The sequence below is a fragment of the Lutra lutra genome, chromosome 13 (genome assembly GCF_902655055.1).
Source record: "Lutra lutra chromosome 13, mLutLut1.2, whole genome shotgun sequence".
In the NCBI taxonomy this organism is placed as follows: Eukaryota; Metazoa; Chordata; class Mammalia; order Carnivora; family Mustelidae; genus Lutra; species Lutra lutra.
Genome location: NC_062290.1, coordinates 792,424 through 864,512, shown reverse-complemented (window position 1 = coordinate 864,512; position 72,089 = coordinate 792,424). Strand labels below are relative to the sequence as shown.

Below are 72,089 nucleotides of genomic sequence, written 5' to 3'. Positions count from 1 at the left end.
TTGGAACGGGGCATACTTTCCTGGGTTTTGTATGTCTGCTATGTTTTATTTTTGTTGAGCACCAGACATTTGAATTTAACAATGTGGTAAGTCTGAAAATTAGAATTTCCTCTTTCCCCAGCGTTTGCTATTTTTAATTAAATTTTTTTTTTTTTTTTTAAATTGTAACCTCTCTGTGCCAAGGATCAGCTTGCAGCATAAACATAACGTCTTCTTGGGTCTTCTCTGAGCCTTTCCTCGGCAGACACAGCCATGTTCTACTTTCCCCTGCATGTGCATTTCTTTTGGAATGTCCTAGTCTAGTGCGTTCCCACCAGCAGTGTACGAGTGTCCCAATTTCTCCATGTCCTTGCCAACTCTTTTTTGGGCTGTATTTAATATGCAGTAAAAGCTGTGCCCTCCATGTTCTAGCAACAGACGCTCAGAAGACATACAGAAACGTCTACATTTCGGATGTTTCTAGTAACAACGCCCATCATGTGCGCATTAATATCTCATTTCATGCTTTTGGTTTGGAGATGTTTTGTACCACGTCTAGGCTCTAAGTCCTTGGAGCCAGACCCAGCGGGTGCTGAGGGCCATGCCGCCTGAGGCCTTACGATTTCGCTATGTTTCTTCCCTGCACAGATCCTGTTCTGTGTCTGGATCGTCTCACCTTTCAGTTGTGATTTGTTCAAGGGCACTTATTTCCTTTTACTTCCCATAAGAATTTGGTCACACGTCGTGCCCGGCTTGCTTCTCTGATTATTAACACACAAGAGAGGAATATTTTTTCTCCTAAATGGCTTTCATATCACGTGTCCCATGTGAGAATACTTGAGATGCAGCTGGTTCCCACATGTTCCAGTACGGTCACATGTCATATAAGGACTTCGTAGCTGAGCCCAACAAAGTCTCTACAGATCAGATCTGAAGAAACAAACTCTCCAGGCACATCAAGCTCAGTGACATGAGCAGCTGTGACAGTTCCTCTATGGTAAGGATACGAGATGCTCCTGCTCTCATTAGCAAGAAAAATATTCTCGGCTGGTTTCTGTAGGGCACATCTTCCAGGGCTTCGAGGGAAGGTGCCTATGTTCCGGTGGGCGCCGGCTGGGATCCAGCAGCAGCAGGGATCCGTGGGGACTGCAGCGTTCGGAAACCACGGGGCTGTGGAGATGCTGAGAGGGCTGCACTCCGCCTGTGTTGGCTCAAGAGCACTGACACGTCCGCTCCAGTCCCAGCGCTGAGCTGCCTGGGGTGTCGGAGGCAGACAATTCCTCACGGACAGTCCTGTAGACTTAACAGGAGGTGACTGGCTGGGCCACTCTTCTTGGATCCTTTGTTTCCTACTTTCTTGGAGTCAGAGTTTGCTTTGCACCAGAGAGCGACCTGGGGGAATTTCAGAACAGTCTGTGCGTGGTAAATCCCTGTGTGTACAACACCTTTCGTTCCTTTCACACCGGACTGGCCTGTGCCAGCCTCAGCTGCCGCGGGACCGGCCTGTCCAGCGACGGGCGATCCTTCTGGAACAGAGGCCTAACGCTGTGACAACACGGAGCGTGCGCACTGTACACACCGCTGGGCGGGCGGCTGCTCCACGGATGGGCCGACTAGAATTTCAGTGCCTGTGCTAGTGTCTAAGTTAATCTCTAAGAGTAAAATGTTCGGAATAGTGCCCTTTCTTAATCAGGTCCGTCAGTCTGTCTTCCCCTTGGGAGAAGGAATGGTTTCTCCAACCAGACGCGCACTCTGAGTCCGGGAAGTAGGCTGCTCCCGCCCAGTGTGTGTTAAGTTGAGGCAGCCGCCGCACTTCCTAGGAGCTTTGTCAGGATCTAGGGCTCTGTGTTTGCCCTGGTCGCATCTCAGGGTCTTCACTCCTGTGTTTGCACTGGTACCATCTCGAGGCTTTTACTCTTTTTTGCTGGTAGTAAAAAGAGTTCGTTCGGCCTCCTTCAGTGGTCTCGTGTTGTGACCTACTGTCACGTATCTTGGCTTCTGCCCTTATTTACGTTGATTTACTTTTTCCACGTTAGCATTTCATACCTTTTACTTTCTACATTCTAGCATCAAGGACGAAAGGGATACTCAGGGCTTGACCTTAGAAATAACCAAAGGAGTGGAGTCTTCCAGAAGTTCCCACTCTGCTCCAGGACCAAGGGTGGGCATCACTCACAGTCCAGCAAGGCATGTAGGGCGGAAAAGACAGACGCTGGAAACCATGATGATGAAGTTGCTGAACTATGTCAATATATACGGGTCTCAACCCACAAAGAGCCTCTTCCTAAGAAGTCGGCCCTGTTCTTTTGCCAGTGGCAGCAGTGGTGGGGGACAGCTGTCATGTTGGTACATATACAAATGAGGCTGTTCTTAGGAATCTTTAATACTATGCCCAACTTAGTAAAGAGTAACTTTCCTATTTACTATTCAAGATAAGTAACAGTCCTAAGCACCTCCTAAATTTTTCTGGATGGGATTTAAGCATCCTAAATAGAAGACAGATGAAAGCGTACTTAACTGATTTTGTAGAAGACACCAGGGCGATGGAGCAGAGAGGGAGCTTCCCGACAGGTGCCCCCCGAGGCTGCTCCCTGCTCTGCAGACGGGTGAGCCCCACCGCGCCACTCTCAGAACGACGTGAAGTCTGGTCGCAAAGTCCTCGCCGTGCACTGCCATGTTCAGTCTCTTCCTGTGACATAGAGTTCAGTTAAAAAAAAAAAAAAGTTTTCTTCTATGAAACGGCAAGTTAAGAAAAATTCGAAAGCAGTTAGGTACTTTCAACAGGCTCTCTTTGACTGGGGCATCTCCACAAAATGCTGTCAATGCTTCTGGAAACTCATACGTCTGTGATGAAGTTTTATGCTGTTTTTTCCTTCTTATTTGTACAAGTTCCTGATTCACAAGCACCCAAATCATCTTGTAAGCAATACCCTGTCTATGCAGAAAAACACCCATTAATGAGGATAGAATGAGGGAAGCTAAAAATTCTTGCCCATTTCTCACAGATCCTTAATTTCTGAAGGGCCCACTGGTGCTGGTTTCCACCTATTTTTAACTGTAGCTTATAATTTGGCTTGTGTACTCCAATATGTGTATGTTTTAAAAGGTGCCTCTCCCCATTCTGGCTAGTGGAGAATTCTGTTCCCTTCCTAACACAAACATAGGGCGAATCAACCCCCAACAAGGTGAATGACAGTCGTAACAATCATACAAACAGACAAGAGTCGTACTCACGATACATCAATGTAGGTGAGATGGTGGAACAGTGCAGCGTAAGAGGGGAGAAAACCCAAATTCAAGCCAGTGTAAAGATACACATATGACCTGTTTCCTACATAAACGTGCTCTGACAGAGTCACTGGGTGAGGGGGAGGAGAGACATGCCTCCGAGGGCCACTCTGTGCCTAAAGCCTTCCGCACGTGACTGAGCACATCACATCTGGGTCAGGTTCAGGACGAGGAGGCGAGTTACTGAGAGCTAAAAGCTTCACACACTACAAACGATTCGGTTATAAGACCAGTATCCTTTACTTAAAGGTGAAAGGGAGAAGACAGGTCTCGGTGTGAGAAGGAGACGGCTCAGAACTGTCAACACCATCTGTTACTGCTGTTTATTTGTTTCAGAATAAACGTGGTGTTTCAACTCACGCCCAGGACGTCTCAATTCATAACTCTGCTCAAAAGCAGGCATGGGAGTCAGATGGAAAGTGGTGTAGACAGATCCATGTACATACACATGTATGTGTGTGATGGAAAGTAGTGTGTACAGGTATATGTACACACATATGTGTGTGTGACGGAAAGTAGTGTACACAGGTATGTGCATATACACACGAATGTGTGTGATGGAAAGTAGTATGTACACAGATGCATGTACATACACGTGTATGTGTGTGATGGAAAGCCGTGTGTACAGGTGTATGTACATACATGTGTGTGTGTGTGATGGAAAGTAGTGTGTACAGTATATAAAGTAGTGTAGACAGATATACATACATACACGTGTGTGTGTGTGTGTGTGTGTGTTCATTACCCATTATTTGCTCCATTATTTTGGTTTCCTATCAAACAACCCTGATGCAATTGTCAAATCTCTTTTACCTGACATGTTTCAAGCACAAAGTCGGGCTTGACTGAGGATCTTAACTGAATTAGCCCCACCCCCCACCCCCAGCTCTGTAGGAGCCAATTGTAAGTCGTCTCCAGCACTCAGCGCTTAATGACATCTTTCTTTCTTTCTGCCTCTTTTAGTAAAATGAAAGCCAAAGAGTAGTACCGAACCAACGTGTGGTTAGAAACTGAACAGCTGACTAAGGGTGAGGAGCTCAGATCTCAAAGGGGTGGGGCTAGTTGTCGCCTAGGTCAGGACCTGCTGCCCCCCACTCCCGTGGGTCCCCGTGGTCACGTGAGAGCCAGCTTCCTGCTCAGGTGGGAGCAGCCTGAAATCCCAGGTCAGTGTATGTGTGTGTGTGTGTGTCTGTCTGTCTTCTATCAAACATTCAAGAAGAAATAATTCCAATCTTCTTGAAATCTTCCGGAGAACAGAAAAGGAGGAAATACTTCCTGTGATGGTTAGTTTTGTGAGTCGACTTTACTGGTCCACATAGTGCCCAGACGTTTAGTCAAGACGAGTGTGTGAGGGTGTTTGGGATGAGATAGCAGTTGAGTAGAAAAGATTGCTCTACCCAGTGTGGGTGGGCCTCATCCAATCAGTTGAAGGCCTGGAGAGATGGCATACACTGACCCTCCTGTGAATAAGAGGGAACTCCTTCTGCTTGACCGAATGGGCAGGGCATTGGTCGTTTCTTGGACTTGAATAGAAACACTATCTTTTCCTCGTTCTTAAGCCTGCTGGCCTTTGGTCCGGGACTGACACCTGGTAGGTGTCTTCGACCTCCAGCTTGCTGACTGCAGACCTCGGGACTCTGTAGCCTCCATAAGCATGTGAACTAATTCCTTTCAATAAATATTTGTATGTCCACAAAGTTAGGGTGACACATAAAACATATGAAGATACATAAACAAATAATATGTATATTTCTCTATTACGAGGAAGCGGCTCACATGGTTATGGTAAAGAACCAACAAGAGACAGATCTAGATGTACTTCCCCTGTCGGACCTGTTCCTCTGGACAGCTCTGACCAGGAAGGATTTTGGGGCCCAGAAGTAAAGTCTCCTCCAACAAATACTTAGAAATGAGGAAGTGGCTTTGGAGCTGGGTGATGGGCGAGGCCGCGAGAGGCTTGCAGCACAGCCAGAAAAAGCCCAGACTGCCACGAAGGGTCTGTGAGTAGATCATAGGCGTTCCGGGTGATTCTGGTGGGAGCCGGGAGGGAACGTGGGGAGCTGGGTGGGAGGCCTCCATCTTCTTAGAGAACGGAAATCATCATGGCAGAGTGCTGGTGGTATACGGACATGAGGGGCTGTTCTAGACAGTTCTCAGACAGAAAGGAGGGAGAGCTTACCGGACAGCCAAGGGAAGACAAACTTTGTTGTAAAGGAGCAGAGAACGTGGCTGAACTGTGTTCTAGGGTTTTGTGGGGGGCAGAACGTGCCCTGTTCAGCAGAGGGACTTCGAGGCCAAGGGCTGGAGGTCTGGCTTGGGACCTCATCGCCGCGAGAGGAGAGGAAGGAGTTGAAAGAAGGACTCGTCCAGCAGCCGGAGCCAGAGGGGAGAGCACCCTGCGGAGGGGCAGAGACTCCAAGGGAGGAGGCAGCCAGGAAGACGGACCAGATGCTGGACCTGTGCTGCGGGGAGCCCGGGCTGCCTGGGGCCACGATAGCGGCGGCGGGGGGTGGGGGGGGGGTGGGGTGGTTTGCAAGGAAGGATCCCCCCGGGGCCTCGGAGGGAGCCTGGCCCTGCCTGCGCGCCTCCAGCCTCTAGAGCTTCTACCTTCGTCCGCGGGTGCTCCCGCTGTCCCTGCAGGCTTGTCTGAGGCTCGGCCGCACACGACAGACACGCTGAGTCCTGGACAGGGAAGGACAGTGTCCAGGCCCCGTGGAACGAAGACTGTATCAGCCGAGACACAGACGACGCCCGGGGGGCAGCCGCTCTCGGCCCGCGCGCGGGGAGTGACGACTGACCGGGAAGGGAGCGAAGCGCAAAGGAACCTCGTCACGGTCACGTCACCGGTTATGCGGACGCTGTTGTGCCGCCTGTTCTCCATCGTGTGTCGCTGAGGAGATAAAAAAGCCTTTTCTTCTTGACCCCCTTCTAACCCTGGATTTAATAGACTATGCTTCTGCAAACGGAAATAAAACATTTTCATGTTAAAAAAGAAAAGGAATCAGAAACTAGAACTTTAGGAAATTCTCGAGCCCGTCCATATCCCTGAAAAGGAGAAAGCTTTCTCGGAGAACACCGAGGGCGAGCCTGCGTCACCATTCGATAAAGACGTCAGGGCTGTGACTCGGGATTTAAGCAGCCCCGTCGGCGGGGGCCAGGAACAGGGACGGCGTCCAAGCCGCAGAGAGGCTGCCGGTTTGGAGGAAAAGGGACAGAGCCGGCTGCGGGAAGGGAGGACTGGATCGTACAGGGCTGGGCCACAGAGCTACCAGGCTGTGAACGTGCCCTGCTCCTTCGCAAACAGAAGAGTGACCCTGAGGGCAATTCAGAGACCCTAAGGGCTGGGGCATCTGGGGGGCTCAGTCAGTTAAGTGTTTGCCTTCGGCTCAGGTCTTGATTTCAGGGTCCTGGGATCAAGCCCGGAGTTGGGCTCCCTGCTCAGCGGGAAGCCTGCTTCTCCCTCTTCTCCGTGGCTGGAGCTCTCTGTCACTATTTCTGTTTCTTTCTCAAATCAATCAATCAATCAATAAAATCTTTAAAAACAAACAAGCAAACAAACAGAGACCATAAGGGCTGACCCTCTCACCGCAAGCTCAGGGGCAAGGCTGCGTCTGTCCTTGGTTTCAGACGGCAGAACAGCTACAGAGCACCAGGTGGGCCTGGATGGGAGGCTGGCGCCTCGGTGGGCCTGGATGGGAGGACAGGGAGTCAAACAGGTTGATTCTCCAGCCTTAAGATGGGCTGGTATCTGCCTGTTTGGACTTGCCTGGGACCTGCCACTCCTTCCTTCTTCCCCGTTTCTCCCCTTTTAGAGTGACAAGGTCTCCCCCTTGGCCTGTCCCACCAGTGTATTTTTTTTTTTTAAAGATTATTTATTTATTTATTTGACAGAGAGAGATCACAAGTAGGCAGAGAGGCAGACAGAGAGAGAGAGGGGAAGTAGGCTCCCCCCGCTGAGCAGAGAGCCCGATGTGGGGCTCGATCCCAGGACCCTGAGATCATGACCTGAGCCGAAGGCAGCGGCTTAACCCACTGAGCCACCCAGGCGCCCCCACCAGTGTATTTTGGAAGCAGTAACGTGTACTTTCAAAGATTCCCTGCTGGAGAGGAACTTGCCTCGGGACAAATCTACTTCCAATCCCTCCCAGACCTGATTTAGGTAATTCTGAGACAGGACCTCGGACTTCTGACTTAGAGGTGGTGCTGAGCAAAGGCTTCCAGGGATGTTGGGGTGAAATGCAAGAATTCTGTGTGTGAGGACATGAATTTTGGGGGACCTGGGACGGTAACTATAAAATGAGTTGTGTCCCCCCACCCCCCACCCCAATTCTTATGTTGAAACCTTGATGCTCAATGTGACTGCATTTGGAGATGGGGTTTTTATAAGATTATTAAGGTTAAATGAGATAACATTGGGGGCTCTACTCTGATGGGCTTGGAGGGCTTCTCTCCCTCCTCCCTTCCCCTCCACCTACCCCTCCCCACCCCCCAGGGAGAACGCAGTGAGAATGGGGCCATCTGTAAACCAGGAAGGGGCTCTCACCAGAACCCCACTGTGCTGACCTTCCTCTTGTCCCCCAGGCCACAGTACTTTGTTCTGGCAGCCCTAGTTAACGAGAACACACCCAGATCACTCTCGGTGTCTAATGTAACTTGATGAGGACACTATTAGAAGGGAACTTTACAGTCTAATCTTACTATGGAAAAAAAGAATTATTTTTTAATTAGTCTTTTGTTGGCTTTACCTCTGCTGTGAAAAATACAAGTTTTTGTTTTAACTGAGACCATAGCCTTAAGTTTTAGCCACAGATTTAAACGATTGCTGAGGGTAAGCCTATAAAAAGGATGCTCCCATGGTTATTAAAGAAAATTGTATACAACCCGGCATTTTGGCTGAAAATACAGACACATTTTCGAGCTATAGTTCTGAATTTTAACAAGGACATGCATGGTTTTGCCTGTGCTGATGGCAATGGTATTCCTTGGAGTGGATCAAAGATAATAGACATTGTTTTCGGTATGTTTCATTGTTATTGCCCAAAGGTGGAACATCTTTGTGAAACACCAAATCTGACCTTTTGAATGAGCTTAGTTATACAAAGGAAATTCCCATGATGCTGAACACGAAAAATTATTTTGAAAAATTGCTGAACTGAATCCAGTTACATACATAAAAATCAAAAAGCCAAAAACCACAATCTGGCTGATTTGGTGCCAACCCAGTAAGGCATAGTTTGACACCAGAAAATGAATCAGCATAGCATATTAACAGAGTAAAAAAAAAAAACAACTGTCTAATTTCAACAAAATCATAAAAATATCTCATAAAATTCAATATCTTTTTTTAAAAGATTTTATTTATTTATTTGACAGAGAGAGAGATCACAGGTAGGCAGAGAGGCAGGCAGAGAGAGAGAGAGAGAGGGAAGCAGGCTCCCAGGACCCTGGGATCATGACCTGAGCCGAAGGCAGAGGCTTAACCCACTGAGCCACCCAGCAGCCCCCTGCCACACAATTTTTAACAGCATTTAGAAACAAGATAAAGATGCCCGTTGTGACTATTTCTATTCGGTGTAATATGGAGGGACTTTTCAATGTATTATTAGAATTAGTAAGAAAAAGTTTAGCAAGATGGTTGATTTGCTAATATATATACATATACAGAAATACAGAAATCAATATACAAAAGTCAGTATGTGGAATAAATTGTAAGTATAGAATATACTGCGACTACCATGTTGATATACAGAAATCGAATGATTTCTATATCAGCTGAGAAATATCATGTAATTACCCTTTTTAAAAACAGACATCATTAACGATAGCACAAGAAATCAAGTATTTAGAAATAAATGTAATAGTGGCTACAAGACCTCTGGAAAGAAATATTATAAAATTGTAAAGGGGCATCTGAAAAGGCCTGAATGAAATAGGGCAGCGCTATAGTCCTAGACTGAAAGACTTGACACGGTAAAGATCTCAATCCCCCTTAACTGATCGCGTGTCAGTTCAACCAACGTTCTATCAAGACTGAAGATTCGATGGACTATATCAAGATTCAATATAATCCTGATAAAAATCCCAATTCCTGGGGCGCCTGGGTGGCTCAGTGGGTTAAGCCTCTGCCTTCGGCTCAGGTCATGATCTCGGGGTCCTGGGATCGAGCCCCGCATCGGGCTCTCTGCTCAGCGGGGAGCCTGCTTCCTCCTCTCTCTGCCGGCCTCTCTGCCTGCTTGTGATCTCTCTCTGTCAAATAAATAAATAAAATCTTTAAAAAAAAATCCCAATTCCTCCCCCTCCCCCATGGAACTCGAAATGTACACGGAAATGCAAAAGAGCAAGAAAGAATGTTTTTGAAGATGAAATTGGCCGAGCTTGCTCTATAAAATGCCGAGATGTTAAAGAACGACAGTGATGCGGGGCGCCTGGGGGGCTGAGTGGGTTCAGCCTCTGCCTTCAGCTCAGGGCGTGATGTCGGGGTTCTGGGATTGAGCCCCGCGTCGGGCTCTCTGCTCCGCGGGGAGCCTGCTTCTCCCTCTCCCTCTGCCGCTCCCCACAGCTCCTTCTCTCTGTCTCTCTCTTAAATAAAAAAGATCTTGAAGAAGAACGCGGTAGCTGAAACAGCAGGTACTGGCAAGCGCGCAGACACGGCGGCCAATGGAACAGAACGATACCCAGAGAAAAAGGTACAAAGGCGGCAGCGGACACTTGGCTTAGAGCCAGGGCCGCAGAGCAGCGGCAAGTACGCGGGATCGCGAGGCGCAGCGGAGACCGACACCTGCTCCCGGACAAGCCGGCGGGCGGGCGCGCGGAGGTGGGAAGAGCCCGCGCCCGCGAGAGAGTCGCCCGCTCAGCACGGGGGGCGGCGCTTCCCAGGAACCCACAGAAGCCGAAACCCCGAGGCCGCAGACACGTGAAAAGTGCTCGACCCCGAGACGCGACCGCAGGCTCGCACTCACGCACCGGCACGCGCTGGCGCACGTGGGGCCGAGGCCGCGGGTGCCGCACCCTACGCCGGGCCGGAAGGGCGGGAGCGTCACACGCGCAAACGCAGACGCCCGGCCGCTGGGCAGCGGGTGCAGGAGCCGCGGGGTCTTCGCGCGATGGAGCCTGCCGCGCGCTGCGGACGACCGGGCCACCGCGGTGCGCACCCGCCCCCCCCGACGCGTCTCGCCACCCGGTGTCGGGGACGGGTCACCGGGGGACGGGCGTAAGGGGACCCGCGGTGGAGCGGGCGTCGGTGAGTCACTGAACTCTGATAACGCGCTGTGCTCAGTGATTGCGCTGAACTGAACTGAACCTTAGCCCCACGGCATCGAGTGACAAAAGCCAGGCGCCCGGGAGCACAGGCCGGGAGCAGATGAGGCTACAGCCCCGTCAGCCCGTCCGCAGGGCCGCCCTCGGCTCCGCCGGCCTGGGGCACTCCGCCCGCCGCACCACCAGAGGAGCCCGCGGCCACTCCCCGCGGCCACTCCCCGCGGCCACCTCCCACGGTCACCTCCCACGGTCACCTCCCGCGGCCACTCCCCGCGGCCACTCCCCGCGGCCACCTCCCGCGGCCACCTCCCGCGGCCACCTCCCGCGGCCACTCCCGCGGCCACCTCCCGCGGCCACCTCCCGCGCGGCCACTCCCCGCGGCCACTCCCCGCGGCCACTCCCTCAGTCACTTCCCGCGGCCACTCCCCGCGGCCACTCCCGCAGTCACTTCCCGCGGCCACTCCCTGCGGCCACTTCCCCGTGGCCACTCCTGCAGTCACTTCCCGCGGCCACTCCCCGCGGCCACTTCCCCGTGGCCACTCCCCGCGGCCACTCCCCGCGGCCACTCCCGCAGTCACTCCCCGCAGCCACCCCCCCGCGGCCACCTCCCACGGCCACCTCCCGCGGCCACCTCCCACGGCCACTCCCGCAGTCACTTCCCGCGGCCACTCCCCGCGGCCACTTCCCCGCGGCCACTCCCCGCAGCCACTCCCGCGGCCACCTCCCGCGGCCACCTCCCGCGGCCACTCCCCGCGGCCACTCCCCGCGGCCACTCCCGCAGTCACTTCCCGCGGCCACTTCCCACGGCCACTCCCGCGGTCACTTCCCGCGGCCACTTCCCGCGGCCACTTCCCGCGCCGCGGCCACTTCCCGCAGTCACTTCCCGCGGCCACTTCCCGCGGCCGGCGCTGGTCCGACCGGCCTCCGAGGTTCTTGGTGGACTGCGCAACTCCTCTCCGCACCAACCTCCAGGGACCTCTGGGGATGGAGACTGATCACCGACAGCCCCGGGGAACACACACACGTGCCCAGAGCCACTTTTTATTGGCGAATTTAAAGCACAAGCCTAGGAATTAGGGTGTGGGGAGGGAGAAGCGGGGTCACCCGAGCGCTCGGGCGTCTAGGCTACCCAGGACTTTCTGAAAGGGAAGCCCTCACTGGACGGCGGTGGGGGGCGGGGGGGGGCAGCCTAATTCCCGCTGTGTGGCTTGTCACTGTGTGCTGCTGCTGGAGGTAAGATTATTCGGGTGCGTGACTTTACAAACGGAGGCCTCCGCAGTCTGGGCGGAATGTCAAGCATTTAAATTAGGGTCAGAGGTCTCCAGGCAGGCACTGACCCCCAGCCCTGTTTAGGGATGCAAACTTAATGTGGCAAACTTCTAAACAAGTGCAAAGAGGTGACTATTGTGCCCAAGCGGGTTTCCTTTAGGGAGGAGGGACATTGTGACTGGGACACAGGGTCCCACTTCGGACGTCCGCTGGCCGCTCTGCTCTGGGATGTGTGCATCGCGGTGATTAACATTCTGTGACTCAGGCCCTTGTCCTGTATTTGCTGCGTCTCACGCTGGAAACACAATTCTCCGAACAAAGAGAAAGCCAGTGTGGACAGAACGGCCAGCGAAGCAGAGGGGGAAGCCCTGCGGCTGGGATCAGAGGCTGGGAGGGGGGACGCAGGGCCGGCCGAGAGCTATGGGGGAGGCCCTGAGATTCCAGTGTGCCCCGCGATGACAGCCGGAGGAGCACAGCAAACGAGGGGCCCTGCCAGGCATTGCGGGCTTTGAGCTCCAGCGGTCGGCAACAAGCGCAAGGACGCTGTTGGGGCCTTGCTCGTTTCTTCACTATTGGCCACAGAGAAAACGGGATTAATGACTAGGAACTAATCCACAAGCAGACTTCTGAACTCTCCAGGCCAAAAAGGCACCCATCAAGTACCACGTGAATAGTGCGTCCTATGTCATAAACAGGGTCACACGAATTAATGGCAGAAGACACTGTCTCCAACTTGAGAAATGAGAAAACCAGGACATGCAGGGATCTAAGCCACGTATCTGAAGCGGCCCTGAATGGAAAACGAGTTCAGGAGGGATTCACTAAGCAGACAGCTCTGCTTTGTGCATCGTCAGTGACTTCTGCTTCTCATTACTCGGCCCGACTGAAGAGCTTGTGGTCTGTTGCCCAAGAACATGTTCACACGAAGCGCTGGGCTTCGTTTTCATCAGCGAGCGCTCCAAGACTGAGGGCTGCTCGGGCTGTGTACGCCTCCCCATAGTACGGTCCCCCAGGTCCCCCGGAACCCCCACATTCCCAGTCACAGCTGTCGCCGCACAGATCCTGCAAGCATAATCTTATGTGTTGTGTTAAGAGAAAACCCACCTGAGCAAAGGTAAAGGCCGAAGAACGGGGGTGGGGGTGGGGTGCGTCTCCTGGAACAGACGGAAGGGAGCCTGCTGGGTGATGCCCACGGCTTCCACAGCTGGGACCGGTGTTATTAGCAAAATAAAGGATGGTCTCAGGCAGGTCACCTTCCCTGGGGAGGACGGGCATCAGCCTGCAAGAGGAAATTCCAGGCGGGCTTTCAGTTCCACTGCCGGGAGGGGCTGGGACTGCACTTCCGTGGGGTGAAGACTTGTTGGGGCGTCACATGAGTGACTCCGTCCTGAGTATATTGGTTCTTTGTAACAGCATTAAATAGTAAGTGTATGAAAATCACAAAACAGACTGTTTTTTTTTTTTTTTTTTTTTTTTTTTTTTTTTTTTTTTTTTTTTGCCTAGTATCACACAAAACACTGTGTGCACACAGCCTTGAGAAGGCTCCCGTCTTCGGGCCGATCCTCTCCCATACAGAAGGCCTGGGGCTGCCCCTGCACCGTGTTTAAGACATTTTATAACTTTGGGAGTCGCTCAATCACGTATGATAAGATCTTCCCAAATCAATTTTTAAAATTTCTTATTGACATATAGGGTGCTGCCCGAGTGCCCGTGTTTGTGTCCGTACGTGAGGCCTGAGGTCGATGGGCTTCTCGTACTTTGACTTAATGCCTAAGGTAGCGTCCGGGCCAAGCAACTCTCCCCTCCTCTCTCTGGGTCTCTGGCATGGCCTGCGACTCAGCCTCACAGAAGAGCTTAGCAGAAAACCACACACATTTTTACTGGATGCTGACTCGTATGCGAGAGTCTCCATGAGAGGAAGGACCAGAGCAGGAAGCTCTTACAGCTTTTAGACAAAGAAACAGATCCTGCGGAGACTGGACACGATAAAGGGTTGGGGCTCCAGGCAGTGACTGAGGACGAAGTAACTAGGAAGACACGGGCTAGTGCGACAGGGCTTGTTGGCACCACCTTCCTGGCCCCAGATGTCCCCTCTCTGGTGACAGGAATGTCCTCCCTCCTCCTGGGACAGGGAGGGCACCTTTCACAGGGAGAAGACCGCCTGCTTTCAGGAGGACAAAGGAGGGTCAGAGTGTCCTGCGAGCACCGACTCTTCCTCAAGTGCCTTTAATTCAAAACATCCGCACGCCCGAGGGGGAAGCTGCACTAGGAACCCACCGGCAGAATTCTCCTCTGCAGTTTCTAGTCCGCGTCTCGGTTACCCACTCAGGATGGAATCCACCTTTCTTTCAACTTCTTAGCACTTTTTCTTTTTCTTCCTTCCTTTTAAAGATTCTACTTATTTGAGAGAGAGTGAGCACAAGCAGGGGAGGGCGGTGGGAGACGGAGACGCAGGCTCCCCGCTGAGCAGGGAGCCGGACGTGGGACTGGATCCCAGGACCCCGAGATCACGACCCCAGCGGAAGGCAGACGCCCCGCGGGCTGAGCCCCCCAGGCGCCCCGTCCTGGTGCTTCCCCCGGGAAGGCCAGGCGGGAGCGTGCAGAGCCGCGCTCGGTGCCGTGGTGGGAGCAGATCGCTTCCGGCGGCGGCATGACGTCAGCAGCCTCGTGTGTTCAAACACGTCTAACAAAAATGCTAGAATTACAGCCGCTTACTGAGAAATACTGTAATGTTCATGGCGGACATTAAGAACCGTGAACTCTAAACACTGAGCTCCTGATTTTTGGATTTTTCTGGACGGATCCGGTTGAGAACACGTTTGAACACAACCTCAAGATCAAGTTCTACATCCGTCTGGACCCGCATCTCTGTCCTTACGCAGTGGAGACGAAGTCGACCCCATTAAGGTGCCTCCCGGGGGAACTTGGCTCCCACCCTGTCAGCGCGTGACACGGCAAAGGGAGAACGAGCCCCAGTCAGACAGACAGTGCCGTGTCTCTCCTCGTGGAATGCACTGCGGGGCTGGCACGGTCCCTGGTCCCTTCGCGGGTCCTCAGGTTAACTGGTGGTGCTGGGGGATGTGACACTGACAGGAGAACTCTGTTCTTCAAAGCCTGTGACAGACGACACAGCCTCCACGGGCTCATGAGGAACAGCAGTTCGCGACTTTGTCCGCTCCGAGCACTCGGGAGTCGGGGTAGAGCAGGCACCTGCCCCGGAGCACCCAGTCCGGGGCTCGGTGTAGTGAGTAAGCTGTAAACTCTCTGTGGTATATGTTTATATGTTCATGTAAACATAAACATAGCTGGAAGTACTTTCTCTTCTATACGACGGTGCGTAAAACAGCGTTTCATCGGCTCTTCCTTCACGTTAATCAGAGACGAGTCTCTGCAAGAGAAAATGTTTCCTGCGGAAGGCGAAGGGGTCGGTGCCTCTCTGCTCACGCGCTCCCTGCTCAGAAACGCCGCCCCCTGCACCCCGGTTAATCCGGGCAGGGGTTCTTTGCTGCCCGCTTTGGGGCCAGGGGCTGGGCTGGAGGCTGTGGGGGGCGTACGTGTGGCTTAGTCGGGAAAGCTCCGTGTGGCCTCTAGCGGAGGCTCTGCTTGGAGCCTCCGAAATTTTGATGACCATTTATCTCACTGGTTTAAAAGGTTTGTAACTGAAGCATTTCCATCATAGAGGAACAACCCACCATGAATCTCCAGGTCTACTGCCCACAGAGGCAGCCAGTTTCGGGTCAGATAGAGAGACGAGGATGAAACGGAAGGCACTGCCCATGTGACCAGCACTGCCCTCCCCCTGGGACGCCCCTGCCCCCTTCTTGTACTCAGCGTCACATGCACGCGTGCTCCACGGCTGGGACTGCTCAGCCGGCGTGAAGCACGTGCACACGGAGTCCCCGCTCCTGCACCGCGGGCTGTGCTGAGACGCCTCCCTCACTCCGAGCGCCGCGCGGCGTTCCGCTGTGCCTGGGCCCGTGCGCTTAGATCTACGGGACGGTTCTCCTCTGGAGGCGTGTCCGGGTTCCTGCCCTGTCTCAGCACCGCAGTCTCTCCATTATAGTGAGCCTGTCGGGGCCCTGCTGCTTCTACGGCGTCCCCTCTCCCCAGTCCAGGGTCTCAGCCATCTGCGGCCAACCAGGCTCCCGAGCAGGTGACCTCCGCCTTACAGGTGCTCAGGAGGCCCCCAGGCCCCGAGCCCAGGGCCTACAGCATTCAGCTCGCGTCATCTCATCCCGCAGGCGCTTCAGCATCCCCCATATCACAAGACGAAGGGAAGGGACGGGATGAGAAGATGTTTTGGGAGAGAGAGCGAGACCACATTCACCTAACTTTTATTACAGGGTATTGTTCAAACTGCTCAAATTTGTCATTGTTGTTCATCCCTGACCGTTCCTAATTTATAGAGCAGACTTCTTCACAGGTGTGTATGAATAGGAAAATGTATTTATGTATATAAGGTTTGGTACTATGTGTGGTTTCAGCACTCACTGGGGGGTTTGCTTATGTATGGGAGAGTTTGTTTGCTATTTTCACATACATGAGTATTTTCAAAGTAAAATTTTGGCAACGGAGTGCTGTAATTTTGGGGGAATAGTTACAGGTTTTATGGAAGCTTTGCAGGTATGGTATGAATTTAGTTTTCCTAGCCTACTTATAATTTGCTATTACAAAATTATTGACTATGTTCCTATGTTGTACTTTTCATCTGCATGAGTTACTTATAACTGGGAGTTTTTATTTCTTGTTATTTTTTTTAACTTAAATTCGATGAGCCAACATCTAGCACATCATTAGTTTCTGATGTAGTTAGTGTTCAATGACTCATTGGTTGCGTATAACTGGGAGTTTGTATTTCTTGGTCCCCTTCACCCACTTCACCCGTCCCACCACACCTCTCCCTTCTGCCAACCACCAGTGTGTTCTCTGTATTTATTCAGAGATATTTATACTCACGTCTTCTTTATCCCTTCATATTGGTGGACACTTGTGTTGCTTCCATGTCCTGGCTACTGTAATAATGCTGCAATAAACAGAGGAGTGCAGATACCTTTTCAAATCAGTATTTTCACTTTCTTTGGGTAAATACCCAGCAGTGGAATTACTGGATCTTATGGTACTTCTGTTGTTAAATTTTGGAGAAAGCCCCGTATTGCTCTCCAGAGTGGCTGCACCAGTCTGCATTCCCGCCACGGTGGATCCAGGTTCCCTTCTCTCCATATCCTTGTCCACACTTATTTCTTGCCTGTTTGATAATAACTGTTCTGACAGGTGTGAGATGGGAGCTCACTGTGATTGTGACTTGCATCTCCCTGATGCTGAGTGACGCTGAGCATATTTTCATGTGTCTGTTGGCCATCTGGGTGTCTTCTTTGGGGAAAAAAAAATGTCTATTCGGGTCCTCTGCCCATTTTAAAGTCATATTATTTGGCTTTTGGTGTTGAGTTGTATAAGTTCTTTATATATTTTGGATATTAACCTTTACTGGATAATAGTATTTGCAAGTATCTTCTCCCATTCGGTACGTTGCCTTTTCATTTTGTTGATAATTACCTTTGTTGTCCAAGTTTTTAAAAATTTTGGTGTAGGGGCACCTGCGTGGCTCAGTGGGTTAAGCCGCTGCCTTCGGCTCAGGTCATGATCTCAGGGTCCTGGGATCGAGTCCCACATTGGGCTCTCTGCTCAGCAAGAAGCCTGCTTCCCTCTCTCTCTCTCTCTCTCTGCCTTCCTCTCTGTCTACTTGTGATCTCTGTCAAATAAATAAATAAAATCTTAAAAAAAAATTTTTGGTGTACTCCCAATAGTTCATGCTCTTTGTTTCTCTTCCCTGAGGAGACATGTCCATAAATATGCTGCAGATGCCCAAGAGATTACTGTCTATATTTTCTTAGGGTTTTTATGGTTTCAGGTCTCACATTTAGGTCTTTAACCCATCTTGAGTTTATTTTTGTGTAAGAAAGTGGTCCAGTTTCATTCTTTCGCATGTCCAGTTTTCCCAACCCCATCTGTACCATCCTTTTCTTACTGAATGGTCTTGGCACCCTTGTTGAAAATTAGTTGATCGTATAAGTGAGGGTTAATTTCTGGGCTTTCCATTGGTATATGTAACTGTCTGTATGTCAGTACCACACTTAGCTTTTTAAGTGTGAGATCCCCCCCCAACTCTGTTCTTCTTTTCCTTTTTTTTTTTTTTTAAAGATTTTATTTATTTATTTGACAGAGAGAGATCACAAGTAGGCAGAAGGCAGGCAGAGAGAGGGGGGGAAGCAGGCTCTCCACTGAGCAGAGAGCCCGATGCGGGGCTCGATCCCGGGACCCTGAGACCATGACCCGAGCCGAAGGCAGAGGCTTAACCCACTGAGCCACCCCGGGACCCCATCTGTTCTTTTTTTCAATACTGTTTGGGCCATTTGGTTCCCTTGAAAGTCCATATGCATTTTGGGATAAATTTTCCTATTTCTGCAAAAGTGTCTCTGAGATTTTGATAAGAACTGCACTGAAACTGTGGCTCGTTTTGGGTAATATGGACATCTTAACAATATTAATTCTTCTAATACACGAATATGGGATGTTATTCCATTTATTGGTGTCCTCTGGGTTTCCTTCTCCAATGTTCTGTAGCTTACAGTGTACAGATTATTTGCCTCCGTGGTTAAGTTTATTCCTAAGCATTTTTTTTTCATTTCCACGCTATTACAAATGGGGCTTTCTTCATGTATGATCATGTCATCTGTGAATAAATACCCACAGGTCCTCTTCCCGTATAAATTTTAGAATAATACTGTTTATATCTGTAACAAAGCCTTATAGTACTAGCATTTTGAGAGAGGCAGCATTAAACCTGTATTTAATCTAGAGAGAACTGGCAGCGTTCCTATGTTGAGTCTTCCCATTCACGGGCTCAGTGTGCCTCTCCTCGGACTCACACATTCTTAGACTTCTCTCAGCAGCATTTTGTTGTTTTAAGCACACAAGTCTTGGACGTGTTTTGTGAGATTTACAGCTAAGTGTTTTTTTTTTTTAAGCAATTGTAGATGGTACTATACTTTTAGCTTCAATTCACACGTATTTGTTGATTTTTGTATGTTGATCTTGTAACTTGAGAACTTGCAAAGCTCATTAATTTCTAGGACGTTTTTGTTTGTGCGTGTAGATTCTTTGGAATTTTCTATGATCATTTCATCCGAAAATTGGTATAGTTTTATTTCTTCCTTCCCAATCTGCATGGCTTTTGTTTCCTTTTCTTGCCCTACTGCCCTGGCTAGAACTTCCACTGCTATCACAGAAGAGTGGACATCTCTTGTACTCACGTCAAGGGAAAACAACTCAATCTTTCACCACTAATTATGATGGTGGATGTACGATTTTTGTAGATGCTCTTTATCAATTTGAGGAAGTTTCTTCCTTCCTAGGTTGCAGAGTTTTTTTTTAATCACAAATGAACTTAAATTTTTGGAATGTTACTTCTGCATTAATGTATTATGTGATGAATTTTTGTTCGTTAGCCTGTTAACATGATAGATAGCATTGACTGATTTTCAAATACTGGGTCAGCTTTACTTCCCTGGAATAAACATGATACTCATGGTGTATATGCTTTGTGTATACCGTGGGATTCTATTTGCTAATACACTGCTAAGACTTTTGTATCCACATTAACCCAGAATGTTTGTCTGAAGTGTTTTCCTGTGTGTGCTGTGCTTGTCTGATTTTGCCATCATAGTAATACAGGCTCCATAGAATGTGTTGGAGAGTATTCTCTTTTATTTAGTGAAAAAAATTATAGATTATTGATAATTATTTTTTAAGCATTTGCTATAATTTCCAAATAAAGCTAATCGGGAGATTTCTTTTTGGGAGTTTTTTTTTTTTTTAAAAGATTTTATTTATTTATTTGACAGAGAGAAATCACAAGGAGGCAGAGAGGCAGGCGGCTGTGGGGGGTAAGCAGGCTTGCCGCTGAGCAGAGAGCCCTATGTGGGGCTCAATCCCAGGACCCTGACACCATGACCTGAGCCAAAGGCAGAGGCTCAACCCACAGAGCCACCCAGGTGCCCCTCTTTTTGGGAGTTTTTAAGTTAAAAATTTGATTTCTTTAATAGTTTTCGGGTTATTCAAATTACTTATCTCCTATTGGGTGAACTGTGGTAGTTTGTACTTTTGGAGAAACTGGTCCATTTTATTTAAGACATTTCATTATGGATATATAATTTACTACTCTTTTGTGTCAACACTCTATCTGATCAAATAAAGTGTGGCAACTTCACCTCCCTTTACATCATTTCACTCTTCCTCCTTTGTAATAGGATTGTGTGTTACATCTCTCTCTATGCACTGAGGGATATTAACAGTGTTACAATGTCGCTTCAACCAGCTAACATAATTTAGAGAATCTACCAAGACCATACTTTCAGGGATCATCTCTACAGTCTGTTCCTAGAAAAGTTTCTCTCCATGTGCAGAACACCCAGGCCACAAGGAGGGAATGCACTGCCCCTTTCTGAGCGTGAGGCCACAAGGAGGGGATGCACTGCCCCTTCCTGAGCGTGAGGCCCAAGGAGGGGATGCACTGCCTCTTCCTGAGTGTGAAGCCGGGTCTGGATGTTGCTTCCCTAGCTGTCCTTTGCCACTGATGATCATTTTTCTCCTCCTCTGGGGGAGTAAAGGGGAAGGGACACCCTCTGAGAGGCTTCTAAAAAAAAAAATCTATCCTATTTCCCTGTGTTTTCACTCTTGCCACGTTCTTCCTTCCTTTCGGTTCCTTCATTTCCCTTCTGTGGAGAGAACTTACTGCAGCTGTCCCAGGTTCACTGCAGACAAGTACTCTCCAAGTTTTTGAGACTGTTTTGATTTAAAAATCACTTAAAAATGTAGTGGGCTTTAGGGACACCTTGTTGACCCAGTCTGTAGATCATGCAACTCTTGGTCTCAGGATTTTGTTTGAGCTGCACATTGGGTGTAGAGATTGCTTAAAAATAAAATCTTTTCTTTTTTCAGAAAGATTTTATTTATTTATTTGACAGAAAAAGTGAGAGGGAACATGCAGGGGGGAGGGGCAGAAGAGAGAGAGAAGGAAGCTCCCCGCTGAGCAAGGGAACCAAGCAGGGCTCCTGGGGCTCGATCCCAGGACCCTGGGATCATGACCTGAGCCGAAGGCAGATGATTAACCAACTGAACCACCCAGGCCTCCCAAGGAACCTCTTAAAAAAATAAAATTTTCGGAAAAATTTAGTGGACTTTATTTGGGGCTAGTTTTACATTCATAGAAAAATTTAGTGGCAAGTACAAGTTCTTACGTACCTGTCTCCCACCACCCACCCGCCCCCATCCCAGTTATTTCCATTGTTAACAACTTGCGTTAGTTAGGTACATTTGTTACAGTTATGAGCCGTTATTATTATTATTATTATTAACTGAAGTCTATCGTTAAGGTTCACTTTTTGGATTACACACTTTAATGGATGTACAACCAGATAAATGACAAACGGGTGACAGACGGATCAATCACTGCAGTATCAGAAACGTGCTGTTCACTGTTTTAACAACACCTGTTCCCCACCTAGTCTTCCCTCCCTCCACCACCTCAAATCCTGGAAACCACCAGCCTTTCCACTGTCTTACAGCTTTGCTCTTCCCACTGTCATACAGCTGGAATCGTATGGCTTTTTCAGATTGGGTTCTTTCATTTCGCAATGAGCATTTAATACATTTTTTCCCTCTGGCTCCTTTCATTATTGTTTTTTTTTTTTTTTTTTTAATTTGATTTTTTGCCCTCAGTTTCCAGAAGTTTTACTACATTGTGTCTTGGATGTATTTCTTTGGGTTTATCCTATTCAGAATTCAGTCAGCTTCTTGATTCTATTGTCTATGTCTTTAGCTGAACTCAGGAAATTTTCAGACATTATTTTTCTGAGGACTTTCTCCACTTCACCCTTTATACTCTCCTTCTGGGACTCTGATGTTAGATCTTTTGTAATAGTCCTATTTTTCCTGTCTAGTTTGTCTATGATGTTCATATAGGATAATTTATACTGTTCTATCAAGTTCACAAATTCTCTCCTCTGTTCTGTTCTTCTATTGAGCCATCCACTGAATTTTTAATAGTGATTACTGCATTTTTAAAATTTCTCAACTTCCACTGGTTCTTCCTTACAGCTTCTATTTCTTTACTGAGACTTTTTACAAGTTTTTAAAAAATGTTTTTGCCAGAATGTTTTTTTGATACATATAAAAATTAGAATCTCCTTGCCTACAGTTACAAAAACTCTTTCTGGGATTTTGATTGGTGTTGCATTAAATGAATAGATTAATGAGAATAAACATACTCACTATATGGCATCTTCCAGTTCATGAACATGGTATGTCATTCCATGTATTTGGGGCTTAATTGCTTTCATCAGTGCTTGGTAGTTGTCAGGCAACAGAGCCTGTGCATGTTCTGTTAGGCTTATTTACATATGTTTATAAATATATGTTTACTTATTTAGTTATATATGTGTGTATATATATATATATATATATATATATATATATATATATTTAAATTTTAGAGGTGCTGTGAATAGTACTTAAATAGAACTTTGAAATCAGTTTCCTGTAGATTCAATGCAATCCCAGTCCAAACTCTGGCAAGTTATTTTGTGAATGTTGACAAACTGATACTACAGTTTACAGACAGAGACAAAAGACCAAGAATAATCAACCTAATATCAAAGGGGAAGAACCAAGGTGGAGGATTGATGCTACCCAGTGTCGATACTTACTCTAACGCTACAGTAACCAAGACAGTGCGGTATTGTAAAAGCAAAGACAGACAGATTGATGGGACAGAGCAGGAAGCCCAGAAATAGACCCACATAAATATAATCAACTGATCCTTGGCACGAAAGCAAAAGCAAAATGACGGAGCAAAGGTGGGCTTTCCAGCAAATGGTGCTGGGACAACAGGACATCCACCTGCAAAAGAGTGAATCTAGACTCAGAGCTTACACTCTCCACAAAAATTAACTCAAAATGCACCACAGACCTACATGTAAAATGCAAAACTATAAAACTCATTGAAGAGATCACAGGAGAAAATCTAGATGATCTTGAATTTGGCAATGACTCTTTAGACACAGTATCCAAAGAGAAGCTGGGCTCTATTAAAATGAAAAACTCCTCTGTAAAGACAATGTCAAGAGAATGCCAAGACAGTTGACAGATTGAGGGAAAATATTTGCAAAGACAAATTTAAACTGCTATCCAAAATACACAAAGAACTCTTAAAACTCAACAATAAAAAAACGAAACAACTAAAAATGAGCCAAAGACCTAAACAGGTACTTCAATACAGAAGATACATGGGTTACAAATAAGTGCGTGAAAAGAGGATTTTCTATCCGATGTCATCAGAGAAGTGCAAAACTTAAAACAACGATGAGACACCACTCCACGCCTGTCAGCCTGGCCAAAACCTGGAACGCTGACACCACCACACGCCAGTGTGGCCACAGTGACTCCCACCATCGCTGCTCAGAGTGCAGCACGGCGCAGCCGCCTGGAAGGCGGTCCGGCAGCGTCTTACAGATCTGAGCACACTCTCCCATACTACCCTGCAGCTGCACTCCTCGATCCATACCTAAATAAAATGAAAACTAATCCCTGTATCGAATTACATACACCGATGTTTATAGCGGCTTTATTCGTAAATGCACAAGTTGGAAGCAACCAAGATGTGCTTCAGCCGGTGACGGATAAATGGTACTTCCAGACAATGGGACATTACTCACTATTTAAAAGAAACAAATTATTAAGCCATGAAAAGCCATGAAGAGACCTTAAAGTATTCACCCATAAAAGAGCTCATCTGAAAAGGCTACATAGTGTACGATTCCAACCACATGACATTTGAAAAAGGCAAAACCACGGGTCCAGTGAAGCGATCAGCGCTCACCATGGTTCGGGGGAGAAAGGGTGAACAGGTGACGCGCAGAGGATTTCTGAGGCCGTGAAGATACTCCGTTCGGTACCGTGTTGGTGGACACATGTCTGCACATTTGTCCAAATCCATAGAATGTACAACACCAAGAGTGAACCCTAATACAAATTATGGACTTTGAGGGATGACGTGTCAGTATTTCACAGATTCTAATTCTGGTGGGAGATGTTGATAATTGGGGAGGCTGTGCATGTGTGGGGGCAGGGGATAGTGAGGAAATCTCTGTGCTTTCCCTCAATTTTTCTATGAACCTTAAACTGTTCTGAAATATTGTCTTGGTAAAAAACATCAGTTTCCAATTATTTATTGGTGTTATACAGAAATATGATTAATTTGTGTTAACTCTGTGTCCTATGATCTTCCCAAACTTACCAGTTCAAGCTTTTTTCCCTTTGACATTCCTTGGAATTGTCTATGCACACAATCATACCATCTGCAAATAGGACAGTTTGCTTCTTCCCCACATGTATACCTATCTTTCCCAGTTCTGCCTAGAACACCGGCTAGGATTTTCAGCTTGATGTTGAATTAAAGTGGTGGTAGTGGTCATTCTTGCCTTGTTTTCATTCTTAGGCGGAAGCATTCCATTTTTCACCCTGAGTGGTAATGCTTGCCTTTGTTTTTTTGTAAATGCCTTTCATCGGATTAAGGAAGTCCTTCCTATTCCCAGTCTGCTGAGAGTTTGATCATGAATGGATGCTGAATTTGTCAAACACTTTTTGCATCAACTGGTATGATGTGGTATCTCTTCTTTAGACTGAAGATGGTCTCTTTTTAAACAAAAGAAAACTGAAACAAGGGTAATTCATCAATAAATAATATTTTTAAGAGGGAATCTTTATCATATTCATTTTTATAAATTCATGTGAAAAAGTCTATTTAATGGGACACATAGTAAATAGCACAGTGAATCTCCATCAACTGTTTTTTTTAACGTGCCTCGATTTTTTTTACTTTATTAACATAAAATGTATTACTTGTTTCAGGGGTGCAGGTCTGTGATCCTCAGTCTTACACAATTCAAAGCACTCACCGCAGCACACACCCTCCCCAATGTCCATCCCCCAGCCACCCATCCCTCCAACGCCACCCCCACTCCAGCAAACCTCAGTTTGTTTCCTGAGATTAAGAGTCTCTCATGCTTTGTCTCCCGCTCTGGTTTCATCTTGATTCACTTTCTCTCCCTTCCCCTGTGATCGTCTGTCTTGTTTCTCAAATCCCTCATATCAATGAGATCATATGATAATTGTCTTTCTCTGATCGCCTTATTTGACTTAGCATAATGCCCTCTAGTTCCATTCACATCGTTGCAAATGGCAATACGTCATTTTTTTGAGCCTTTTAAAAAGTATTTTTGTAAATTTGGTAAATGTCCCAAGTCTCCTGCATTTACTACCAAACTTGTAGGTTTTCTCCACGGTATCTGCCATCCGGAAAGGAGGGACATTCCTCAAGTCTGTATACTTACATGTTCTGCTCAACCACTTAACATCTTCCTTACAACTAACTGTATTCCCTGTTATGCCCCAATAATGGGTCCGTGATTAAAGGAGTGAGACTGATACAAAGCGAAGGTCAAGAAAAGCTTTATTTCGTGCCAAGCATCAAGAATCTAACCGAACGTTCTTACAAGAGAGGGTGACCCTTCTCTGTTTCACAGTCTAGCTTTTAAGGGCAAAGGCCATGCGGTCGGGCCTGGCCACGCACAGGTGGCCAATGAGATTGTAACACACACAGGAAACTCCACAGTGATGCTAGGTGACCAATTCAGTTACAATTGACCCTAGTAGACATTTGAACCAGCCTGTTACACCTTGATTGGGATTGGAGCCCAAAAGTCTCCCAAAGGGCGGGGCCCATACTCCTTGGGAACCAGGGAGACAGTACGCATCCCCCCCAAGATCGGATGTCTCCACCTGGCCTGACCCACCTTTGTATCTGGGCTTTGTTACCTGAAGCTGGTTTATCCCCTGGGGGAAGGGGAGCAGGGAGAGTTTCTAAATAGGTCCTTACACTCCCCAGTAACAGCTGTAAGCATCCAATTCTTCCCACTTCAAGAAATATTTTCTGAGTTCCCAGGAAAGAAATATTGTATGTCATATAGACGGCAAAGTTTTATATAGTTGTTGAAGTCTAACTATATAAAGATGATCTAGATTACCTAAGCATATTTTTAGATAGTACTAACTCAATCTTGCTGAACCCTCTGTAATTGATTTTGATATATTTCCATATATGTACAGCCATTAAATTCTCATTTACACTTACAAAACAGGTATTTCAAAGAGTCTTTTGAGGACTCTGATCATATATCTATTTATTAAAAGTCCCTTCCGAATACACTTGTGATGAGTGTTCTTTCAACGCGGTCCACACGCTACGACATATTATTTGAAATGGCCAACCTGCAGCATATTGTATAAGACAAACACACACTTTGTTTGTGGGAAGGGAAGCAGATACTAAATCACTTAAAATATCTTTTCCCCACTGTAAGAATTTTAATTTTACTATGTTTTTGTCTATTAACCAGCATAATCCTTTTGCCTCACTTGGGGAATTACTCCATCCTCACAGTTTTGGAGATCTGTGTAATGTGCCCTCGTCTATGTTCATTCCCTTGATTCAGGTTGTAGATTCCACTCATCTTCCGGTCCACACTCCAACAACAAAGAGAAAGGAATGTCACAATAGCATCCGCCTTCCAACCAAGGTACTCGATTTAATTATAAGCTTAGCAGGTTCCTTTCAAAACGAGAATAAACTGGTTTTGCTGTTACTGCCTTGGTATTTACCCAAAATTTTTTTTTGCAGTTACATTCAGCAAACCTCCAATCAGATTTAAAAACACAACAGAAAATTCCACTATAAAAATCTCCTTAAGATCTGATCACAGCACAGGGTGAGACATTGTGACTACTTCAGGGGAATGTCTTTTCTATTACATGGGCTTTGCGGTGCCTGTCAAGTCTCATTTAGAAATCACAGATGATGGTAAACTAATTAACTGAGTTTTGCCGTGAAATCCACTCAAGGGATCCGTATCCTGCATCTCACAACTTATTGCCAGATAAACTCCAAATTCAGCCAAATTCCAAATTCAAATGTAAAACTGAAACCATGTATTAGAAATGTATTAGAAAGTCATAATTTTGGAGGAAAGCCTTCATTTTTGGAATCAATGTACTGCCTATTTAACAACTAATTAAAAATGACCAAAATATTCAAAGCATTCCTTTTTATTAGCAATAAGTAACCAGAAGCCGTAACAAATAGCAATAAAAAGGAAATTCATAAATACAATAAACCTGTTTTCCCAAACCTGATAGCAAATACTATCATAAATGATGAAACACTAAATCTTTTCAATTAAAAGCAGGAACAGTACAGAATTACCCCATATCACTGTTAGTATTCGGTCGTTTCTAGGAAATGCAATAAAAACGAAAATAAAATGGCTGGAATAAACACTAGAACATAAGGGTCTTTCACAAGGTCGTTATGACTGTTTGCCCACAACACCCAAGAGATTCTGGTTTAGAAAAATAACCTACTAAAATTAATAAGCTGATTTGAAAATAAGGTAAATATATAAAATAACATGGGTTATCTCTGTAATATAATGAATATCTAGGAAAGAAATAGAAGATATTTTGATGCCCAGATCAACAAAAATATACATTAAAGAAAACTAAGAATAAAACACGATGAGTGTTCTGTCAAAATGAATGTAAGGCAGTATCAATCTGAATATCAAAAGTATTTTATTTTCTTCTTTCTGGTTTTCCTTCCTTTGTTGCGGTTCATCGCAGTGTATTAGAAAAGGCGGACATCTCTGCTTTCTAACGAAAGCCGAGAAAGGGAGAAGAAGAGCAGGCGCAGACGTCAGCTTCAGGCGGGAGGTGAGCGCGTGGGTGAGGTGGGCAGAGCGGAGGGATCTTCACGCTGAGCGCCGGGGACGCCTACGGACCAGTCACCAGGCAGCGGGTCCCTGAGAAGCCCAGAAGCACTCAGGGACTGGAGACACCCGGTCCCCCAGGAGGCGAGAGTGCTGTGCAGCTGTGCAGAGGGGGCAAACCGAAGACCTGAATAGGGGGTGCGGGGAGCCCCGCCCCACACGGGGTCCCGGGCAGGGCCTGCAGACTCTGCCCTTCTGTCCACAGTATGATGAGGAAGGAGATACACAAAGGATGGCAGACTTGCCGACGGGTGTTTGGAGAAGCCAGAGTTTGTTAGGATTCCCATGTTGCCCGTTTAGGGTAACAGTAATTTTGAGGACAAAGGGGACTGATCAAGGACTGGCCGACCCTCGGCGGGTCACCAACTTGCTGCTCATGGTGACGGCAGGTGCAGCTCTCCTCGGTGGGGCTGCGGTTCGGAGTCTCAGGACGCCTCTGTCCCGCAGCCACACAGCCTGCTTCACTTCACCCTCCAATTCACGATTTTTTTATCGGTAGGAAATGAAACACATGATTTGCTAGAGAGAAAATTTTGAAATTATTCTTTCCTTCCACAGAAGGTATAAAAACCATATTCCTTCTTGCTTTCTCCTCATTCAAGTGTGCACGCAGAGGCCGTCCACCCACGCACGGAGCATCTGGCAGTTGAGACAGCATCGTTGCAAGGTTCAGGATACACTGGACCAAAGAAAAGCCCGGCCCGATTTATTCGGTTCCAAACAGTATTAATGAGTATGTGATCACCAATGAGACGATTCTCTTCCTCCTCCTCTTTCTTTCCGTGGTAATTTTTTGGGATCCCTTGCTCAACATTTCGTAGCTAGGAAGGAATGAGGGGACAAGATCTCCCGTTCCGGTGAGAAAGTCGGGGAGCTGCTTTTCTTCGTACATAAAATGGTATCTGTGACCAGAACCACCGCTTCAGCGTGATTTCACCTCCCGTGCTTGGTTGGTCTGTCTTGTAGAGTAAGAGCCACCGGTTTTTCCTCACGTCCTTCACGGCCCCCAGCAAGTGTCACCAGTGCACGTCTCTGATGGTGGGTTTGGTAAGACAAGGCTGTGTCTGCGACGGTAAGACCCGGGGAAGAGCAGGGGCCAAGGCTGGCGTCTCTATCCTCACGTGCCCTCATCTGCAGGGGCTCCCGCAGCGAAGCACACACCCGGGGGGCAGGGGGGGTAGAAACACAGATGTGTCGCTCACAGGCCGGAAGTCTGGTCCTGGTGAGAGCGGTCTTCAGGGGGGCAGAGCACGGACTTCCGCCTGTGCCCCCACAGGGTGAAGGAGCCTCCCTCATCAGAGCGTTCATCCCAAGCATGAGGGCTCTGCCCACAGCTCCCCAGCGCCTCCCACGGACGGGACCCACCTCCGAACATCACTGCATTGGGGGTTACAATGTCAACATACGGATTTCGGGAGGACACAGACATTCAGTCCATCGCAATACGTCATTAAGCAAACATTCTGTTGTCTCTGAATTGCAGAAGCATGGCAGGAAAGGGATCCCTTTGCTATGGCAGGAAAGGGATTCCTGTTGCATTTTGGAAAGATCGGACCCTTGGCCATTGAGAATGTTGGGGGGACCGTGGCACTGTGAGACGGCAGCCTTTGCGGCCTGTGCGTGCTGTCCCCGGGAGCCCTGCTGTGCAGCCTGCTGGCAGGGCCACATCTTTTAAGAACATGCATTTAGGAATATTTTGTTCCCTGTAACACCGCTAGAGCAGGAAGACCAGATTCAGGAGTTCATGCAGCAGGAAACGGGCGCTATCCGTGAGCTGTAGCTGCTTTACCCGACTCATTCAATCTACTGTAAATATTACTGTCAGGGAGCAAAGTGCTTTTGGAAATTTCGGACAGTGGGTCACTGTGCTCTAGGACGAGGAATGAAGGAAACTTCTAGGCAACAGACCCTGTGCCGTGGCGGGTTCCCTTGCCAGCGCTGTCCAGTGCTCACTGCAGGACACAGTGCTGAGCGGGACAACTATCCTGCCCTCAGCACTGCCACTGTCACAGCCCCCTTCACCACAAATGCAACCTGGTGCATGAGACAAAACGGAATCAAAATGGGGAATTCGGGGCTTATAATATCCTCCCAGGGCGGGGTGAGGGGGCAGGCTCTGAGCAGAGTGCTTCAGCGGCTCTCTGGGTCAGAAAAGAGGTCAGGATCAGGAAGCGGCCACCACGGCGGCACTCCCCGCACCCCCTGCTTCTGCCAGGATCAGGAAAGGCCCTGCCATGTCTGCAGCCCCAGGACACCCACAGAATAAAGCCTCCGTCCTGCAGCTGGCACCTCACCCCCGTCCAGGCAGGGTCCACGCAGTCCAGTGGGCGGTCGGCAGCCGGCACCGCTCCCAGCCGGGCTGCTCAGCTCAGTCTCACGGGACGCCCTCTTGTCCTCTTGCTGGTGGAACTTCCAGCAGGCCCAGCTCCGCTGCAAGGGAGGCTGGAAGTGCAACTGTCACCGTGCTGACGCTCCGAGAGCAGACCGACCTGCAGAGGAGGGCGAGGGAGGGAAACCATGTGTCTCCTGCCGTCACGTCTCTTTATTCCCTCCAAAAAGCATGTGGGTTCTCATGTCACACAAGCTGTGTAGAAAAGGCTCCCAGAAGAAAGGGGAGCCCTCCTACACTGTTGGTGGGAATGCAAGCTGGTGCAACCACTCTGGAAAACAGCATGGAGGTTCCTCAAAATGTTGAAAGTAGAACTACCGTATGACCCAGCAATTGCACTGCTGGGTATTTACCCTAAAGATACAAACGTAGTGATCCGAAGGGGCACGTGCACCCGAATGTTTATAGCAGCAATGTCTACAATAGCCAAACTATGGAAAGAACCTAGATGTCCATCAACAGACGAATGGATAAAGAAGATGTGGTATATATACACAATGGAATACTATGCAGCCATCAAAAGAAATGAAATCTTGCCATTTGCGACGACGTGGATGGAACTAGAGGGTATCATGCTTAGCGAAATAAGTCAATCGGAGAAAGACAACTATCATATGATCTCCCTGATATGAGGGAGAGGAGATGCAACATGGGGGGTTGAGGGGGTAGGAGAAGAGTAAATGAAACAAGATGGGATTGGGAGGGAGACAAACCATAAGTGACTCTTAATCTCACAAAACAAACTGAGGGTTGATGGGGGGAGGGGGTTGGGAGAGGGGGGTGGGGTTATGGATATTGGGGAGGGTATGTGCTATGGTGAGTGCTGTGAAGTGTGTAAACCTGGCGATTCGCAGACCTGTACCCCTGGGGATGAAAATATATGTTTATAAAACTGTAAAAAAAAAAAAAAAGAAAAAAGAAAGGATGAATACCCAAGTTTTGTAGCAACATGGACGGGACTGGAAGAGATTATGCTGAGTGAAATCAGTCAAGCAGAGAGAGTCAATGATCATATGGTTTCACTTATTTGTGGAGCATAACAAATAGCATGGAGGACAAGGGGAGATGGAGAGGAGAAGGGAGTGGAGGGAAATTGGAAGGGGAGGTGAACCATGAGAGACTATGGACTCTGAAAAACGATCTGAGAATTTTGAAGGGGTGGGGGGTGGGAAGTTGGGGGCACCAGGTGGTGGGTATTGTAGAGGGCACGGATTGCATGGAGCACTGGGTGTGGTGCAAAAATAATGAATACTGTTATGCTGAAAAAATAAAAATTAAAAAAAAAAAAAAAAAAGAAAAGGCTCCCAGAGCTTGTCCAGTGCCTTCCCAGCAGAAGAAAGGTGCCCTCTGTCTAGACGCACCGGCAGGCGTGGGAACAGCCTATGAAGGCCGTGTCTGGGTAAGTGTCGTATTTGGGGTTTAGATGAACTCTCGTTAAGTTTATCAATCACCTCGCACTCTGTGAGCACATTCGGAAAAAAATTATATACATGTAATATCTATAACAGATTATGCAGTGCAAATTATGTGCAAATGGACATATTTGTTCCATCCTGAGAAGACAGTTTGAGAACAAAATTCAGTTGTCCCCAGTAGGATATTTTTAAATGTCTCAAAGTTTTCCATTCAAACCTCACCCTTTGATGAATAAATGTTGGAAACCAGTGATGGAACTTTGAATTCCAGTCCGCAATGACAAATTTTAAGACTAAAAGTAAAATAACTTTTTTGATGAATATTTAAAATCGAGTTGAATTTGAGGCATGGTGTTACCAAGTTTGAATTTAATGTTGCCAGGGACAAAGAAATTATTTGACTATGTCGCGAGTGTGAACTGAAACGGTGCCAGTCTTATGTTAGAAGAGGTGCTCGGTCTTCACAGGAACCCCCTGTTGTTTCGAAATTTCAACATACAGCTCTGTCCCACATCTTTAATAAGAAAAGTGACAGATTTATAACATGTTTATTATTTTAATTATGTGTGTAATAATTAGATAGCATGTGATGCTTCAGCTCATACAGTTTTTATTTGTTGATGTTTTCAAATCCAAACTAAAGATCCCAAAGAAGGCAGGGGTGAGGAAGGGATGGCAGAGAGCCCTGGCTGTCGTCTGTGACTTCAAGCTCTTCCTGTACAACGTGGATGAAGAAAAAGACTCCAAACCCAACATTGTCGTGAGTCAAGTGATTGACATGAGGTAAACTTTGAAAGAGAGAATTTTTTAATTAAAAAAAAAAGGGGGAATAAAAATGGCTTCTGATATTTTCTTTAAAAAGTGTTGTCATTAACATTTAACTTTACATTAAAGTTTCTAATTTTCTCCATTGCCATGTAAACTTCAAAACCGAAGATTTTTGCCAAAGTTTACATTACCAGCCCTAAGGTACGGATCATAATTCAGTGCGGTATCTGTAAAGGTTTTACTCAGAAGTTATCTTCTGTGTCTGTGTGTGTGTGCGCACGCGTGCACGCGTGTGGCAAGGGAAGAGACAGCATCTCAGAACCAGACACTTCCTGTGTGATATGTTAATTCACACACCATAAATGTCACCATTTTAAAGTGTGCCGTTCGCTGGTTTTCCCATGTTCACAAGCTCGTACAACCACCACCACCATCTAATTTTAGAGCATTTTCGTCAGGCAAAAAAACCATATTTGCCTTATTTCCACTCTCCCTCGCCCCAAGCCCCCGGCAAGTGTGTCTGGATCCGCCTCCCCGGCTATGGCACGTAACTGCACTCACACTGGCAGCCTGCCGGGCCTCCCGCACTGAGCGTGCTGTCTGCCAGCCTCCTCCACGTCGCCTGTAGCCTATTTCATTACTTTTCATGGCTTACGCCCTTCTTCGGGTTGAGGAATTCCCTTCTATTTCTCGTTTGTTAAGTGTTTTTATCAGGTGTTGGGTTTTGGCAAATTCTTTTGCTGTGACTGTCGAGGGGATCATATGGTCGGTCCCTCCTTCATTAGCATCCTGTATTACACTGATTTTTTTAGAATACAGAACCTACCTTACATTCCTGGGATAAATCCCACTTGGTTATGGTGTGGGAAAAAATAGGAATATCCTTTTTACACGCTGCTGGATTGGATTTACTGGAATTTATTGAGGATTTTTCCATCCGTATTAATACAGAATATTGGTCTACAGTTTTCTTTCATTAGATATTTTTGCCTGGCTTTGATGTTAGAGTAATAATGGCCTCAGAATGAGTTGGAAAGTACTCTTTCCCCTCTTATTATCTCGGAAGAGCTTGTGAAGGGTTGGTATTAAATATGTTTGGTAGAATTCACCAACAGAGTCATCTGGTCTTGAACTTCTATTAAAGGGAAGTTTTCTGATTCCTGTCTCAGTCTCTACTTGTTATAAATCCACTCAGATTTCCATACCCTCCTGAGTCAGCTTTAATATTTTCTGTTTCCTAGGAAATTTTCTATTCTTTGAGATTTTCTAATTTTTTGGGCACATGATTGCTCATAATATTCCTTTATACTTCTTCTAATTTCCAACAGGTCAGTTAGTTATATGCTCTCTCTCACTTCTGGTTTTAGTAATTTGAATCTTTTCTAATTTTTTCTTGGTTTAGCTAAAGCTTACCAATTTTGTTAATCTTCTTAAAGGACCAACTTTTGCTTTTCTTGGTTTTATCTTCTTTTTCTACATTCTGTTTCTTTAATTCCCACACTCCGTTCTTTGTCACTTCCTTCCTTCTGCTAATTCTGGGTTAGTTTGCTCTTCTTTTTCTAGTTTACTAAGGTGGAAAGTTAGGTTATTGAGTTGAGATCCTCAATTATTTCTTTTGTCCCCTTTCGTCCTTTCCCTTGCTTAGGGCTCCCACGATGTGTATCTTAGCACTGTTTATGGTGCCCTGCAGGTCTCTGAGGCTTTGTTAGCTTTCCTTCATTGTTCTTTCTTTCCTTTTCTCAGACTGGATCATACTAATCGGCCCGTCTTCAAGGTCAGTGATTTTGTCTTCTGCCCACTCAAAACTGTTTTCGAGCCCCACTAGTGAATTATTCATTTCGATTATTTCACTCTTCAACTTCAGAATTTCTATTTGGTTCCTTTTTTACCATTTCAAATTCGTTATTGATACTTTCTATTTGGCGAGACATCATTCTCATAATTTTTAAAAAAGGTTTTGTTTATTTATGACAGAGACCCAGCGAAAGAGGGAACACAAGCAGGGGGAGCTGGAGAGGGAGAAGCAGGCTCCCCGCTGAGCAGAGAGCCCAAGATGCAGGGCTCAATCGCAGGACCCTGAGATCATAACCTGAGTCAAAGACAGACGCTTAATGACTGAGCCACCCAGGCATCCCACATCCTTATAATTTTCTTTAGTTCTTTAGCCATGGCTTCCTTTAGGTCTTCAAACATATTTAAAATGGATGATTTAAATCTTTGTTCAATAAATTCAACATCTGGGTTTCCTGGGGAACAGTTTCTACTGGCTATGTTTTTCCTGTGTATTTTTCATATTTTTATGTTTCTTTCCATGTCTTACAAATTTTTCTTAAAAAGTGGACATTTTGGGGCGCCTGGGTCTCTGCCTTCAGCTCAGGTCATGGTCTCAGGGTCCTGGGATGGAGCCCCCCATCAGGCTCTCTGCTCAGTGGGGAGCTGCTTCCCTGCCCCCGCTGCCTGCCTCTCTGCCTGCTTGTGATCTCTGTCTGTCAAATAAATAAATGAAATCTTAAAAAAACAAAACAAAACAAAACAAAAAAACCCTGGACATTTCAAATAATGAAACTGGCAACTCTGGTAATCAAATCCCACTTCGTCTCCAGGATTTGTTGATGATGTTACTTGTAATTGTTGTTTCTTTGGTGACTTTTCTGAACTCATCTGTAAAGTCTTTACTCTTGGTCCCATGAGGTCACTGAAGTCTCTACCTCGTTAGCTTAGTGGCCAGCTAATGATCGTACAGAGGTTTTTTTTTTAAGCATCTGGACGGGGTATATCTCCCAGTCTCTGCTGAAGGGCTTGTGTGCAAATTGGGGCGCTCCTTCAGCACTCAGCCATGCAGCTGACAACACTGTCTTAGCCTTACTTTCTACCCGTGCAAGTCCTCAAGAACAAGGGAAGAAGTAATAGCTGGAAACTTCCCCAATTTAGTGTAAAACATTAATTAATCTACACATCCAAGTCAGCAAGAAGGGAGCACTTAGGGCCTTCTCAGGTCTTTCCTGAGAACAGCACAGCCCCAGGAATGTTCACAGGCCTGCACATGTGCATAGACTCCTGGATTCCTAGCAGCACGCCCCGGGCTGCTCAAAGGCCCCATGGACATCTCACGTCCTATCTTATCTTTTCAACATTTGCGACTTATCTCTTTTTTTCCCCAGTTGTGAAACGCCGCTGAGGCAGCCATGTGGCTGAGATACTTCCAGGCCATTGTTTTCTGTAAATGCCCCCTGGGGATAGATTTTTCAAACTTGGGAGAGTTCTGAGTTAAGTCCAATATAGCAGTTTCTTTCCCACACCTCCTCCTCTTTTCTGCTCCCCAGCGGCCCCTGGCTTCTAGGATGCTCTGTAAGCGCAGGCTGCTATTTTCAAGGCTGTTGAGGAGTTAGAAAATGGAGCGTGCAACCAGGGCAAGTCAGATCAGCACAAGCTCATGGTTCCTACCAAGATTTAGCTGTATCTCCTGAATAAATCCTCCTCGGATTGCCACAGACTTTGGTTAGTTCTTACAGTTCTTAAAAAGTTGATTTTGCTAAATTTTACCATTCCACCCCACTTTTTTTTTATGAAGGAGAGAATCCTCAGAGGTCCTTACTCTGCCGTTTTTGCAGATGTCTCTCTCTCTAAGTGTTTACTATTAAGTAACACTGAATCAGTGAACTTGGAGCAAGTGTATCTTACTGAAAGAAATGTAGTAATATGTTCTCTCCTCCCTCCTGCCTGTTCTGAATCTTTTAAGCCCCTTTACACATCCCTCCTGGTGTATCTAGGCATCTGTCCTTGGCCTTTTACTCCTCCCCCTTCTGCACATACCCAGTGTGATCCCGTCATTCCCCATCATTTCCCGTGGCTCCAGGCGTCCCCTGCACCATGACGACGTGCCCTGCCTAAATGTTCTATCACAGATTATTTGGGTCTCCATGTTCATCCTGTCTTATTTTGACACGTTGCCCAAAAACTCTGTTCGATATTCTCCGTACTGGTGAGTGTCACTCTTGTCAGAAATGTGATGGTACCTGAGCAACTGGTACAGGAAACCAGGTGACCTTGAAGGGGACTCTGAAAGATGAGTCTGGCAGTAGACATTTGTTTATGCGAGGGAGGGAGAGAGTGAGCGCGGTGGGTGGTGGGGACAGGAAATGAAAGCAATGCTGCCGTCGAGTCCCGCTGGCAGTCGTGCACTCTTCAGCCTCAATGAGTGTCTGCACTCGTGCGACGGCTCTGGGAATTACAGAAGAAGAGATAGCACAAGAAACCCTGCCCGAGGTGCTCGCACAGAGAAAGGAAAGTGAAGAAAAGGGTAACAAGAGTAGATGTTCTGAGGTTTTCAGTCGTGAAGACTAAGAAAGGGGAACGGCAGTAAGTTGTAAGGGAGAACCATCATACCGGGGAAGATGTAAGTGTGTTCTAGATGCTGAGGAAGCAGAAACTCAGCAAGTGAGCTGGATCCCACAGACTTCTACTTTCAACCAAAATGCAGTAACAGGGGCTCAGGGTGCAGGACTGGCTCAGGCAGAAGAGCACGGGACTCGCTCTCAGGTTGTGAGTTTGAGCCCTATATTGGGTGTAAACATTATTAGAAATAACTTAAAAAAAACATGGAGTAACAGGGACCATATTTATTTATTTATTTTTATTTATTTTTTTTTAAAGATTTTTTTTTATTATTTATTTGACAGACAGATCACAAGTAGACAGAGAGGCAGGCAGAGAGAGAGGAGAAGGAGGCAAGTTCCCTGCTGAGCAGAAAGCCCGACGTGAGGCTCGATCCCAGGACCCCGGGATCATGACCTGAGCCGAAGGCAGAGGCTTTAACCACTGAGCCACCCAGGCGCCCCATCATATTTAACCTTCCCTTTGAAACAACCAAGAAACTGATTTAAGGTGCTGGACATCAGACAATAAAAGGCAGTGATCCCTAGAAGGTGGAAACAAATGAGGTGATCTGTATATTCGCCTCAAGTTACTGCCTTGTGAGAGTTTCAGGGACATGACGCAGGAAGTGGAATTCCAGGCAAAGCCAGGTGGACTCCTAGAGTTGAAGACATGGCGCCGAGTCAGAGAGAGACCGCTCCGGGGGTCTGAGGCGTCAACAGATGACCAATCAGCGTGTGTATGTAAGGAAACCGCCAGAGGCCAGTGAGAGAACCACTTGAAGGGTTGGAGAGAAGAGTGTCTGTGCCAACCAGCCAGGTTAGAGGGAAGAGCGTCTGTGCCAATCAGCCAGAACGCAAACCTTGAGATAACTGAGTAACTCTGTATCTGTTAAGTAGTGGAATTCTAATTAAACATGATCCCACTAAGAAAATTCCAAGTCCAAATAGTTTCACCGAGGTACTTTTTCCTAATGATCGACTGTCTAAGGAACATGTAATACCAATTCTACATCAGATTTTCCAGGAAACTGAGGAGCAGGTTCCTAACTCATTCTAAAGGACCTGCATCACCTTGATACTGAAGTCAACAAAGACATTGCAAGAAAAGTACAAACCCTTCTTCTCAAACTGTTCCAAAAAATACAAGAGGAAGGAAAACTTCCGAGTTCATTCTGCGAGGCTAGTACCACCCTGACACCAAAACCAGATAAAGACACCACAAAAAAAGAGAATTCAGGCCAATATCTCTCATGAACATAGATGCAAAATTCTTCAACAAAATATTAGCAAACCAAATCCAATAATACATTAAAAAATCATACAGTACACATCAAGTAGGATTTATTTCTGGGACACAACTGTGGTTCAATATTCACAAAGCAATCAACATGATATGTCACATCACTAACAGGGTAAAAACCATATGATCATTTCAATAGTTGCGGAAAAAGCATCTGACAAAGTACTATGTCCATCCATGATAAAAAACGCTCTGCAAAATATGTCTGGAGGGAACATAGCGCAACAGAGTAAAAGCCTTATATGGAAAACTCACGACCAACATCACACTCAATGGTCAAAAGCAGAGAGCTTCTCCCCTAAGGCCCGGAGCAAGACGAGGACATCCACTCTCACCACTGCTACTCCACGCAACACCCCAAGTCCCAGCCACAGCGATGAGACGGCATAAAGATGTAGAAGCTGTCCAAGGTGGTAAGGAAGAAGTGAAACCCTCACTATCTGCACAAGACATGATGCTATATTTAAAAGGCCCTAAAGACTCCACCAAAAAACTGGTCGAGTTCAAAAATGAATCCGGTAAAGTCACAGGATACAAAATCAATGTACAGAAATCTGTTGCATTCCTATACACTAATAATGAAGCAGTAGAAAGTGAAATTAAAAAAATAACCCCAGGGGCGCCTGGGTGACTTAGTGGGTTAAAGCCTCTGCCTTCAGCTCAGGTCATGATCTCTATCAAAATGCCAACAGCATTTTTCACAGAACCAGAACAATCTTACAATTTGTATGGAACCACAAAAGACCTCAAATAGCCAAAGCAATCTTGAACAAGAAAAAAATTGAAGTGTTACAATTTCAGAATTTAAGTTATACTACAAGATAGTAGTAATTAAAACAGTATGGTACTGGCATAAAAATAGGCACACAGATCAACCGAACAGAACAGAAAACCCAGAAATAAACCCATAATTATATGGCCAATTAAACTCTGACAAGGTAGGAAAGAACATACAACAGGAAAAAGACTGTTCAAAAAATGGGGTTGGGGAAAGTGAATGAAACTGAGCCGCTTTCTTTCACCATCTGTAAAAATAAAATCAAGATGGATGTAAGACCTCAACGTGAGACCTGAAGCCATAAAAATCCTCAAGGAGAGCATAGGCAATTATTTCTCTGCTGTCAGCTGAAGTAACTCTTTTTTAGCTATGTCTCCTGAGGCAAGGGAAGTAAAAGCAAAAACAAACTGTTATAGAAATTGTTTCTGCATGGCAAGAGCAACAGTCAACAAAACTGAAAGGCAATCTGCTGAACAGAAGATATCTGCAAATGGCACATGTGATAAAGGGTTAGTATCCAAAACATATAAAGAACTAATACAATTCAACCCCTCAAAATCAAATAATCCAATTTAAAAATGGGCAGAAGACATGAACAGCCATTTCTCCAGAGACACATCCGGGTGGCCAATAGACACATGAAAAGATGCTCAACATCACCCATCACCAGGAAGATGCAAGTCTAAAGATCCCACCTCACACCAGTCGGAATGGCTAAAATAAAAAACACAAGAAACCACAAGTGTTGTCAAGGATGTGGAGAAAAAGGACCCATCTTACACCGCTGGTGGGAATGCAGACTGGTACAGTCACTGTGGAAAAGAGCATGAAGTTTCCTCGAAAGTTAAAAATAGAATTATCCTACAATCCAGTAATCGCACTACTGGGTATTTACCCCAAAACACTTATTCAAAGGGATACACGCATGCCTATGTTTACTGCCACATTATTTACAATAGCCCGACTATGAAAGCGGCCCAAATAGATGAATGGACAAGGAAGATGTGGTGTGCGCGCACACACATGCATACTGCTCAGCTATAAAAAAGAATGAAATCTTGCCATTTGCAACAATGTGGTCAGAGCTCGAAGTCAGTCAGAGAAAGACAAATCCATATGATCTCACTTATATGTGGAATTTAAGAAACTAATGAGCAAAGGGAGACAGAGAGAGAGAGAGAAATCAAGATTGAGACCCTAGCTACCGACTGACGGTTACCAGAGGGGAGGATGGGGGAAACGGGGGATGGGGATTTAAGAGTACACTTACATGACGAAATAAAATAAAATAAAATACTAAAAAACCACAAACCAATATTCTTTGATTGTAAACTTAGGTGCAAGAAGTCTTACAAAACGTTAGTAAATCGAATCCAGTGTTACGTAAAAATCACACCGCATCATGAACAGGCGTGGTGTATCTCAGGAAGGCCGGATTATGTTCCAAAATCGCTTTACTACTTTAACTAATGAAAAAGGATCATGTCAACAGATACAGTAAACGTGCTGGACAAAAATCACACTTATTCTTGATGAACTCTTAACAAGGGAGCTTCCTCATCCTGCTAAGAGTATCTACGCAAACCTTGTTAATATCGTAATCAGCGGCAAAAGACTCAGGGCTTTCTCCCCAAGAGCAGAAGCACGACGACGTTTACTCTCACCACCCTGGTTTCTTTAACATTGTACTGGAAATCCCAGCCAGGGAAGGAAAAGAAATAAAAGACACCCAGGTTGGAAAAAAGGAGGCAAAGTTATTCACAGACAAAATGAACATCTATGGAGAAAATCCAAACCCATCAATAGCTCTTAGAACTAACACACAAATTTGGCCAGTTGGCAGGACGCATGATCAACATACGAAAATGGATGCACTTCGTTGTACAAGGACAAGTAATCAGAAACTGAAATTAAATAAGCAAGAGCATTTGCAATAGCACCAGAACATATTAAAAGTTAGTAATCAATCTGATAAAAGATGTGTAAGACTTGTACACTGAAACTATAAAATATTGATTAAAAAATTAACCAAGACCTAAATAAACGGAGAGTGACTGTGTTCCTGCACTGGAAAGGTCAGTATTTTAAAATGTGAGTGTTCCCAAAGTTGGTCTATATTTTCAACACAATCTTAATCAAAATCCCAGCCAGCATTTTCACTTTTGGTAGAAATTGACAAGTTAATTTTAAAATTCATAGGGAAATGCCAAGAGGTAGAAGAGATGAAACAACTTTGAAAAGAAGAACAAACCCAGAAATACACACACAAATACATACATATATAAAACATTTGAAACATACATACAAAATGTATTTGCAAATATACGAGATATACTTACATACGTGTACACAATAGGTTTGTGTGTATATTTCTGGATTCTCTATCCTATGAATAGACAGGTGATCCGGACACGATACAGGTGGGACCTGTGCAGTCTACTTACACACAATTTTTTTTTGATAAATAGAAGAGTCCAGCATACGGTATTATAAATGAATTTGCTTTTCCTTATGATTTTAATAACATTTTCTTTTCTGTAACTTATTTTATTATAAGAATATAGTATACAACATTTATAAAATACAGAATATGTGTTAATCTACTTGTTTCTGCTATCAGTAAGACCTCCAATCAACAGTAGGCTACTGGCAATGAAGTTTTAGGGGAGTTAAAAGTTACACAGGGATTTCTGACTGCACGGGGATGGTCAGTGCCCCTAACCCCCACATTGTTCACGGGTCAACTATATACAATATTTTCTAACAGTTGCCAAGTCTATCAACAAGTGGTACTGGAATTATAGATATTTATGCAAAAAAAAACTTTGATCCATACTCTTTACCATATACAAAAATTAACTGAAAATAGATCACAGAACCAAATGGAGAACCTAGAACTATAAAGTACCCAGAAGGAGACATAAGAGAAAACCTTTCTGATCTTGGATAAGACAAAGAATTTTTAGATATAACACCAAAGCACAACATGTACGTAAAAAAAAAAATTGATAAAGCGGATGACACCAAAATTTAAGACTTCGGCTCCTTGAAGTCCGCTGTTGTGAGAAGCAACGAGCTGTGGCGTGGGGGCGATCACAGTCCTGACCAGGACGCATGTCCACAAGCTACAAAGAATTCTTAAAACTCAACATAAGAGAGTAAATAGCTCAACTTTCAAAAAAATGGGCAAAAATTTGAAAAGATACTTTAACAAGGAAGATACACACACGGCAAGTAAGCACGTGAACAAATACTCAACATCCGTAATTATTAGGGAAATTCAAATAAAACTACTGCGTGACGCCATCACCCATCCATAAGAAAGGCTAAAATTGAAAACCCTGAGCATTTCCAGTGCTGGGAGGATGTGGGACCTGGAACATTCTTGCTCTGCTTTGGAAATCGAGTAACCACTTTGGAAAAGCGTTAGGCAGGTCGTCGTGAAGTTAACCGCACGCCTACTACAGCTCCCGTCTCTCCGGGGAGGCTGAATACCTGGAAATACCCCCGGGAATTTTTTCCCCAAGAGAAATCACACGTCCCTGGATAGTCACAGCTGCTGTACCTACAACAGCCCCACACTTGAGAGCCCCCCGACGCCAGCACGGGGACAGCGGGTACACCGTGGCCTGGCCGCACCACGGAATACTGCTCACCCGCGAAGGAAACGCAGACTCATCCGTGCAACAACATGAGCGACAGCCACGCGAAAACTACATATCGTGTGTCTGCATTTATAGAAAATGCTAGAAAATTCCAACTACAGCGGCAGGAGGCAGATCAGAGGCTGACTGGGGAGGGATTACAGTGCAGTCCCAGGAACCTCCTTCGGGTGACAGACGGGCATGCTCGTCACTTTGTGGTGATGGCGTCACAGGTGTACACACACCAAACTTTTCTAACTGTCCGCTTGAACACACGTGCAGTTCCAGGCCAGGTACCCCTCAGGAACAGGTAAAAAACCTACCCAATGAGCTCCTCTGAGGGCACAAGGCCCTTCCTCTAGGCCCTGGCTTTGGAGCCAGTAGGTGCTTCCGTTCCAGTCCTTGAGGACTGTCTGAATTGGGGTCAGCCCAGAGTTTCCTTTATTTTTATAGTTTTATTTCTTTCCTTTCTTTCTTTCTTTCTTTTATTTTATTTATAGTTTTATTTTTTCTAAAGATTTATTTATTTGAGAGAGACAGAGAGAGAGAGAGTGTGTGAATGGGAGGAAGACAGAGGAGAGAAGAGGCAGACTCCTTGCTGCGAGGGGAGCCCGCTGTGGGGCTCGATCCCACAAGCCTGAGATCACAACCTAAACCAAACCCAAAAGAGAGCACTCAGCCACCTGAGCCACCGGCTGCCCTGCCTGGGTTCTCCAGTACGCTCCGGCCAAGCACTGCTGATGCGACAGTCTGAGTGCGGTCAGTTACTGCAGGAGAGAAAGTAAAAAACGACGAAATTAAAATGGATGATTATGTTTATATATTCTTGCTTTCAGGCGATTCCACTCACGTTCGGTGTCTTGACTTTCCTTCAGGGATGGAGCGGTTTCCGTCAGCTCTGCCTGCCCTTCCGACTTTATTCTGCGAGGAGAAAGGAAATGCCCCGTGTGTTTACCGTTAGCGCCGCCGCCCTGGGTCTCCAGGGGGTGACCCTTGTTCCAGCCTGTGCGCTGCAGAAGGTCCCCGCAGGCTGAGGTTTCAGACGTGCTGGGGGACCATGTCCCCCTTCCTACCTCCCACTTGCCACAATGAATCTATTCCCCTGTTTCTATTTGGGGATAACGGAAAGGGCTTTTTACAGGAGCCACAGCGTTTCACCCCACAGTTAAATCTGAGCCTGAAAACGCGGACGTTCCCGAGGAGGCCCATTTACTCTACGGTGTAAGCCAACAGGACAGGCGTCAGGTCTGTGGCTGAAACAGCGGCTGACTAAGCGGAGCGGTACTGAGAGTACGAATGAGGAGGGGGAACAGTGACAGAGAAAGAGAGATGACCTCCTCCGGTCATCATGACCAGTGGTTCGTCACGGACCTGCAGCAGCGGAGTGTGCGGCTTCCCAAACTAGAGACCAGCAGCACTTCGTAAATCTGTTCCTTTGAGGCAACCTTTTGAAGTCCATTCAAATTCAAACCAAGAGTACAAAACAAAAAATCAAGCAAGAATGTCCTTTTGCAATCTCTCTTTTTAAAAGAGATCGATTTTAGTGGGAGAGAGAGAAAGTGCTTGCACCCAGGAGGGCAGCAGGAGAGGAAGCGAGACACGGAGATTCCCTGCTGAGCGCGGGGAGCCCGACTCTGGGCTCCATCTCACAACCCCGACACTATGACCTGAGCCAAAACCAAGAGCCCAATGCTCAGCCGACAGTGCCGCCCAGGCGCCCAGCAATCTCTTAAAAAACGAACACTCTGCTCTTTAGAATTCATATAAAAAATTAAAGTGATCTTGGAAGTGATTCTTTATCCATAAAGTGACAGAGAAAGGAAAGGACTGCGGTCCCCTTGTGGCCCAGGTGATCACAGTCAATCCACGACTCTTGTATCACAGTCAATCCACGACTCTTGTATTCAACGAAGGCTGCACAAAGGTGTTCCTGGTTCCTTAGTCCCGGGAGAGACGTCCATGCAGACTCTACTCAGCCACCAAGAAACCCTACAATGGCCTGGCCATTAGGAAGCAGGAATTTATCACGCTACTGCTGCTTAATTGATGTTTACAAAAGCAGGTTTTACATATAAATTTAGAGTGCTGCTAGGCTAAGTGTGTATTTTTAAGTTCACATTTTATTTGCCACTCACTAGTAATGATGTGCACTACAGGCACGCAGCAGCCAGCAAAGCATAAGCGCTTCTAAGTATCTGCGACTTAACAACAAAGATCCCCTGAATGCTGCATAATAGCAGCATTGATTATGATGACTGCGATTAAGACACATGGCCTGACTGCAACTAAGAAGACACCAAAATGTACAAAGTTGCGTCTGGAGTGAAGAAGCAGAGAGGCTCAGAGTGGGGGTTCTGGCATCACACTGCTAGCAGTTTTCCCCGCTGTGCCTGTCTTCTCACCTGGAAAATGGGCAGAGCGGTGGTATCTACCTGCTGAGTTTTTCCATGGGGATTAGATCAGTTAACACGTGTGCATTTCTTAGAGCAGTTCCCGGTGGAGTCGACACTCAATAAACGGTACCTATTTTCACTGATGAAATTCAGTATTATTTAGACAGAGTATCCAGTGTTCTTATGAGGATCACAGTAGAGGTGATTCTGACATTTTGCTTTTGGCCTGGGTTCTCATGCTCACGTCATTTATTCTACTAACCAGGGAGACGGTAACGGTATTAGAACTGACATCTACCAAGGGTGATTTTGATGAGAAGTGCTGAATGGGCTGGCATGAAGAGTTCTGCTTTCGATAACTGAGATGTTCCTTAAATCATGGCAGGTCACGGCTTCGCAGCTCTCAGCGCCTCGTAACCGGTACCCAGTGCCCATCCTAGCAGACAGCCAGAACGACAAGTGGGAGTGGGTGGGAGTGCTGAGGGACCTGTACAAGACGCTGAGAAAAAGCCCCTCCAGAGACCGCTCGGCCCATGTGCTGGACGAGGCTTGCGACAACAGCCTGCCCTTGATCAGAACCAGCCGGACGGCTGCGATCGTCGGTACGGACCTGCCACACGGGCGCCTCACCCCAGTGTCCAGCTCGAGATCCGAAAACCGTAACTTTATTCACGACTCATGTGTTAGCCAAACCTGACCGAGGCTGGGGGGGTCTCCCCGCAGCCCACCTGCTGTTAATACTGTGCAAACACATTAGTATACTGGATTCTATGATGGTTCCCCAGGGCCCGTGCGAAATGATGTCTCTTTATTACTCAGTAATACCTCTCCTGAGTCTGAATAATTTTGAGTTCCCAAACCCAGCTGGCTCCAACACACCGACAGCGTGAGCCTGTGTACTCACTGCGCACTACCACCTACCTCGAGGGCAGAGACCGTCTTTCGCGTCTGCATTCCCAATGCCCAGAACTCAGTAAACAAATAAAAATAAGTGAGCAAATGAATGAATTGCCAAGGTCAAAACTGAATAAACAAGGATATTTTTATCGCCCAAAGAGTTCTTCTGCCTTAGAGCCACCTTGCTATTTACTGCTGTGTAAGAGGGAACCCGTTACCACCGTGCCCATGCGTGAAGGGCACACGGTTCCTGCTTTCCACCTATGAAGGGGATTAAGAGAGCCGATGTGTAGTTCTGTGCTTTGTACTCAAGGCAGTTGCTCAGTAAGTGCTGACCTTCCGCTCTGAATCTTAGTCCTAGCTACGTCCTGACACACACCGCTGCGTTACAGTTCAGGCCAGGAGCACTGATAAATTAAATGCACAGTTTTTTTCATTCATGAGACAGTTACTTATTGAGAGCAAATTTAAAAATATACCATGACTTAAATACTATCTTTTCAAGTATTCATAAAGGTAATGAGCTTTCTGTTGAGAAAAGTCGTGTTTTATTTTTACTTCTACCAGCTGAAAGAAAAATGGTGCAAATTATGTTTTTCATTTTTGTATATGCTAAATATGTATCTAATTTGACTTTTAAACTTTTCCCATATTGATAAAGTTGTCCAGTTTATTCTAATAGCTTTACTTGATGTTCACCCCCCCCAAAAAAACCCGACGTTATATATATATACACATATACATATATATAATATATGTATGTATATATGTATATACATATACTATATATATATATATATATATGTATGTGTCAAACAGATCACAGAAGAATCGCTCTGGGAAATGAAGAAGGGTTCTTTGTCGTGCACGTCACCATCGGTGGTAAGGAGAGGCTTTACTGTTCTGCCGTAGCTCTGAAAATACAGTATCAGATTTGTCCTTTCATACTGCAAAAGAAATCTTCCGGATCTGGTTTGATATATTTTCAAGTCAAATGATGACTTTTCTAATATCCGGAGATCCATAATCTTCCCAGAGTCTAAGTATCTTCACGGGTGATTTTACGCAATGAGTCTACTGTAAGAACTCAGTTTACTGTCTTCAAATTGGCACACGAAAAAACAAAACAAAACATGGTTGTGCTTGCTACCCTGACCCACCCCCGCTGGCACCACAGTGAGCAACAGCATATAACTGGGTATTTCCTGGAGAAGACAGCAGAGTTCTTTGTCCTCGTCTGGGTGCTCAGGGTTGTTTGAAGGGGACATGAAGGACTAGATGAAGTTAAACAGTTGTTCTATACCACTGTCCCCGTGAATGTCTGGTGCCTGTCTGGTGGCTTAGCTAGAGGAGAACCCACATTTGAAGGACATCAACTGTGTCCTGCGTTGAAGGCCTCCCGTGCTGTGTGGGTGACTCAGTCCTGCCAAGGAGGGCCATGAAAGCCGGAGTCCAGCATGAGAACAGGAACGGGTCTCTTTTTTTTGTGTGGCAATGCACTCCATGCACCTAGAACGGTGCTGGGCACACAGGAGCCACGCGACACATACTTGTGTAATCAATGACTCAATGTAGTGCTAGAAGAAAAAAGGACACTTTCCCCCCCCTAAAAAAGTAGTATGTTAGCATTTGTTGGACATTGAATGGTGTTTGGCCTGCTGCCTAGAATATCAGGGTTTAAGTTTATTAAGCTAATTTATTGAATAAGATAAATAAATAAATATTTATTTATTACGCTTTATTATGTTAACTTTATTATTAAGGTAATTTTGTTATCTTTGGAGTAATTACTTTTTTGAACCTAAATGACTTTTGATCTCTTATCCTTCCCTTCCTATCCTTTTCTAGCCCTCTCAAATCTATCCTGAGATTATGTCTGTGACTTTATTAGAGCCTGACTTAGATCCATTAGAATAGTAATTGGGAGAGAATTTGAAAATAAGAAAACATTCTCCTTACAGTAAAGGTAACCATTTTTCAAAAGGCTTCATTTTCAAGAAAATGTAAAGGCAACTTACTGAATATGAGAGAATATTTGCAAAATCATATCTGATAAGGGTATATATCTAAAATATATAAAGAAATCCTACAACTCACTAGCAAAAAAGACCAAAAAACTCCAGTCTAATTTAAAAATGGTTTGGGACGCCTGGGTGGCTCAGTTGGTTAAGCAGCTGCCTTCGGCTCAGGTCATGATCCCAGTGTCCTGGGATCGAGTCCCATATCGGGCTCCTTGCTCGGCAGGGAACCTGCTTCTCCCTCTGTCTCTGCCTGCCTCTCTGCCTACTTGTGATCTCTCTCTCTCTCTCTGACAAACAAATAAATAAAATCTTTAAAAAAAAAATAAAAATGGTCAGAAGATTTGAATAGACATTTTTCCCCCAAAGAAGACATATAGATGGCCAACAGCAACATGACATGAAAAGGTTCTTAACATCCTGAATCGTCAGGGAAATGCAAATAAAAACTACAGTGAGATATCATTCTTAACTGTTAGAATGGCTATTATCAGAAAGACAAGGAGTAACAAGTGTTGGCAAGAATGTGGAAAGAAGAGAACTCACGTACTGTATTGCCGGGGATGTAATCTAGTTCGGCCTCTGTGGAAAACAGTGTGGAAGTTCCTCATACTACTATGTGACTTAGCAATTCTAGTTCTGGTGATTTATCCAAAGGAAAAAAAAATACTAACTAGAAAAGATATCTACACCCTCATGTTCACTGCAGAATTATTTGTAGTAATCAAGATATGAAACAACCCTAGTGTCCATCAATGGATGGATTGATTAAAAAAATGTGGTATTCTATACAATGAAATATTATTTAGCCGTAAAAAGAACATCTTTCCATCTGTGACAACATGGATGGACCTCAAGGGTATTATGCTAAGTGAAATAAATCAAAGAGCAATTTTGATGGCTCTTTTATGTGGAATCTAAAAACAAGCCAACGCCCCCCCTCCCCGCCACACACACACAGCAGCTCATGGATAACAGAGAACAGATTGGTGGTTGCTAGAGGCAAGGAATGGAGGGTGAAAAACGGATGAATGGGGTCAAAAGGTACAGGTTTCCAGTTCTAAAATAAATAAGTCTTGGAGGCATGATGTAGAGCACAGTGACTATAGTTAATAATAGTTTACTGTATACTTGAAAGTTGCTGAGAGATCTCAGCAATTCTCATCATAAGAACAAAAATGTTAACTATGTATGGTGCTGGACGTTAACTAGGCTTATTGTGGTGATCATTGTGCAGTTCATACAAATACTGAATCATTCTACACCTGAAATATAATGGTATACCTCAATTATAACTCATTACAAATTTTTAAAAAATAAGTTACATTGCTAATTTGCAGGTGAGTGGCCATTTTATTTGTAAAGAATTTATTCACAGAACATTAAGATTTATGAGATCATTTTTATTGACCTTTTTCAATTGTTTTTATGTAAAACTGAAAAGAACATTCAAAATAAACAGAGATTATTCGGAACTTGACAGTGGCTTATAACCATGTTGATTTTTGTAGAAATTATTCGGGTTGGTGACGCGAAGAAGATTCATCAGAATGAGCTCATTCCCCATGGCCAGATGGTTGCGGTGATCTCCGTGAGAAGTCACCACGTGCGGCTGTTTCCCATGTCAGCTTTGGATGCACTGACACTCACAAGCTAGCAGAAACAAAAGGGTGTCAGACAATGACTTCCGGAACAGTGTGCCAAGGGGCCCACACGTGCCTCTGTGTAGTGAGGAAAGCCAAGTCTTTTGTTATGAGCTGTTTCAAGCAAGAAAATTTCTCACAGAAAACTTAAAGAGCTCCAGATCCCAACCAATGTCCAGTGGATGGCCATCTTCAACGAGCAGCTTTATGTAGGATTCCAGTCGGGGTTCCTGAGATGCCCTTTGAGGAGAGAAGGAGTCCCATACAGGATGCTCCACTCACAGGACCCGACACTATCGTTTATTGCACACGAGCTTGTGGACACTCTCCGTGCCGTCGAGATCTCCAGTATTGAGAATCTGCTCTGTTTTAAGAGCATTGGCATTTACACTGACAGCAGGGGCCTCCGATCTAGGCCGGTTGAACTGATGTGGCCAGCAGCTCCAACTTACTGCCGTAAGGCTATCTTACAATTTGTTCCCTTGTCTTTCTGCATCTTTCTTGCCTTCTTAATTCTACTTCTATTTCTGCTAACTGTTGTTAGTGACAGGTTTTATTTCTGAAAACAGTATCACTGAAGACATTTCCTGATTTTTCTAAGTATTTTCAAGTAGAACAGCTGTAATGAAGTTATATCTAAGTCATACATGTGATAACTTAGCCTTTATCTTTTACTTTTTCATAGGAAAATTTACGCTGAATATATCCTTAATCCAAATTGTTGTTTTCTGTAAGCTCCTAAACAGGTTATCTTCATGGTAACTGAAAATCACATACACATTAATAAGCCATAAGAAACAGTTACTATCTTTTGCTTTTTGGATTTAGTTTATGTAAAGTGTACCTGTAGTACTCCTAAATAATTTTAGCTTATTTCATATTTTATTGGTACACGCCATCATTTTATAAATTAAACACGGCCTTTTGATTCACTTAGAGAATAGTACAGAGAACTTAATATAAGCAACTTACTCTTCCAAGGGTTAAGGGCACAGCATTAAACATAAAACAGGCTGGTCTGTGTCCATATGGAGATTATACTCATGACATGAGACCAATAATCAAGCAAGTGCTGTGACAGGGGAGCAGAACAGTCTACAAGAGCACACAGGAGGGATGCCTAATCTAACACAGTAGGTCAGGGAAGGCCTGCTAAAGAAATAAAGCGTTTTTGTCTTTCAACTCTTTAAAAACACATTCCACTGTTTTCTGACTTCTACTGTTCCTGAAGAGAAAGCAACCATTTTTATTGTTGTTCCCTCCATGTCTTCTATTTAGCCGTTTTTAAGATTTTCTCATTATCTTTGGTTTTCAGCAATTTGACTATGATGGGCTTACATGCAGTTTTTTTCATATCTATTCTCCTTGGGGTTTTCAGAACTTTTTGGATCTGAAGATTGATATCTCTCATTAATTTTGGAAAACTTTTAGGCATTAAATTTCTGCAAATTTTTCTAACTTATTCTCTTTCCTGCAGATCAAAATACATGTTTATCAGACCTCTTCATTTTTAAAATAAGATTTATTTAGAGCGAGAGAGCATGCACACACATGTACCAGCAGGGTGGGGTGGGGAGGCTCACCACTGAGCAGGGAGCCTGAATCGGGGCTGGATCTCAGAACCCCAAGACCATGACCTGAGCCAAAGGCAGAAGCTTAGCTGACTGAGCCACACAGGTGGCCCCAGACCTTTTGACTTTGTTTCGTAGGCCACTGAGACTTTTTTAAAAATATTTTTTCTGTCCTTTAGTTTGGATAATTTCTACTGACCCACCATCATCAATTTTACTGAACTTCCCCCCCCCCCGATTTATCCAGGAATTAAGCATTTCAGATACTGTATTCTTCTGTTTATAATTTCAACTTTTTTTTGAAAGTTCCAGTTAGTGAAATTGTGCTATCTTCTAATACATTTATGTTTTCATGAAGTCTTGAACTACTTACAATAATTATTTCTAATTATTCCAACATTTGGCTCATCTGTGGGTATTTCCATTGACTTTTTTTCCTTCTGGATTATGGATATTTTCCTGCCTTTTTACATCTTATTATTTTTTTGTCCTTTGCTGGATGTTATGGATGCTATGACACAGGGACTCTGGACTGTACTATGCATAACATGGAGAGCTGTGTTTTGTTCTGACAGGCAATTAATCTGATGGACTAGTCACCCTGATTTTGCTGAGGATTAAGTTTAGACTTTGTTAGGATGGACCTATTTTGGGCTTTTAGTCCTTACTCCTAAATAATGGCCTTTTGGGGGTCTCAACTGAGTGCCCAGGGTTTCTGCCACTGTCTCTCCACTTTGTCTATGTCAGAAATCTAATGTCTCTCCAGCACAGTACTACTTATGAGATTTTTGTTCATCCCTCAACACTCTGAGCAGGTCTCAAGGAGTTTTGCTCTGTCCATGAGCAGCTTTGGATTTGGCCAGGGACTTTGAAGGAACCACAGTGCACATACCTGTGACAACTTTTCTGTGGCTCTTTCCTCTGTGTACCCGGCCTTGCAAATTCCAGACACATTAGTATCTGTTTCCTCTGACCAGCAAAACTTCCACTCTCTGCTTGGGCTCCATTTTTTCTGCACAGCAGTTTGGAAATTCTCTCTAGTAGAAAGCTAGGGGAATGTAGGATCTACTTCACGTCTTTCTCTTTTTTAGGAATGGCAATCTTGTGCTGTATACTAATACCTAAAAAGTTACTTCCTATATATATTTTTTCCAGTTTTATAAATTATTGATGGTGGCAGGGTATGTCCAGTATCAGCTGCTCTGTCCTAATTGGAACAGGCCATCCACACTGCACTTCGTGAAGAACTCTAAGTTCAACGTTTCAGATATGGAGTTCAAGATGACAGTTCAAGAGACAGGGCTGGAGGGGTCTTCATGAGCCATACCACAGAAGGTGTTCTGTAGTCACAGGGTGAGATTTGCAATTTCAGAAAAACCCCTAGGTTCCAATGGTTAGGTTAAGATGATGCAAGGTGAGACTGGAGGCCAAGAGACCAACTTGGAGGTCATTGTAGAAATTGTGGATTAAAACTCTGTAAGGCAGAGGCAGTTATGGTGGAGAGGAGAGAATCTGAGGGATACTGAAGATATAACTGACAAAATTTACACTTGGTTGGAAGTGGAAGCTGAGGGACAAGAGAATCAGCAATGATTCTCAGATGTCAAACTTAGCAAATGAGCGGATGCCAATATTTCCTAATAAAACCAAAGGAAGAGTAGATTTGGACAGGGGATAAAGGTTATGCTCATTCAATCTCTTTCTTTTTTGTTGTGTGGAAATATTTTACTTATTTATTTATTTATTTTTAAAGATTTTATTTATTTATTTTTCAGGCAGAGATCACAAGTAGGCTGAGAGGCAGGCAGAGAGAGAGAGGAGGAAGCAGGCTCCCCACTGAGCAGAGAGCCTGATGTGGGGCTGGATCCCAGGACCCTGAGACCATGACCTGAGCCGAAGTCAGAGACCTCAACCCACTGAGCCACCCAGGCGCCCCGTGTTGTGTGGAAATATTTTAAATCAGATCCCAGAAGTCCCTACCATTCCACCTTTATATATTTTACATTACACCTCTAAAAATATGGACATTTTCATAAAACCACATTGCTATTATCACCCCTGAAGAAGTTACCCATGGTTCTTATTATCATCAAATACATACTCAAACATTCCTGATTATCACAAAGAGGTCTCTTTTGACAATGCATTTCTTGGAATCAAAATTTGAAGAAGGTCCACATATTCCTTGTTATTGCTACATCTTAGATATTGTCTAATCTTGAGTGGTCTTCCATGCCGCTGACTTGCTGTCCTGCAGGATATTCTGCAATCTGGATGTTTCCTCATGGTGCTTTGCTTCTTCCTTTATATTCTAAATTTCCTGTAACTGAAAACGAGCTCTAAAGACTATTATGAAGAACACTTCATTAATAGTGTTGTACGTGTCCCACTGAAGCACATTCGGGCACGTGATGTCTGCTCATCTACTCCTGGCAATGCTAAAATGGGTTCCTAGTTTCTGATGTTGTCAGCCTGATTCCCTGGACATGCTGAGTGTGTACCGCCAGTGGGACAGTAAATAGGTAAGAGGGCACAGGTTAGAAAACCAAGCAGCACAAATATCAGAAGGATGGTCAGGAGGCAAGAAGCCCACAGAGGAGAATCCTGGGAGGCAAGCATCACTGAGCAGTCAAGACAGACAGACTAAAACATGTGTGTTGGCTTCAGCAATGATTGGTGGTTGACGACTTGCTGTGAGAGCAGTTTAATGCAGGAGTGAGGGCCCAAGTCAGACTGCTTGCACTGAGGTGTGGAAGTGGGGAAGAAAGGTGGCTGGCACTCTTAAGAGCACGGCTCTAAGAAAAGGGAGAAGGATGGCACAACTGCAGCAGAGGAAGGGTTGTTACATTGCTGTTGTTTTCATGGAGAGACGTTCATATGAGAATTTCATAATTTTAAGTTATTATTAGTCATGTTCCAAAAATGTTAGTGGCTGCAAGTGTTCACTGCTTTGTTCATTAACGTTATTCTCCACATATACTTTTCTAATATTCTACTGTATTCTGCTGTGAGCTGAATTAGTTTAGAAGCCACAGATTTTGAAATGTTATGCAATTAGTTAGTAAAGCTTCCATTAGATGAAAATGTTAGAAAGCTTTTTGTCAGACTTTCACTATGTAGTATTCTAAAATGTAAACCATATATATCATCATTTATATTTTTACTTATCTTAACCATATTAAAAATATTTGAGGCAGCAATATGATAATTAGACTATTATAATGGTATGAGATTCTATTAGGTTTCCAATCTGAAGGATTCTTTTTTTTTAAATGTATTAAGGCTTAGCAGATAAAATTTATCATGAATGCTGTGTGATTCCACTCATACAACATATTTGAAATGATAAAATTTTAGAAATGGAGGACAAGTTATTGATTCCCAGAAGTTAGGGAAGGAGGGGGATGTGGGTGGGATTATAAAAGGGAACCCTGAGGGATCCTTGTGGTGGTGTAAATAGTCTGTATCTTGACTATGGTTGTGGATACATGAACCTACACAGGTGATAACACTGTACAGACCCCCCCCCAACACACACACGGGAAATCTTCCTAGGATGAGTAGACTGATTCTATCAATGTTAGTATCCTAGTTTTGCAAAACGTTACATTGGGCTGAACTAGACAGAGTGTGCAAGAGATCTTTCTGTATTCTTAAAACTGCATGTGAATTTATAATTATTTTAATAAAAAACCCAGTTAAAAAGTGAATCTTGGAGCCCACACTTGCTGTCACCTGCTCCCCATCTGCCAGGTTACAATGCCCCATACCTCTCCATGTACAGTGAAAATGCAGTGGACATCTTTAATGTGAACTCCATGGAATGGATCCAGTCTGTCCCTCTAAGAAGGTGATTTGACATTGAGCTCATGTGACTAATGAAAATTATTGACTGAAAATGGAAGCAGGAATATTCATTTGTACATCTGCTAATTTGGAGGCTGAACTGAGAGTAGAAAATCCTCATCAAAACCCCAAATGGTTAATTTAATTACTAGTACAGAAGTTGTTTTGTGATTCATACTTAAAGTAGCATCGTTATGATCAAATAGTACATTTATATGTATTCATTTATATCATACGCTATAGATGCCACATCCCACAGTTTAGTTACGTTTACCTGTTATTTTCACTTAGTATACTTGTGTATCCTGAAAAAGAAAATTTAACAGATCAAGAAAAAAAAAAGAACCAGAGTCTAAGATTCTCAATTAGAATTTTATAAATTCATAATAAAAAAAGTATATCTCTACTACAAATAATCTCAAACACAAATAAAAATTTAAACATAAAAGACTGACATTTTGTAAGAAAAGATCACTGAAGATTAAAGAATTTGGGGATATTTATACATAAGATGAGCTATGTATCAAAAAAAGTTTATATAGGAATAGGATGAAGAAACTAGTCCAAATTATGTGAGATTTTGTCCTACTTTAAACAGTATCCCACAGCTGTGGGAAAAGCTTTTGCAAGGACTACCCGACTACATAAAACATGAAAATTTTTTATCATTCTAAATGTGAATGAGTAACATTAACTATTTGATAAAATGAATTTATTAGGCAGATGAATCTTCTGAAGATAACCTTAATACTAATAACCTCTAGAAAGTTAACTTAAAAATTGAATGTATTTCTATGTTACCAATATTCAGATTTCTTTAATGTATGATATTCATATTTCTGAAATTTTATCCCTTTGACTGTTATTTTTTCTGTTTTTTTTTTTTTTTTTTTGCTTGTTTGGTTGTTTTTTGAGAATATTTTGAGGGGGGGCGCTTGGAATATTTGAATAACTAATGCTTTATATATAAGCAAACAGACTTACAGCTTAATTTTAAAAACTATTTGTTGAGATGGTAATCTTGTTTTTTCTTATTTTAGGTTCGACCCCTGAATATTGAAGGATCCTTAAATATTTTACTTTCAGAGACAATAAGATTAATATATTTCAAAAAGAAGATGACATGTAAGAAATAACTTCTTCTTCCTCTTAGAACTACTTCTAAGAGATCATGTCTCTAGCTGACTTCCCAAGGTCAGAGAACAAACGAGTGGAGAAGATCTGACATTGATTCTCTGTGCTGGTGGCAAAGAGTGATTGTCCGTCATCGTTGCATATCTGTATAGACACAACATTTACTCTAGGCATACTTGTTATTTTCGAGTGGGACTGATGGAGGCACGGTTGGACATAAGCACCTGTAAGCAATGTAATCCCCATTTAGAGTGTTCACTGTGCAGACTCACTCACTCTCTAACAAGCTACAGTTCAGGTACTGAAAGCAGATGTAGCATCCTCCCCCCCCAACTCCCCAAGCCTATGTCAGCTCCCCCCACCTATATTTTTAGACTCTAGATTTGCAGTGAGAAAAAAGCCATATGGATTCATTTCTTTTTTTCCTGTTTTACTGATAGGATGGAATGCATCATGTAGCTAAGTATCAGTTTGCTAGGACTACCACGACCAAGTATCACAGAGTAGGTAGCTTAAACCACAGAAATGTACTGGTTCGCAGTCCTGGAGGCCACAAGTTTAAGATCAGGGTGTCAGCAGGGTCTGTTCCTTTTGAAGGCTGTTGAGAGACAACCTGCTCCAGGTTGGTCACGGCAATGACCTCAACTTAACTTGATCATCTGCAAATACCCTATTTCCATATAAGGTCATATTCACAGGTACTGGAGATTAGGACATTAATATCTTTTAGGAGGAGCCTCAATTTAATGTGTAACAAGCTTTCCTATTTTCTTTTTGATGGTTTCTGGGTGACAGTTTATTTACTTCTAGATATTAACAACTAAAATAGGGTAGGCCCTGGGGTCTGAAGAAGGGTTGCATCCTCTGCCAGGTTTAGAACAGAGAGAGAGCAGAGGCGGATTCTTACCTCCAGTAGAGGGGAGGTGGGCTGGGGGCGGGGAGGGGGGTTTACCCCACCTCTGTACCTCTTCCTCCTGTTGTATGCCTCAGAAAAGCTTGGCTTTTTTACAGTAATTGTTTTTATTTATAGACAGATTCACCCTTTACATTTTACCCTACAGCACAACAGAATATTCTAATGCCCTTACACCACAAAAATGTGGTAGGAGGAAAACAGCGCAGACATGTGAAGGCCAATCAACGTGGAAAGACACCAAAGCAACGGATCCCTCCTTCTAAAGAAGCCATGTTGCTGTACCAATATGAGTCCGCACAGATTTATTCTCCAGTTATTGGTTAAACTGAACATTAAATTCTGTTAATTAATGCTCCCTTCATAGTCTTGATAATGGATAATGGATGCCATAAGCATCCAGTTTCAACTTTTAAACATTAGAGTAGTACATTTGTGCAGATACATTAATTGCAAGATTAATATGAAATTAATGGATGGGAACACATTTTAACAGTTTAAAGGATGCTGTTTTTTTATTTGTTTAAAAATTTGTGCAGATGGAGAAGAGATGGTATTTCCTGAAACATCAGATAATCATCAGAAACAAATGGTCCGGCACTTCCACAGCAAGCGGCGATTTTCCTTCAGAGTTCCCAGAAGGAAGGGGCGTCTGCCCATGGGGCTGTGATCACCACCCTTCCTTCACATGTGGGCCAGAGGGAGCACTCCAGAACCACATGTTGTTTGATGTTATTTGGAAGAAAAAGAAACAAATCTCTGAAACTCGGGCAGAAATCTCTGTTCACATCAGTGTTATGTTTATTTCCCTGTGAAACTTCAAAAAAGCCTTTATGTAGTAAGTATAAATGGAAGTGTAATGTTGATTCATTTCTCTGTGAGTGTGAAATAACTGAAATTCAGTATGTAAGCCTCCACATAACATAGAGAACAAATGTGTACACACATTTGTAAACAAATAAATAGTACTGTGTACACACGTAGATTGATAACTCTGACTCTGGGTGTGTATTGCTTTGACTTTAGGATAACCTTCGGTAATGAACCACTACTTGGCAATAATCTCTGTAACTGAATAGGCAGAAAAATAGGCTGGTCTTCTTTGGATTGCAAATAAAAACATTTCTAAAGTGGTGCAAATTCTTTCAAAAGACCCATAATCACATGAAAAATATACAACATGGCAGAGCTTCTTAGATGTCTGTGGCTGTCTAAGGCAGTATTTCTACCAAAAACTTGGAAGTTTTTCAAGTTTCAAATTTTCAAGTCTTTTCAAAAGAAGCGAGAACTGTTAAAATCTTCAATCGTAAGTATGGATTTTTCTATTTTTTCCTTCACATCAACAATTTTGGTCTCATAGATTTTTGAAGTTTTTGTTATTGGATTCACATGCATTTAGGTTATGTTAGATAAGATAACTGATCTTATCATTATGAACATTTCGTCTTTCTCTTTAGTAGTATTCCGTATCAAGGAGATTCCTTGGTCCAATATCCATTTAAGCCACTCTAGCTTATCTTACTTTAGAATCTGCAATTTATCTTCTTTTCCATCCTTTAGTCTTTTTTTTTCTTCCTTAAAGATTTATTTATGTATTTATTTGACAGAGAGATAGATCACAAGTACGCAGAGAGAGACAGAGAGAGGGGAAAGCAGGCTCCCCGCTGAGCAGACAGCCCGATGCAGGGCCTGATCCCAAGACCCCAAGATCACGACTTGAGCCGAAGGCAGAGGCTCAACCCACTGAGCCACCGAGGCACCCCATCTATCCTTCAATCTTAACCTACATGTGGCAATGATTTAAAATGCGTTTCCTATATATATGGTTAGGTTTTGATTTTCATTAAGTCTCATGTTGTCCATGTTTTAATTGGGAGTATTTAGAACACTTACATTTAATACAAATACATCAACATGTTTGATTTTAAGTATAGCATCTTTCTTATTTGTTCTGTTTTTCTTTTTTCTTTGTTTCTGTATTCTTTTGATTTTATTGTCCAATTTTTCTGTTATAATTATCATTTATACCATTTTTTGTGGTTGCTTTCCAATTTAGATTATTACAGTTCTGATACCAATTAAGATGTGTGAATTTTTCAACATCACCAAGAAATTCTCACACCAGCTGGGTGTCGTGGACATTCCCTGGAGATAGTGTCAGGTTCCACCTGTTAAAAGCTCAGTCCCAAAAGACTGACCACTCCCCTCCACTTCAGACAAGTCTCAAACCTAGGTTGTCACCTGTAGTTTTGACATACAGGGTATAGATCAGAGGCTCCAACAACTCAGGTGTAGATCAGAGGCTCCAACAACTCCCTCCTAGGGTTCAAGTAACTTGCTAGAGTGGTTCACAGAACTCAGAGAAACATCTTACTTATCATTGGTTTATTATAAAAAGAACTCAGGAACACCCAAATGGGAGAAATTGGACAAGTTATATGGAAAGGGAACAGAGTTTCCCTCCAAGCCCAGCATCTCCCTGAACCTTCTCCTTCTGGGTTTCTGTGGAGGCTTCATGACACAGACATTATATCAAATGGTCATTGGTAATGGATTTAACTTCCAGCCCTTCATCCTTCTCCAGAGGTTGAGGAGAGTGGAACTGTCAATTCAAACCTTCTAATCACATTCTAATCACAGAGCTGGGTTCCTTGGCAACCAGCCCCCATTCTTAGGTTCCTTCTAAAGTCACCTGATTTAATATAACAAAAGACACCTTTATCACTCTCATCACTTAGGAAATTCCAAGGATTTTAGAAGCTTCATGGAAGAAATGGACAAAGACCAAATATATATCTCTTATTATAAATCACAGTATCACAAGTATGCATCTTTAACTTATCACTATCCACCCTGAAATGATACCAGTTTGCCTATATTGTAAAAACCTGTAACAATTTATTCCATCTCCCTCTCCAAACTTTTGTGCTATTATAGTAAATTTTGGTTCTATATGTATTCTATTTTTTAAAATTTTTATTTATTTTAATTTCTTTTCAGTGTTCCAGAATTCACTGTTTATGTACCACTCAGTGCTCCATGCAATACGTGCCCTCCATAATACCCACCACCTAACCTCCCACACCCCTCCCTTCCAAAACCCTCAGTTTCTTTCTCAGAATCCACAGTCTCTCATGGTTCATCTCCCCCTCCGATTTCTTCCAACTCACTTCTCTCCATCTCCCCATGTCCTCCATGCTATTCCTTATGCTCCACAAATAAGTGAAACCATATAATAATTGACTCTCTCTGTTTGACTTATTTCACTTAGCATAATCTCCTCCAGTCCAGTCCATGTTGATACAAAAGTTGGGTATTCATCCTTTCTGATGCAGGCATAATATTCCATTGTACATATGGATCACATCTTCCTTATCCATTCGTCCGTTGAAGGGCATTTTGGTTCTTTCCACAATTTGGCTGTTGTGGCCATTACTGCTATGAACATTGGGCTACAAATGGCCCTTCTTTTCACTCCATCTGTGTCTTTGGGGTAAATACCCAGTAGTGCAATTGCAGGGTCATAGGGAAGCTCTACATTTAATTTCTTAAGGAATCTCCACTGTTCTCCAAAGTGGCTGCACCAACTTGCATTCCCACCAGCAGTGTAAGAGGTTTCCCCTTTCTCCACATCCCCTCCAACACATGTTGTTTCCTGTCTTGTTAATTTTGGCCATTCTAACTGGTGTCAGGTGGTATCTCAGTGTGGTTTTAATTTGAATCTGCCTGATGGCCAGTGATGATGAACATTTTTTCATGTGTCTGATAGCCATTTGTATGTCTTCATTGGAGAAGTGTCTGTTCATGTCTTCTGCCCATTTTTTGATGTGATTGTCTGTTTTGTGTGTGTTGAGTTTGGGGAGTTCTTTATAGATCTTGGATATCAGCCCTTTGTCTGTAGTGTCATTTGCAAATGTCTTCTCCCATTCCGGGGTTTGCCTCTTTGTTTCGTTAACTATTTCCTTTGCTGTACAGAAGCTTTTGATCTTGATGAAGTCCCAAAAGTTCATTTCTGCTTTTGTTTCCTTTGCTTTTGGAGACATATCTTGAAAGAAGTTGTTGCAGCTGATGTCGAAGAGGTTACTGCCTATGTTCTCCCCTAGGATTCTGATCGATTCCTGCCTCATTGAGGTCTTTTATCCATTTTGATTTTATCTTTGTGTACGGTGTAAGAGGATGGTTGAGTTTCATTCTTCTACACGTAGCTGCCCAGTTTTCCCAGCACCATTTATTGAAGAGACTGTCTTTTTTCTAATGTATATTTTTTCCTGCTTTGTTGAAGATTATTTAACCATAGCGTTGAGGGTCCATATCTGGGCTCTCTACTCTGTTCCACTGGTCTACGCCTCTGTTTTTGTACCAGAAGGAAAACTTCCAGACTCTTTTTTCTATGAAGCCAGCATTACCCTGATCCCCAAACCAGGCAAAGACCCCACCAAAAAGGAGAATTTCAGACCAATATCCCTGATGAATATGGATGCCAAGATTCCCAACAAGATCCTAGCTAATAGGATCCAACAGTACATTAAAAAGATTATCTACCATGACCTGGTGGAATTTATCCACGGGATGCAAGGGTGGTTCAACATTCACAAATCAATCAATGTGACAGAATAAATCAATAACAGAAGAGAGACAAACCACGTGGTCCCCTCAACTGACGCAGAAAAGCATTTGACAAGATACAGCATCTGTTCCTGGTTAAAACTCTTCAGAGTATAGGGACAGACGGACCATTCCTGAACTTCACAAAATCTACCTAAGAAAAACCCACAGCGAGTATCATCCTCAGTGGGAAAAGCTCACAGCCTCCCCTTTGAGATCAGGAGCCCCACGAGGTTGTCCACTCTCGCCACTGGTGTCCAACAGTACCAGAAGTCCCAGCGACAGCAACAGACAACAAAGAGAAATCAAAGGTATCCAAATCGCAACGAGGAAGTCAAACTCTCTTCACAGATGACATGACACTTTATATGGAAAACCCCCAAACTAGAACTCATACAGCAATTCAGTAACTGAATTGACACCGGGAGGTCTGGCACTCGCGGTCCAACACCGCACCAGGATGTGGGCCCTTGCAGGGGAGGAGCCCCCGCCCAGCGGCCCAGCGCCTGGTCGCACGTGCTCCGCCCCGCGGCTCGCCCCTGCAGCCCATAGCTTACCGCCCCTGACGGCCCGACGACGCCAGCTCTCGGCCCCCTCGGCCAGCAGAGAGGCTCCCGGAGGGCAGGGTGGGTGGGGGCCGGCGCCCCACGCAGGACAGGACCAGGCCTCCCGCGTGTCCCCTCCGTTGCCACGTCGAGCGGGGCTGCGCGGAGCCTCACGGGAGCTCAGCGCACAGCATTCTGGGAAAGCCCCTGGCAGAGCCCTGTGCGCAGGCGCAGCCCCGCCCCGGATGCCCTCTCGGGCGGTGAGGCCGGTGCGGTGCGTTGGGAGCGGGCGCCGGCTGCGGGGCTGCGGGGAGGCCGTGGGCGACTTCTGGCGGTCTTGGAGGGTTCGGGGCGGGGAGTCTGCGCGGCCGCTGGTTCGGAGCGAGGCGGAGGGCGCTGCCTGCGGGGGCGAGCCGGACGCGGGACCAGCCCCGGGCACGTGCGGGCGTCGGGGCGGAGAAGGCGCCTGGCTCTTGCCGGGCGGTCGCAGGCTCCGGCGGTCGCAGGCTCCGGCGCGGTGGCGTCCTGGGAGCGCAGAGCCGGCGCGGGTCCGGGAGGGCGGCTCTGGGCCTGACCTGACCCCCGTCTGGACACCGCGGTGCGGCCGCCGCCGGAACCCCCGCGGGACGCCGGGCGGACATGCGAGCGGACACCCGGGAGCCACGCGGGCCCGCGGGCGCCAGAGAACGCCGGCCGCCGCACAGCGTCGCGGACGTGCGGTGGGAGCGCGGGTCAGGGCCGCCCCGTGTGCGCCGGACCGCGGGGAGCGCCGCTGGGGGCCGCACGACGTGAGGAAGCGGCCGCGTCGGTCCGGCGCTGCGCCCGTGTGGACGGCGCGGTGGTCGTCGTTGCTCGCGACAGCCCGGACCGGACGGTGCGGGGCGCGCCCACGGGCGCTTGCGGGAGGCGGGGTCACCCGCTCACGCACGGAGACGCGGCCGGATCAGCCGACCGTGCGGAAGACGGGGTGGCCGCGTGCGTGACCGAGGACCGGGCCGCCGCCCTGACGCCGAGTGACCGCCGTGCGCCAGGGACAGAGCGGGTGCGTCCGAGGGGGCGCTGCGGGTGGGCCTCGAGGCGGGGGCGGGGCACGAGAGAAATGGGCGAACTGCCGTTTTGTGTCCTTACGTTACGTGAAGCCGGGCCGAAGTCCGCGTCGTCGCGGGGATCCGGGAGGTCAGACACGACCCGCCCGAAGCCTCCTCCGGGCCCCACCCGGCCCTCGGCCTCGCGGGCTTCCTGCCCCGGAACCTCCTGCGCGAGCCGGTCTCGGTCCTGACCTCCGCGCGCGTCCTTTCCCGGAAAACCACCTCGCGCGTCCCTCCCCGCCGAGGGTCGTGGCCGCACGTGGACAGCGGCTCTGGGGCCGGCCGATCCGCGCCTGTTGCCGCCCGCTCACTCCCAGGCCTCGCGCCGCGCGCACTGGCGCTGCCCCCGCACGGCTGTCTTGTCCGTGGACGTGACCGCTGACCTGCCGTGCGCTGCGCTGCCGTCGGCTGCCCTGCCTCTGTGCCCGACCTCCCTGTGTCGTGGGGGCACAGAGTCTCCCTTGCTCTCCTTCCAGCCCCGCTCGTGCTCAGGAGATCGCGCTCTCGGGCCCTGGGGGGCTCCGGCCGCCAAGACCTGCCTTTGGCTCCGGTCATGTTCGTGGGGTCCCGGGACTGAGCTCCGCTCGGGGAACCTGCTTCTCCTTCTCCCTTTGCCTCCGTCCCTCCAGGTGGTCGTCGCTCTAGCTCTCTATCGAATAAGTAAATAAAACCTTTAAAAAAGAGAAAGGATTGCTATTCGTGCGCTCTCCAGCACAAAGATGTGTTTGCCTGGTCCGCCCTGCAGCTGGACCCTAAGATTCCTAAACCCGCAATCATTTCTGCAGCCAGTGTGGACTTGAGGGGGACCTGGTGCCCCACCTCTGAGGGTTGGTCTCCCGTGGAGCAGGTGGCGCTTGTAAACAGGCTTCTTGAAATGCTAGGACCCATGAAGAATGCGGGCAGCCCCTGCCTGCGAAGACACAGGACGCAGTGACGATCGTCGGTCTAATAACCTCATCTCGGACCTAATATTTTAGCTTCCTAAGATCTCCTTTTAGCTATTGTCTTCTTGACCGTCACCCAAATGTGTTTTTATTTCCTGCGCTTGAAGGAATAGCGGGGTGGCTGCTTCGGCTCTCTAAATTGGCGGGACGCAGCCACGCCGCAGGAATATGAAACAGGACGGCCTGAGCAGGCAGGAATTCGCTGTGTGATCAGCAAAGTCACATTTGGAACGGCTAGAGCTGTGCACAGCATCCGCCACGCTTCATGGTGAGACACCCAAAGGGTAGAAGATCGTAAATCACCGGGTGACGTTACTCTGCACAGATAAATCAGCTTACATTTCTTTTCGTTTTGGCTTTGTCATAATACGTCAGTGGTTAACAGCTGTTTCATCCTTTTCTGTGTAATCTAGTTAATACTCTTTTAAAAACCTGTCAGAATTTAACCTCAGGAAAAGGAACGTTTTAGCCTGTTCAGAAATGTAAAGATTCGTACATCACAAAATGTTAAAATGTATTTGATGTGTGCTGCACGTGTAAATATCCTGGTTCTGTGTCTGTGCTCATGAATTACATGTTTGCTTTAATGGTTGTTACAATTTATAATATTTTTTTAAGTTGGCTCCACAGAGCTCAAACGTGTAACCCTGGGATCCAGACCTGAGCTGAGATCAAGAGTCAGACACTTAACCTACTGAGCCACGCAGGCAATGCAGGTTGTGAATGATGTTTTTTTTAACGGTTTTATTTATTTATTTGACAGAGAGAGAGAGAGTGATCGCAAGTAGGCAGAGAGGCAGGCAGAGAGAGAGGGGGAAACAGAGATCCCGATGTGGGGCTCGATTCCAGGACCCTGAGATCATGACCCGAGCTGAAGGCAGAGGCTCAACCCACTGAGCCACCCAGGCGCCCCGTGAATGATTTAAAAAAAAAAAAACAAAAAAACAAAACTCTATCTTTGAGGTGGTGAAGTTCATTTTGGGCTGCTATGTAATGGAGCCACGTGGCCACTAGGTGGAGGTGTTGTACAGCGCGGAGCACACTGCCCTTCTGCAGAGACTTTTCATTATTCTTTTAAAAAGATTTTATTTTTTTAAGTAAACTCTGCACACAACGTGGAGCTTGAACTCACAGCCCTGAGATCAAGAGTCGCACGCTCATCCGACTCAGCCAGCCGGGCACCCAGAGACTTTGACAGTTAAATACAAAAAATCAAATGGAAAAGTTCTGTGGAAGTGGACATTCTTGAATATACGTCCATATTAAAGTATCAAAGCACTAAATATGATCAAAACGTTCAGGACAAAGATTGTGAAGATAAATTGTCCTGGTAGAGTTATTCTTCATTTTCCTCTTTTTTGAGGGTTTATTCATTTCACTTTCACACATTTTCAGTTTCAAATTCCATGTATATAAAAGGAAAACACAGCACTATCTACAGGATTCCACATGCATATGCCTAGACACATAAATACATGGTTCTTACTGTAGCATTTACAAGGGGAAATCAATGACCGCTACTGTCATGAAAGAACTTTTGATCTTTCCATATATATTTCTCTCTTTCTCAGCAACTAGAAAAGTAGCAACAAAGTTTAAATTTCTTTTTTTATGTCTAGACAATGGCTACTGACAAAATTGATAGCTTAGACTGTCAGGAAGGATAACATTACATGTCAGAATGGCTTTTGGAGGTTCTGGCGTGTTTATATTGCTCTGCTGTGATGCAGAATTCAAAAGGCCTTTGCTCTGAATGGGTTTTATTTGTCACCATTTACTCGTTACTTTTGTTTTAAGACAATCGCAGAAAATCAAACACAGTTTTTGGTGTGTTTAGTTTTAAAGAAAGCATTGTTGTCTGTGACACACCTGTGGGAATTCAGTGTAGTTGTTTTACTTATCATATATTGAAGTTGTCAACTAGCATCAGGTTCTCAGGTGCTCCTTCCCTGAACAGGGAATGAACTTTGGGGACCACTAGCATCATCGCTATGACATGTCTGGGGCCAGTTCAGTTCATGCAGGGAAAAGTCATGCCCTGGGGAGCTCCTAGTGGGGGTGTCCTGAGTGGTCCTGCAGATGTCAACGTTCCCCAGGCTTGGAAGGAGTTACATAGAGTGCTGGAGTGCTCAGTCCAACCTGGTGGCTCATTCATTCATTCATCAGCACATGAGTGCCTGTGTCTATCGTGTCTTCTGTACACAGATGAGGGGAGCAGGCAAGGGTGTGGACAGAGAACAAGGAAAGGAGAATGCCCAGGCCTGAGTCCGGTAGGAAGCACGTGCTCAGGAGTTGGAGGGAGTTGTGACAGTCTGGGAGTCAGGAAGGAAACCAGGAGGGTTTGTGGCACAGAGAGAGCTTTAAGGAGGTGTGAGCTGTCACAGTTGTCCCCTGGTGCTGAGAGTTGGTACGGTGGTGCCTGAGATCTGCTGGGAATGACAATGACAAAATGGGGGGTGGGGACCATCGGGAGGGCTGTTTGATGGCATGAGGGGCCCGGAAGTCCAATAGGGTGAGTGGGAGATTGGGAAATGAAGAATCCATGCCCCTTTGCCTTTGAGTGTGGGAGAGAGATGGGCAATGCCACAGGAGGGTAATGCAGGTTAGAGCGGGAAAGTACCTGAATCAGAGATGCCCACATTCCAGAGGAAAGCCTGCACCCTCCACATATCACCCAGAGCCAGCCTCCTCTTATCCAAACCACATCCATGTCCAGGGAAGAGGGACTCAGGAGATAGACACCAGCTCTCCAGCAGTCATGGTTCCACTCCACAAACATGAGCAGGTAACTAAGAGATACCAACACATGAAGAAAGCCAGAGGGGAGTCACTGCAGAAAACAGAAGAAAATGATGCTAATCAATGAAGGCAAGGGTGGAGATAGACCCAATCCAAGATATTGTGGGTATGCTGGATACAACTGTACCTGAACTGTACCTCGAGCATTTGGATTATACAAGCCAAGATGCCTCTCTTGCTACAGCAGGTCTGAATTGTACCCATCATCCACATACAAGATGGCCTTGACTGTGTTCACTGATGTATCTACTCTTGGAAAATTCAGGGACATTTTTAGAGTGAGTGTATATAAAGTTGCAGGAAAAACAAACATTAACTCTGATGCCATTATTTCTCCTGAAAAGTATTTACAACACAGAGAAATGAGACAACTAGACAGAAGAGTAAATTAAGTTTATGACAGTATCAGAGTCTTCAGTCTTTGCTTTATGATCCATTTCATAAGTTCTTAGCATCAATGATGACCTGTAGGTCCTCATAATCCTCTCCAAAGAAATCTGTCCACGTAAGTCTGCTCAAGTGTTGTCATGTGGATTAATTCATTATCCCCTGTTTCACTTTTCCTTAAAACTTCACCCATTAATAAACTGTTTTCTGTTTCAGTCTGTATTGTTGCATTTTGTCTGTATGGCTCCTAACACTTTGCATGCAAAAGCTGCCTTCCTCCCACTTCCGTTTCTTGTGCCTCAAATAATGTTGTGGGGCTCTTTTTTTTTTTTTTCCAGCGTAACAGTATTCATTGTTTTTGCACCACACCCAGTGCTCCATGCAATCCGTGCCCTCTCTAATACCCACCACCTGGATTCCCCAACCTCCCACCCCCTGCACCTTCAAACCCCTCAGATTGTTTTTCAGAGTCCATAGTCTCTCATGGTTCACCTCCCCTTCCAATTTCCCTCAACTCCCTTCTCCTCTCCATCTCCCCTTGTCCTCCATGCTATTTGTTATGCTCCACAAATAAGTGAAACCATATGATAATTGACTCTCTCTGCTTGACTTATTTCACTCAGCATAATCTCCTCCAGTCCCGTCCATGTTGCTACAAAAGTTGGGTATTCATCCTTTCTGATGGAGGCTTAATACTCCATAGTGTATATGGACCACATCTTCCTTATCCATTCGTCCGTTGAAGGGCATCTTGGTTCTTTCCACAGTTTGGCGACCGTGGCCATTGCTGCTATAAACATTGGGGTACAGATGGCCCTTCTTTTCACTCCATCTGTATCTTTGGGGTCAATACCCAGTAGTGCAATGGCAGGGTCACAGGGAAGCTCTATTTTTAATTTCTTGAGGAATCTCCACACTGTTCTCCAAAGTGGCTGCACCAACTTGCATTCCCACCAACAGTGTAAGAGGGTTCCCCTTTCTCCACATCCCCTCCAACACATGCTGTTTCCTGTCTTGCTAATTTTGGCCATTCTAACTGGTATAAGGTGGTATCTCAATGTGGTTTTAATTTGAATCTCCCTGGTGGCTAGTGATGATGAACATTTTTTCATGTGTCTGATAGCCATTTGTATGTCTTCATTGGAGAAGTGTCTGTTCATGTCTTCTGCCCATTTTTTGATGTGATTGTCTGTTTTGTGTGTGTTGAGTTTCAGGAGTTCTTTATAGATCCTGGATATCAGCCTTTTGCCTGTACTGTCATTTGCGAATATCTTTTCCCATCCCGTGGATTGCCTCTTTGTTTTCTTGACTGTTTCCTTTGCTGTGCAGAAGCTTTTGATTTTGATGAAGTTGTAGGGCTCTTCTTAATGAGGAAAGTGGCCTGAGAACTGTCTTCTCTTGTCTTTGTGGACACGAAATGTCAGATCTTCTAAGGACTTTGTATCTGATGTCAACTCTGCGTTCCTGGTTTATTATATTTTCCATCGTTAGCTCTGAGATTCCAAACCCCACAGGGTTAAGGATGAGAGCAGAAATCCCATGGGGGAGCTACCATGTGAGGAGGTATCCCCTTTCTCTTTCAGAGCAGCCCACATTCGTTTATTTAACTTCCCTTGAAATGATGCTACCTTTCCCTTCAGGGAATAACAATCTTATGGCTCACTGTCCACACATAAGTCATCTGAGGGATATAGATTGTGAATTTGGATCTGGCACTGAATTTCAAAAGGTGAAGTTTCTATGTGGGCTTTAAATTTTATTCTTTCTTTTTTCACTAATTTTTGGAAGCCTGTCTGGGCAAAACCATCACTGAATTAGGTCAAAGAGAAGGCCAAGGTTGATAAAGAGAATAGTGAAGTCTTACCTTCAAAAAACCAGGGGGCTGGGCCAGCTGAGTGCACCATGAAGGGAGAGGGGCCGTCCTGACTCAGCCGTGGCCCCCCACCTGACCTTGTCCTTGTATCACCTATGGTTTGTACCCCAACCCAAGACGCTTTTGCTCGTTTATTTAAATTCTCAAGTTCATAAAAAGGACAAGATTTCTAGGCAATACAGGAAGGGCTCGGAGCCCCACAGATGTGACGTGATGGTGAATTTTCCCTCCTTCTGTCCGAGAGGTAAGAACTCCCCGTATTGTTCAGTTCGTGTTGCTAAAACGCCTCTGTCCCCCAGAAAAGGAGGGGCTGGATCTGATCTGGAGCTCTTCCAGAAGCTTCCACACCATTAGAATAACCTGTCTGGATTAGGATTAAATTGCTCTGAGTGGAAGTTTCTCACTGTAAAACGAAACAGCATGGAACAGGCCAGTAGCGTGGTCAGAACTTGCCACCAAATGGGAAAGGAATCGAGAGAGCCTCCATGAAGAGACGGTGACTTCACTAGCTGCGCCATAAGGTTTTACCCTCCAGCAAGGAGCAAACAGTTGTTTCAAAGTACAGCACAGGCTGGTTATGGCTTATTAAATAAAGTGTTTCAAAGGACCAGAAGTTTGATCTTGAAGGACGTCAAGGCAAGATAAGGAGAGATCGTAGAATCTTAATGCTGAATGGTCCGTGTGGTCCCTGTGGGCGAATCCCCCACTCTGCAGGGTGCCCCCACCCCCGTGCTCTTTCATGCACGTGGGGTGAGCCCCACATAGGTTCCCCCAGGGCTCCTTGATCCACAGGGACAAGCCCCATGCAGCTGTCCCCAGCCGTGCTCTCAGAACAGGAGGGGCAAGTGGTGCCTTTGCCCTTCAGGAAGGGAGAAAGCCTGCATCTCCCTGCGCCTCACCTAAGGGGCGAGCCCACAACACGAGCAGGGCAGCTCCCCTCGGCGGCTCCCCGTGGGGCAGGTGGCCCTGGACCCCAAGCCACACTGTAGCTCCGGGCTTGGAACAGCGGTGAGCATGGAGGTCTGGCGCGGGTGTGCTATCCGGGCTCAGGTCACGAAGATGACTAAGGAAACCTGCTCCTCGAGTCTGAAATCCTGGAACTGCTCCTTCCAGCCTCCATGTGGGAAGCCGGGGGCCACTCCGACTCTGCAGAACCCTAACACTCTGCTTCTTTCTAGGGTTTGCTTCCTCAGCTCACACCGGAGGGAAGCACGTAGCAGGTTCTGCCCGGGAAAGCATCAGAAGAACAGCCCGATTGGCTCGGGTTAAGGACAGTTTATATGGCACTTGCAGATTTGAAGGCAGGTGGGAGGTGGGCTGTGCTTCGTGTGGCTGAACTCACAGGCTCTTCCGCCTTTTCTTCATGTTTCCTTAAAAACAAAACAAAAACAAAAACAACAAACCACACACACACACAAACACCCCCCCCCCAAACAACAAAGAAAGTGAGGATAGTAAATCCAGGAGGTGGAACTAGAAGCCTCATACAATGTCCTGGGATTTTTACTTCATTTGCTGTGTGTCTCGGGGAAGGAAAAGTCAATCAGCTCTGAGCTGCTGTGCTCGTCGTCTTAGAACCCGGTCACCGGTGAACACCCGTCTGGTCGTCCTGAACGCTGTGACTTCCCCAACGTGATCCCAGACATGAGCCTCTCCTACAGCTGAAATCAGCGTGGTCCCCATGGAAGGCAGAAAAAGCCTGGCCCAGATGGCGGCTCACAGGCACGGCACTAGTGGGGCTCTCGGATGTGTTCCAGCTCAGTCAGACCTGGCTCAGGACCTGGGTGGGGTCATACCGTATTGGCCTCCAGGACTCGCCCAGGAGGCTGGTGGGGCAGAATGGCACCGTCCCGTTGGTGGCCGCCTTTGGATTCCCACATCCTCTGTCCAGACCAGGAGGCGGGAGAACGGACATGTATTCTCCATCCCTTTCCCTTACCACTAGGTAGGCAGTGATGTTAATTATCTGAGAAACGACCCAGAGGCAGAAAAGCAAGATCAAAGTGGAAAGCGAGACAGGGCTGTGAGGGACCCAGCGCGAGGGAACTCTTAAGTGAGAACATCACCGACGCGTGAGAAGCCACACCGTGGGGGAGCAGCTGGTCACCAGGACGCTGCAGGTCTCCCAGAGTCGTCGGCACACATCTAACAGAGCCCACTTGACTTGAGAAACTTAGTAGACTTGGTGAGACTCTATGCAGTGACTGAAGTGGGAAACGTTCATTGACAATCGGACAAGCCACGAGTCCTCCCTGTGACGACAGGATTTCAGGCACTGGAGCCGGCCACGGTCGGGGTCTCCCTGCCTTCCGTGGGCCGGGTGACCCGACTCTGACACAGGAAGGAGGCTTACAGTAAACGAGCGCTGATTTATTTTTCACATCAGCCGTCCTACTTACAACTCACCGCGCTTCAGACTCAAAACAAACCGGAGCGAGGCGCCTGGGTGGCTCAGTGGGTTAAAGCCTCTGCCTTCGGCTCAGGTCATGATCTCAGGGTCCTGGGATCGAGCCTCACATCGGGCTCTCTGCTCGGTGGGGAGCCTGCTTCCCCCTCTCTGTCTGCCTGCCTCTCTGCCTGCTTGTGATCTCTCTCTCAAAAAAAAAAAAAAAAAAAACAAAAAACAAAAAACAAAACAAAAAACCGGAGCACAGGGCGACAGAAGCGTTTATCACAAACAGCTTCTTCCGGGATCAGTTTCAAGCATTTGTTTTGCCCCAAATACTGCTGTTTGAGTTTGTGGAACAATCAAGCCTTATCTCCTCTTCCTTCCAGCCTTTCCCCAGGTGGCTTCCCCCCTCTTTCACGTGAAAGAGGTCCTACCAAAACCTGTTCATGAGACAGACGTTACCCGCAAAGGATCGGGTCACGGTCAGCCAAGTGGGGCTGCGCATGGGGACGGGAAACTTTCCCAGGTGTCGACGTGCTGACCCGGGAGCCAGTTCTTAATCTGGAGAGACACTCTGCTTCTGACCCACATTGCCAGTGCGCGCCTTTCCCCTCCTGGAGCCAAGGCGCTGTGAGACCTAACA

The 72,089-nt window shown here is 45.6% G+C and overlaps 2 pseudogenes; both read left to right on the top strand.

Moving 5' to 3' along the window:
* The first annotated feature begins 20,191 nt into the window (after positions 1-20,191).
* LOC125084205 (uncharacterized) lies at positions 20,192-20,483 on the top strand (annotated as a pseudogene).
* Positions 20,484-27,497: 7,014 nt separating this feature from the next.
* Positions 27,498-54,777, top strand: LOC125083707 (serine/threonine-protein kinase MRCK alpha-like; annotated as a pseudogene).
* Positions 54,778-72,089: the final 17,312 nt, after the last annotated feature.